The following is a 72,089-nucleotide window of genomic DNA, read 5'->3' on the forward strand; positions in this document are numbered from 1 at the left end:
CACATACCCACAGACAACCAGGGGAGGAAGAGACAGGAGGGAGCGCAGGATGAAAACATTACAAGATCTACATGGAAGGCAAACCGAGGACCAGAATACTCAACAGGCAGCCCTGCAAGCTGTCACCAAAATGGGAACGCCATTCTTCAAAATAGGCTTCTCCAGGCCCTGGAGATTCTGTTGCTGACTCTCAATTCTGGGTCAGGAGATGGGGGCGCTGGTCCCACCCAGGTCTGCCAAAAACCAGTTTTATGCACTTGGATGACTGATTTTCTCTGAGCCTCATTTTCCTCCTTATCTGTAAAAGGTTAGAAGAGATGATTCTAGGCTCCTAAATAGCCAGGAATACACAAAAGAGAAGACAAAGAAGGCAACTGAGATCCTAATTTTTAATATTTCTTATCCAGAATTTATCATAAAATGAAGGAAAGACTGAATTATCAGGACACTCTTATCGTTTACTGGGTAATGTGTCTGTATCCATGTCGAAGCCTTACATTTAGTCTCCTCCGGGAACAGTAATGGAAGAAGGTAAAAATACCTGGAAGAAAGGATAACGGACTGACAAAGATGTTTTAAAACCTTGCTCTGGTGCTCTGTAATTGAGTTAAACAAATAAACAGGCAGATGAAACTCCTGATTTCTAAAGCTCTTTTTGGATGACACCAGCTGTTCATAGATACCTAGAGACTTGTGTTCGTTTGATCTGCATGTAGAACAGAGACATGCAGCTGCACCAAAATACAGACGTTGTGATGATGAAGCAAGTGACACCTAGAAACAGGGTGGGAAGTCGGGGGTCCTCTGAGACTGAGCCTGGGCATGGGGCTCAGGGAGTCAGGATAGACAAGGCACAGACAACTCAAATAGGACAAGCAGAAAGGGCCAGATAGCCCGCTGATACTGTTCCGTGAATGACAGAAAGATCTTTTGTCTGCCTCAGCAGGTCCGTCATTTGCTTGGCTTCTGGTGACAATACTTATAGAAAGCATGTGGCTCGGTTATCAACCCTATGGAATATGTCAGCTTGGATGAAAATGGAAACCGTTGTGACCTGGCTGGAGTGGAGGGATGGGGAATGGTCTAAAAAATTCACTTCATGAACATAAAATTTCATGAAGCCAGTGCTGTGCTTAGTCGCTCCACCGTGGACTGTATAGCCCTCCAGGCTCCTCTGTCTATAGGGATTCTCCAGGCAAGAATACTGGAATGGGTTGCCATGCCCTCTTCCAGAGGATCTTTCCAACCCAGGGATTCAAACCCAGGTCCCCTACATTGCAGGTAGATTTTTTTACCATCTGAGCCACCAGGGAAGCTCTATGAAGTCAGAGCTAAGGACAAATTTAAGGCAATATTTAACTGAAAAGCTCATTCCAAAAAAAAAAAAAGAAATATATTCTATGGCTTGGACTTTCAAAAGTCCCAGATGGAAAAAGCTTACAATCTTATGTTTTAGAAATTTTTCAAAATATTGTCAACCGGGGTCTACAACTGTACATCCTCATAAAACCTAGTGGCAGGTTTGACATATAAGATGTCATCCAACACAGTATTCTGTTTCCAGTGAGGCCCACACTTAACTAATCCCAGATGGATGAGGACTATCCCCATGTTGAATTCACAGCCTTTCTTGGTCACCTGCTGCTGCTGCTAAGTCGCTTTAGTCGTGTCCGACTCTGTGCAACTCCATAGACGGCAGCCCACTAGGGTCCTCTGTCCCTGGGACTCTTCAGGCAAGAATACTGGAGTGGGTTGCCATTTCCTTCTCCAATGCATGTAAGTGAAAAGTGAAAGTGAAGTCACTCAGTCGTGCGCGACTCAGCAACCCCATGGACTGCAGCCTACCAGGCTCCTCCGTCCATGGGATTTTCCAGGCAAGAGTACTGGAGTGGGTTGCCATTGCCTTCTCCGTCTTGGTCACCTACCCAACAATAAACAGCTCCATCTTTTGATAGTACAATTAAGGCAATGCTAATTTAAGGGGGCTGGTCACTGACATGCATCCTCTTATCCAGATATCAACCCTAGAATCTCAAAGGACCTCTGAAATGTGTCACCAGGATCTCAAACTCCAACCCTTTTCTTTGAAATTTCTCACTCTATTCCTCTCTTCAACCTCTTCTTCTGTCTCCTCATTCTCTCAGGTTATTGATCATCTTTTGGTTTCACTTGGCTCTAGGTCACCCTCCTCGAGAACAGTCTCACCTGCACTCTTGATGCCAAGTGGTTTTGCCAAACCTTTCCAGTACATCTCCTCCCAGAGAGAAATCCAACCAGCTGCTCGCTTTGCCCAGGGATCAGCTCTATACGGAAAACTTTTGGCTTGTCCACAATCACCTTAGCTTCTCCAAGGTGATTCTTCCCTCTACAAATTTAATCTTTTCTATTCATTTATTTTTAATTTTTAAATAGATTCTATTGCCTATTGAGTTCTCAGAAACCCTGCTCTTAGCTGTCTCTTTCCTGTATCTTTAATCTCTCCCTTTCTAACTACCTGCCCCCCTTTATGGACAGGCATTTTCAAGTGCTTCCCATCATTTAAAAAAATCTTGTTTTTATTCCTACTTATCTTCTAAATGTCCTCCTTTTCTTCAAATGTTGAGAGCAGTGTCCCTAACTCCCTGCTGCCTTCAATTCCTCAACTCTGGGCAATGGCACCCGCCTCCTCCAAGTCAATCACCTTGAAATTTCTCCATTCTTCAACTCACCACCCCACTTCCTACTTTATTCTCAGAAAATGACTTCACCTCCTAGAGGAGACAGAAGTTACCTCTTAAAGTCACCCCGAAGTTATTTCTTGAAGTGACACCCAGTGGTCCTTCACATGAGCACTTTTGAAAGCAGCAATTATCTTTTGCTACTTTCCTATTTTTCCCAAGAAAGGGGCACTCCTTCTTTCCCCTTATAGGGTTTTAATGAGAATTCAATCAATTAATTAATAAATGTAAGATACCTAACATAACGCTTACATGTGCTCAGTCACTCAGTCGTGTATGACTCTGCGACTCCATGGACTGTGCCCTGCCAGGCTCCTCTGTCCATGGGATTCTCCAGGCAAGAATACTGCAGTGGGTTGCCATGCCCTCCTCCAGGGGATCTTCCCGACTCAGAGATCGAACCCGTGTCTCCTGCATTGGCAGCCAGATTCTTTACCACTGATCCACCTGGGAAGCCCCAACACAATGCTTGCTGCCGCTGCTGCTGCTAAGTCGCTTCAGTCGTGTCCGACTCTGACTCTATGCAAATCCAGAGACAGCAGCCCACCAGGCTCCCCAGTCCCTGTGATTCTCCAGGCAAGAACACTGGAGTGGGTTGCCATTTCCTTCTCCAATGCATGAAAGTGAAAAGTGAAAGTGAAGTCGCTCAGTCGTGTCCGACTCTTAGCAACCCCATGCACTGCAGCCCACCAGGCTCCTCCGTCCATGGGATTTTCCAGGCAAGAGTACTGGAGTGGGGTGCCATTGCCTTCTCCAATACAATGTTTAGCAGGCCATAAATAATATTGGTTCTTTTGAAAAAATATCTTATTGAAGTATAGTTGATTTACAACATTGTATTAATTAATTACTTCTGTACAACAAAGTGATATATATCTAGTATATACACCAGTATATATACCAGTTTCGTGTGTGTGTATAATATATATATATATAAATGTGTATATATTCTTTTCCATTATGGTTTATCACAGGATATTGCAAATAGTTCCCTGTGCTACACAGCAGGACTTTGTTGTTTATAATATTCATTCTTATTCATTCTTCCCTCTACAAATTTAATCTTTTCTATCCATCTATTTTAAATTTTTTAATAGAGTCTATTGCCTATTGAGTTCTTAGAAACCCTGCTCTTAGCTGTCTCTTTCCTGTATCTTTAATCTCTCCCTTTCTAACTAGCTGCCCCCCTTTATGGACAGGCATTTTCAAGTGCTTCTCGTCATTTAAATAATCTTGTTTTTATTCCTACTTCTCTTCTAAATGTCCTCCTTTTCTTCAAATGTTGAGAGCAGTGTCCCTTAACTCCCTGCTGCCTTCAACTCCTCAACTCTGGGCAAGAGCACCCGCCTCCTCTTGCTCCATCTTCCTTTATGACTTCATTAAAACCGTTTTGGCCGAGTTTACGAATGACCCGCTGCATCTCTACTCCAACAGCCTCTTTTCAATCCTCATCCTGTTCAGACTCTGATCTCATTACCTTCCCTTTCAACTCTGCTTCTTTTCTGAAACATCATATCTGAATTTGCAGCTCCTGACCTAGTTAGGATAACATCAAGCTAGAACACTAACGCAAGCCGTGGCTCCTCCCTCCCTCAGCCTCCACCATCCACCTACTACCAAATTGTGATGACTCTTTTGAAAAACTAATTCTCAAATCCAGAGAGTCTACTCCAACCTTTCTTGCCAGAGCTCAGACTCATCTCAAACCTCACCTGGACACTCAGCAGCCCCTTGATGGCAACTGGCTTTCAGACTCCCTGTGTTTTGGTTACTCCCCACATCGATGCCCGAGTTAAGTCTCCCAAATACACTCATCTGTTTTTCTCACTCTCCTCCTAGAGAGTGTTCAGGGCTCCCCCTTGCCTCTCTGAAGTTCAGCTGTGAAATGGGACCTTAAGAGTCAACTCCAAGTTCACTGCTCTGTCCTCACAAGCCCTCCTGCAGCACACCCCGTGGTCTGAAGTATCAAACACCCCACAACTTCTTGTTTCTGCACAGGCTATCTGACCAAAATACAATTTCACCCTTTCTCATCTGGAACCTGTCTACTCTCCCTTTAAAGCCCCAGCTCAAATATAACCTCTTCTGAAAAAGCCTTCTCGGCTTCTCCTGGGCTGTTTGGCTCTCTATTCCTGTATTGCCTTATTCTTACCTCTTAAGAGCCATTAACAAGTTGTCTCTGACTCTTCCACTCAGCTTACCTTCCTCACTCGACCATGAGCTCTTTGAAGAAAGAAAGATTGTATTCAACTGGGTATTCCCAGCACCCATTCAGTTTCTTGTTAAACAAATGTTTGTTGCAAGAGTATAAACAGGATACGGTTCAAAAAATGACAGAAATAAACAAGAAGAGAATGAAATTGTGGTGAGAATACATTACATCTTGTCCACAATGGGTAAAGATAAGGTGGTGGTTCTTGTATTGTTTTAGTTGCTAAGCTGTGTCTGACTGTGACCCTATGGACTGTAGCCTGACAGGCTCCTCTGTCCATGGGATTCTCCAGGCAAGAATACTGGAGTGGGTTGCCATTTCTTCCTCCAGGGGATCTTTCCAACCTGGGAACGAACCTCCCAAGTGGCCTGTGTCTCCTGCTTCGCAAGTGGATTCTTTACCACTGAGCCACCTGGGAAGCCCCAAAAGATGATACCCTAGTAGAAAAGGACAGGAGATAAGGATGCTTCTTTAGTGCTCAGAATAACCCACATTCCAATCCATCAACTCATTTCTTTCCACTGTCAACCCAGGAATAAAATCCATAAAAAGTGCTCATGTCTGTATTCTCTTCTCTCCGATTTCAGGCTTGTGGGTGCCGCTTTTTCCCAAGACCAGTTGTCCAAACGATCACAGTATCATCAACAGAACAGGTATACAAGATGCCCAAAGGCTCAGTGCCTAAATTAAATTTGACTGTTGCTAAGAGATATCAGGCTTCAGACACAAGAGTCTGAAGAGTCAAAACTGGCACCAGCACTGAGCTCAGGTGCAGGAGGCATCCAGATGTACTAAGAATGATCATGCCAGGGGAGGATAGAAAATAGGTAAGATTATTCAAAGCCAATTTCAGAAATCCTCTCATCTCACCCTCTGTCTGGCAAATACTCAAGAAAAGCGTCCTGTTGTCCCTTCTAACCTGTTCCTGCTTCATGACAAGCCATGATCTATCATTCAGCTTGGGTAAGCTAACTGCTAAATAAAGCCATCAGCCTAGCCTTCTTCACCTGGGCTTGTGCTTTTTCAGACAAACAGCAGGGACACTCGTGTGCATGCAAAAGAGCAGCCAGGATGGACCAGAAATTAACAGTCTCTATTGATTGTTGCCAACTGAATTCAAACGGAAGGGAACAACCTCAGCCAAGATGAAGAAAGACATCAAAAGGCCAAATTATAGAGACTTGAATCCTAACAGGACTTGCTTAGCTGTCTCTTGGAAGTAGCAGTCTTCCTCAAGTTCTTTCATTTTTGCCTTACAGAAATTTATTTAGCCACTGGTTCAGTTGGAGCAGAACTAACTCTTCCTTCAGGATAATCTATGAGGAAAGTACAGATATCATAGTTATGAGGAGTAGGTATAATGCCAACTTTCATTCAGTATTTTCTTTGACTTAAATGTCAAGAAAACTTGGCAGTGGGTTCACATACCAAAACCTAAAGGAAAGACAGTAGGTGTCAAGGAAAGTAATACAGTCTGCCTCTCTGTTCTCAACTCCTTAAACTAGTTTTGCATGGGTGTCCATATTTAAGGAATTCCTTACACCCTCACCTGCAGAGAAAGAGAACTAATGACAGCTGATGGGAAAGGCTATAAGAAAAAAGATGGCATTGAAAATTTAGAGTAGCATCCACAAGAGAGAGAACGACATCATGGTATTTAAGAATGGATCATAGTATTTAAAAATAGAACATTGGCTGATGCCCAATCTCCACCACTTCCTGTCAATGTGATCTCCGACATCATGTCTGTATGTTCCAGTAACTATAAAATGTGGATGAAAATTTATTCCACATAAAGTTCTCATGATGATTCAATAAAATAAGTGCTCTATGAGCAATAGCACACACTACAATGATATTTTAGTAGTAATAAAATAAAAAGAGGGCTTCCCTTGTGACTCAGAAGGTAGTGTCTGCCTGCAGTGTGGGAGACCTGGGTTCAATCCCTAGGTTGGGAAGATCCGCTAGAGAAGGAAATGGCAAACCACTGAGGAGTTCAAGGTACTTTTGTTTACTGTCTATACTCATGGGATGGTGATGTCAACCTCACCAGGAAAGGGGAAATTTTCAGATAAAGACTTTCTATCAGTTCTCTACTTCCAAACAAGTTGAGGAACCTGTTCTGAGGATTCAATTAAATAAAGACTTGAGCATGAAAAGCTCAGGGTCCCAGCATAGAAGTCTGGGAAGAACCTAAGATGAAGCAATGATAGAAAGTCATGTTTGGCTCCCATGACTGTGGGGCTGACATGAGGAATCAAGTTCAATTCTAAGCACAATGCAGCTGGGAGGTCTGAGTGAGAGACAGAGGCTTTACATCTGGGAGACCACACTTTGAACCTGATGGTAGTAAAAGAAGTCCTGACTTGAGTTCATCTTTTTTTCCCTTTTGCTCCAAGATGCATAAAACATCTCCCTATCAATTTCCTTGGCTTCAAAGCCAGGCCAAAGAAATTGCCTGAACCAGACAGCCAAGAAGAAAGAATGCAGAGAGAAAACACATGTGGATGCCCGATTAGAGAAAAACGAAGGAACCTGGCTTCTGCTTTTCTCTTAATGGACTGTCAATCCTTCGTTTCCCCAGGTATTCGAACACACATCCATATGGCACATGTCGATGCTCTCAATTGCTCTCTGCATCAGAGATGAAGATACCTTTTTATAGTCACTGCAGGGAATATTCTCTGACTAGTAAGCCTGCTTAGTTCTGGTGGGAAGGATCAGCCTCTACAAGGCTAGCGGGCAGGAAGAAGAGCTCCGTTCTGAATCGCACTGTCCCATCCCTCACTCCTTTGAAGTCGGAACTGACTCAACCACAGTCTGCACAATTATCCAGTCATGACTGCTGGACGTGTCAAAACAGCATTTTAGAGGTTAAGAGACAATGAACTGTATAAACATTCAATGCATATGGCAAAAAAGGTCATAAATACCCCATTAAACACAAACATATGTGTGGGAAGGGACAAGCCTTTTGAATTGTCTTTCATTTTCACATCTGCCCAACCAACCTTGTCTTATTAACTGGTCCCCTTAATATGCACTGTTGGGTTTTTTTTCCCCCTCCCAAAGAATGGTTGGATGGCTTCCCAGATGGCTCAGGAGTAAAGAATCCGCCTGCCAGTGCAGGCGCTGCAGGAGAGGCGGGTTTGATTCCTGGGTCAGGAAGATCCCCTGGAGGAGGAAATGGCTACCCACTCCAGCATTCTTGCCTGAAAAAGTCCATGAACAGAGGAGCCTGGTGAGCTATAGTCCATAGGGTCGAAAAGAGTCGGACATGACTGAATGACTAAGCAAAGAATGGTTATGGGCAAAGGAACATGCGTTTTAATTGCTACTCAGGCTCCTGGGACTTTAGGAAGTAAGTCTAAATCAACCATGTCTAAACCAACAAAGCATTGTCTTCTCTGTGTTCTAACCAGGAACAAGATGTACAATGTGGATATTCCTGCCACCTAACCACTGTCACACCAGCAAAACACACACAAGCTTCCCTGAGCAGACCATCCAACAGAGCAAGCGCCCAAATCCTAAGCAGATCTTCCACTCAGGGAAAGTTCAGCCAACCAGAACTCTTTTTTTTTTTTTTTTTTTAATGAGATCTCCAAGGAGAATTAGACAAAGTCTCTAAAAGGCTGGACTCAAAACCAATGCCCACCCCTCAAAAAAAAGTTATAGGAGGGGAAATACGGTGCTCCCTTAGAATTCAGTTAACTGGAAGTTGTCCTGCTAAAGCCCAAGCGAGCCTGTGGACAAGGTTCCTTTCTGGCTTCTGTCCACCCCTCCTCAAAGCAGCTCTTCTCCAAGCCCAGGCTTCTCTTGAGGATGCCTTCTTATCTGATTAAATGGAATATTATGTGAAATATTCAGCCACCCCGGCACTGGCTGTGTGGGTGTGCTGGATAAAATCTTCATGAAAACGCCATCACAGGTCATTTGTTTAATTTCAATTCTGCACAATGTAAAAATAGAACGAGCTGCCGTGAAGGGTTGAGGCTTGACAGCTTCAATGAGAAGGCTCCAACAGCACAAAAACTGCGCTGTTCTGCCGGATCGCCTGCCTGCTCCCTGTGCCAGAGGAGCAGGGGGGGGAGAAAAGCCCTGAAAGTCAGGTACAGCGTTCACGCTCTTCTGCTCTTTCCCCTCTTTTCACCCTTTCTTGCACCTCTCTGCATCTTCCTCTTACTCCATCTGTTCCCTCTCTCTCCTCCCACTTGGCTGGCTTCCTCTCTTGGCCGACCCGCCCTCCTTCATCATCTGTATGTGTCATTTCTTTTTCTCCTCCCGTGTGCTCTACTCCCTCACCTGCACCGCCTACCTGCAGGTACACCAGGACTCACAAACTTTTCTAGGAATTGCTCTCCGAACCCGTTCCCATCTCTATCCCCTTTCCACCAAGCCCCAGACACTGAAAATGGAACTTCAGAGATCAATTAGATGAGGTGACATGAGCTTCAGGGGCTGCCTTTTTTCATATTCCCTCATCTAGCCAAATACGTTTATTATTCATGGAGCTCAGCAGCTACCGGCTGGTGGGCAGGCAGGAAGTATCTCACCAGCCTTGTGTTCTAGACAAGTCAATTTTCAATTTTATGAAGATTAAAAAAATTAATAAATAAATGCCCGTTGCACTCTCCAATGGTGATCCCTGAAGCCCACAGCCACCTCCACATCAACCTTAACACAATCTCAACTCAGAAAGGGAAACCTCTCCTTAACCAGGGGCTCCAGAGCTGCACCGAAAGCCCACATGGTTGCTGAGACCGGAGAGTGAGGCCTCCTGCTTCATTCACCCCTGCTGAGGTCTCAGAAAGGCCCCACTACCTGACCTGGTTTCAAACCAAAGGGTTAGGTAGTTTCAGGTCCGTTCATAGGCTGATGGGAGCAATGCGGTGGGGCTCGTTTTCTGCCCAGAATGGACCCCCTTGCCTGTGGAGCCATCTTCCTTCTCTACTGTGGATCGCCAGTAACTTCCTCTGTGCAGACAGAACTTCACTGCTGCTTTGAGGAAAGTCTATCAGAAAAGGTAGTTAGCAGACCACTAACCCACAGATTCATCAACGTCAACCCAGTCAAGAGAAGCACCTAAACTCCTGTTTTTATTGCTATCTCACAGATCTGTGCTCGAGTCCAGGGCCTAGTGTTCTCCTAGCTAAAGAGCTCTATTTTCACACACCCCAAATGAGGCTTCAATAAATCAGGAGGCCCCTCATAAGAGCACATCTCTATTCAGGATCCCATTTCCTAAAACACCCACCCAACCTTTGCTGTAAGACCGTTTCCGCCCTCTTGCCTCTTACAGGCCAGGTTCCTCTGAGAGGCAGATGCACAATGTGTACCTACCAGGTACAAAGCAGAGTGACACCAGGGCACCACTGAGCAGCCAGAGTCCTGTATCCACAAAAATAAAGGGCATGTGGAACCCAGTAGTGTTTCTGCTTTGTGCATGTGAGGGTTCTGTATCAAATTAACAAAATGATGATTTTAATACAATTTAAAGAATAATCATGTCCAGGGCAGAAAATGAAATGTGGTTCCTGATGTACCAATCCACAGACGCATCAGGGGATAAAGAGGGGAAGAAAGAAAGGCTCCTGATCAAGGTGAAAGGAGCATGAAAATCAAAACAGAGTAGAAACCACAGCAGGCACCTCAAGAGATAGTACCCTCTCAGCCGGGGCAATCGGAATGGGTGGTAATTCCAGGCAAAATTGTAAACAGCAGCACAACACCACAAGCAGCTGAAAATGACATGCCGCTTGTATAAAGCAGCAGACAGTGGAAGCAGAGCAGTGGGAACACCTCTGGACACAGCTGCAGCCGTGCACTGGTGGTTTCAGTTATAGGTGTGCACACCACAGGTGTGTCTGACTGAGAGCCCTGACCAGGAGTCAACAGTGAGCCGATCTGTGAAGACATCACATGACCGTGATGGTCCAAAAGCAAAGGTTGGAAGGTGGTGGCAGGGACCCCCTTTATCTGCCATATCCTTATACAGATGTGATTTCATTCAAGGCCTATGATCCATGATCCCTGAATGCAGAGGAGGAAAAAACCAAATAAGGTGCTCACCTTTGAGGATGAGGTCACTTGGGGATCTGCAGGAGCACCCCAGCTTGGCTAGGTATTGATCAGTTACTCATAATGGTTTCTTTCCAAAATGAACACCAAAGCCCGGCCTCAAATCTCCAAAACTTAGCAGCCTTTGAGTGTGGACCCAGGAAACCAGAACTTCCCAGCTTTCACCAGAGACCCTGGATCTCCTAAATAGCCATGATGCCAGCAGAGCTCTGGGTCCAAAGTGCAAGCTGAGGATGAGATCTTCGGAGCAAGTGACAAAGTACAGGAACCCAGGGGAGGGGCCCCAGGCAAAGGCTATGACCTCACCATTGTCCTCACTATATACCATCCAGGGCAGCTGGTTCAATTACAAGAAGCAGTGAAGGTGACATGGACAGGGACAGCTGGGATGAACAAGGGACGTGATCTTCAGTACTAAACAGAGGCAGAGGCACCACTGAACAGGCAGAATAAACATTACCCTCAGCCAGAGCACAGGATTCAATTTCTCACACAAGAGATACAAGTCTATACTTTGCCCTCTACCCTTCTTAATGCTGTTTAATGAAAGAGAGAGAGAGGGGGACAGGTCACATTCGAACAGTGTGTACACCCTGCTCTGAGAGCACCTGCTCCACAACGAGCCTTGAGATCAGATGAGGGGCAAAGAGGGGCATTTTGGGGTAAGGACAGAAATGCAGCATTTTCAACTTGTTTCCAATATCAGTTTCCTGAGCTCAAAGAGACAGCCCAGCCGAGATACCTTCCTCCTGAAAAGGCCCCCAGCTGAGGGCTCCTCATCCCTAAGGCAACCTTCTCTAGCTCCAATAGGTGATGTGCCCACGTGGGCATCAGCAGGGGAGACAGCTCAGCACCCTGCGCAAATCTCTGTCCTCACCAGAGGGGTGGGAGTTACATCTGTTGCTGTCATGAAAACATTTCATTATTTTTTCACAAGTCTTTACCCCCACCCCCACTCCGGATAAAACTAGGGATTTTCGAAGTATACATGATATGCACAATCCTCTCACCCTATCAATCTCCAATGCTGGGTGTGTGATGGAGTCACCTCTCCCCGCCATTCTGAGATCCACCAGCATTCAGACCCAGGAGCACGCTCTCAGCTGCTGGTTCCTGTGTGGCCTTGGAGCCTAGGGACCCGGCTAAGGAACTTTGAGGGGAATGAAGTTTCTCCAGGCATGAGGTCAGTTGACGGGTGCCAACAAGTTGTTTGGTCTCTAACAACTTCACTTCCATGGCCATGCCTTCTCATTCCTTCATCCACTTCTTAAGAGTAATTCCATCTCTTCTAGAATGGGACTCCTCGGTGCATCTCTAGGTCCAAACCAGGAATTCCTCCAATTACTAGACCTTCCACCTCCGCGCTAGGAGGACATTAGGAAAGGCAGAGCCTCTCCCTAGTCTTACTAGGTACCACTGGATAAACCTCATGATGTTCACTCTGCCTTTCTTCCAAATCTTAGACTTCCACCACACCAGGGGGACAGGCACAGACCGATAGGGGTGGCCAGCTGGGGTCAGGGGAGCACTACTTAGAACAAAGAAAGCCAGTGCCCCCAGTTCAAACTTTTGCCAGAAAGCTGGAGAGAAGCAGACACAACCCCCATGCCCACAGCCCTGCCCTCGCCACTCGCCTAAGCACATCTCCAGAACTGAATGGAGAATGAAGCCAGCTTAGCCATCTCTGCAAATTCATGAACAAGCGCAGTTGTTCTCAGTGCTTTCCTAGGGACGCCGAATCTCAAGTATGGACCCCACAGCCGGGCCACCATCCATGTCAATAGCTTTCCTGTGCCCTCCGGTAACTTTGAGGTCGCTCTAAGAAAATTCAGATGAGAAAGGCACCCCGCCCCCACCCCATGTTCCCACAGCCTCCAGGTTCCCGGGATCCCTGCACATCATCCCTCCTCTCCTCTCCCACTACCCCAGGCATCCAGGTGCGCTCCTCCCGCGGGGATCAGGAAGGTTAGGAAGTTCTTACCTGGCTCGGCTGAGAGATGCACTCATGTGGCCAGGCGCGCGGGTTAGCGGCGTCCAGGGCAGGCACACGGGCTGCCGGCCACCGCTCAGCACATCTCCCGGGGAGTCCTGCTCAGCGAACCGCAGAGTCAGTCCCACCTTGGGGTGGAGGAGCGCGGAGCCCGAGGACGCGAAGCCCGGCTGGGCCGAGGGGCACGGGCACCCGGGCCGGCGGCTGTCTGCGCGGGGGTGGGGGTGCAGGGGCGTCCGGGGAGGAAGTGGAACCCCCTCCCCCTCGGCGCGCCGCGAGGCTCCCGCTGGCTCGGCGTCTACTTGTTACCGCACCGCCTTCCCGCTTTCTATAAATATAGATTTGCCCCCTCCCGGCGCTTGTGCGCCGCTCTCCGAGTCGTCCCCGACTCGACCTCCGTGGTTTCCGCTCCTCTCTCCCTCCGCCCCTCCCCCGCCTTCCCCCGGCAAAGCCTGCCGCCTGCCTGGATTCTCCCGCTGTTGCCTCTCTCCAGCATTTAGCACTGCAGTGTAACTCGGGGACACGCGACCAGACAGTTCCTTTAAAACCAGACCATCAAGTTTGGTGCGGAAACCGACCCCAGAAGCGCAGGTCCCTGTGGCTGGGAGATGTTTAGCCCATCTGGAAGCCAGATCTCGGCGTTTCAGGCAAAACTGTGACCAGGCAAGAGAGGAAGGCGAATGGCAGAGAGACGCAGGAGTCCACAGGTGACCTCTCCAGGATGGGGCGGAATCCCGATGGGTGGTGTGGAAGTCTGGAGCCTGCAAAGCAGGACAGGACCTGAGGTGTCGTCGGGTTCAAAGCGCTAGATTTGCAGGTGAGAAAACAGAAGCTCAGAGAAGTGCGTGAACTGGCTCAGGATCACACAGCTGGCTAGGGAAGTGGGGACTTTAGTTAATGAGCGTGTCAGGGCGTCCACGTTTCTTCACCTACTAAGAACAGTCTGGGTGTGGAGTGGCCCCGGAGGAACAGTGCCATTCTCTTTCACTAACTCTTGCCCAGGGCACCCGTGTCTCTGGGGAGGTCACCCAAGCTCAGGGGGGAAAAAAATAGCCAATTTACAGGTTAACCCTTCATTCTAGCAGGACAACTTCTAAAGCCATCCCTTCTTCCCAGAAAGCTGTGAAGAAGAAAAGCATCAAAGGAGCAGCAATGCTTAACCCACAAAAAAAAAATGAAATGACAAATCTTTCTTCATTGCTGTCTTCCAGAGGCCCCGATAACAACACTGCTTTTAAACCCCCATTTTCCACTTATTATTTTCCCCTTTCGTCTCCTTCCCGCACATCATTCTGATCGCTGTCTGACATAGATATTTTCACATTACCCACAAAAGAGAACACATTTTTTCTCGTCTACTGCTTACATCTACACTCATCCTAGCTGGCAGTATCAGCCTACAAATCAAGGGGCTTTCCCAGTGGAAGACTGGTGAGGGGCATCACAGCATTCTCTTTCCAGAAGTTGTTATTATCCCTGGCAGAGTCTTCTCACAAGTGAGAAGGAGGCATTTCATGACCTGGATGACAGAGCAACTCTGGAATTGCTTCTCAGGGCATTGGTATGTGGTCTATCCACACCTCCTTCAGGTGGGATGCAACATGTTCATGCACTCACATACTCTCTTTGGAGAAGTTATGATAGCTATTTTACAAGTACGTGCACCAAGGTAGCTCAGAGAAAAATGAAACCTCCCCAGGAGTTATACTGTCAATCTAGAAGGGGTCTTTTGTCAAATGCCTTTGAGAAGCAGGTAGCAAAATGAGGAAGAGAGAACTTGACATCTCCACCCTGGACCATATTTGTCAACTTGGACAGTTTCCTTAGCCCCTCTAAGCCTTAGTTTCCCTAAATGAAAAAATGGAGAAAGTAACCAACCCTGCTGGGTTTCCCAGGTAGTGCTAGTGGTTAAGAACCTGCCTGCCAATGCAGGAGACATAAGAGTCATGGGTTCAGTCCCTAGGTTGGAAAGATCCCCTGGAGGAGGGCATGGCAACCCACTCCGGTATTTTTGCCTGGAGAATCCCACAGACAGAGGAACCTGGTGGGCTATGATCCATGGGGTTTCACAGAGTTGGACACAACTGAAGCGACTTAGCCTGCAAGCAATGGATCCAGCCTTAGAAGTAAATGAGGTTCTGAATGTAGGCTGCTTGGAATGCAATAGGTTTTACCTGTTATTTGTATTGTTCATATTGTTATTCAGGGTCAGACAGTCCTTTTAGGGACCTCATACCTACACTACTAGCTAGATAACTCTGACCAAGTGGCTTAATCCCCACCCCCGCCCCCCAACCCCGCCTGTGCTGCTTCTCTCTTAATCCAAGCTATCTTAATCACCAAAATATGGATAATAATATGTCCTTTTAGGACTGTTAGAGGATTAAATTAAATAAATAATGCATGTCAAACCTAGCATGCTGCCTGATGCATAATGAATATCCAAGTATAGTAGTTCCAACCTTTTCATCTCCAGTTACCAAATATGTAATCCTGGACAAGTTAACTTTTCTCTTTTTAAAAAATTTATTGTTTATTTTGGCTGCTCGGACTCTACATTGTGGCACTTGGGCTTCTCTAGTTGCAGCACGCTAGCTTAGTTGCAGTACATGGGATCTTAATTCTCTGACCAGGGATCAAACCTGGGCCCCCTGCATTGGAAGTGTTGTGTCTTATCCATTGGACTGACAGTGAAGTCCCAGTTAACTTTTCTAAGCCTCACAGGGTTGCAAAGATTAACATCACATCTGTATATTATCTGGTACATGCACGCATGCTCAGTTGCTAAGTCGAGTCTGACTGGGACCCCACTGACTATAGCCCGCCAGGCTCCTCCGTCCATGGGATTTCCCAGGCAAGAATACTGGAGAAGGTTGCCATTTCCTTCTTTAAGGGGTCTTCCCAACCCAGGGATTGAACCCTGCATCTTCTGCATCTCCTGCATTGCAGGCAGATTCTTTTTGCTTGTTTGTTTAGGTCCCCTTTCATTTCTTGCAGCAGTGCTTTATAGTCGTAAGTGTAGAAGTCTTCTACCCACTTGCTTGGTTACATTTTGCCTGAGTATTTTATTCTTTATAATGGTCTTGTAAATGGAATTTTTATTTTTTATGAGGTTTATTTATTTAATTTTTGGCTGCTCTGGGTCTTCATTGCTGCCCTTGAAGGGCTTTCTCTAGTTGTGGCATGCGGGGGGCTACTCTCTAGTCGCAGGCTTCTCTTGTTGCAGAGCATGGGCTCTAGGTGCCTGGGCTTCAGCAGTTGTGACGCACAGGCTTAGTTTCACCACAGTATGTGGGATCTTCCTGGAACAGGAATCAAACCCACGTCTGCTGGACCACCAGCGTGTGCGTACATGCGTGCGAGCTAAGTCGCTTCAGTCCTGTCTGACTCTTTGCGACCCCACGGACAGTAGCCTTCTCCATCCATGGGATTCTCCGGGCAAGAATACTGGAGTGGGTTGCCATGCCCTCCTCCAGGGGATCTTCCTGACTCAGGGACTGAACCCACGTTTCCTGTGACTCCTGGGTTGCAGGCAGATGCAGGCAGATTTTTCACCACTGAGCCACCTGGAAAGCTGTCTGGTACATAGTAAGTGCTAAATATATGTTAATTACCTCCCTTCCCTTTTGAAACTGCTCACAATTTGTTTTTACCGGGAAGCATTCCCACCACATCTCAGTCGCTCATGATCTCACTCATTCTTTAGTTATACCAATTTTGTTTCATTTAAATACATTTACATTTTTCTCACATTCCCTCATTTATTTAGCAAAAATTTCTTGAGCCCTTATGTGCTGCCAGGCACTGTGCTCTGCTCTGACATGCATGTATTTCTTTTGAATGATTTTAAATTCCCAGGATCTGGGAATGTGTTTTAATCTTTCCCCACCTTCTATAGATGTAGTCAGAATCAGAGAGTCATTGAGCTAGAAGGAGGCCTAAAGATTTTATTGGTGAACGTTCTAATTTTACAGTCCAGAGCAGATAATTGAATTACACACAATTTTTTTGGAGTTTGTGTAAAAATCTATTTGACCAAAATGTTTTTGTTTTGGGGGAGGACTTATGCACATTTTGGAGCTTCCCTGGTGGCTCAGCGGTAAAGAATCTGCCTGCAGTGCAGGAGATGCAGGTTCGATTCCTGGGTCAGGAAGATCCCCTGGAGGAGGAAATGGCAACCTGCTCCAGCGTTCTTGCCGTGAAAATCCCATGGACAAAGGAGCCTAGCGGAGCTACAGTCCATGGGGTCACAAAGAATCGGACTCGACTGATGCTACTAAGCAGCATATACATTTTAATGATGGCGGTGTCTTGCCTCCTTATCAAGTGCTCTTTGAACTATGCAAACTGTCCAGAAACATACCAGTTCTTGCCAGTTGTTCCATGAACACTAATTTCTTGGACTGTTATTAGGTGACACTCCAACAAAGGGTTCTGTGGCCAAAAGTGTTTGAAAAATAATGGGTTAAAGAAAGTAAACCATGTTTTCTTTTTTTTTTTTCCTGTAAGACTTTCAGAACCTTGATTATGTTAATGGGCTTCCCGGGTGGCGCTAGTGGTAGAGAACCTGCCTGCCAATGCAGGAGTGGTAAGAGAGGCAGGTTTCATCCCTGGGTCAGGAAGATCCCCTGGAGGAGGGCATGGCAACCTACTCCAGTATTCTTGCCTGGAGAATCCCATGGTCCGAGGAGCCTGGTGGGCTACCATCTATAGGGTCGTAAAGAGTTGGACACGACTGAAGCAACTTAGCACATTATGTTTATGAGCATATGAATTTCCGAGGGATATAGAGCAACTCTATTGTTCAACGCATCCAATCAGGAAACCCTTTCTCGTAAAGCTTTTGGGGAACCAGGGATCAAAGACACAGATTTAGGGAAGATGCTGAACCCTGGAAATGCAGCCAACCAGTATGACTGCTACGTTTGTGTAACCTCCAGGGAGGAGTCTAGTGTTAATGCGTGCTGAGTATTCATTCAGTCAGTCCGCTTTCAAGGTCTAGAACTTGTCTCATAGATGCAGTTCTCAGATGAAGGGGGCACATGTCGCCATGGTTCCCCTCCTCCCTGAGCAACTTGCTTGGAATGGGGAACAGGACAGACTCATCACAGCTATCAAGACCCAGTTCTTCCTTCCCCACCGATTCAAGCAAGTTTCCAAGGTACTTGGGGTGTAAAGCAGAGGTCCCCTACCTCCAAGATCTCATGCCCAATGATCTGAGGTGAAGCTGATGTAAAAATAATAAAAATAAAGTGCACAATAAATGTAATGAGCTTGAATCATTCTGAAACCATCCTCCACCCCAACCCATGGAAAAATTGTCTTCCACAAAATAGTCTGTAGTGCTAAAGGTTGGGGACTGCTGCTGTAGAACACAGTGGTTATGAATGTGGGCTTTTGAGCTAGACAGTCCTCCGTATCAGTCCCATCTCTGTTTCTCACTAGCTGTTGGATATTTATTAGGCAAGCCGCTGAACCTCTTAAGCCTCAGCTCTTTCATTTATGAAATTAGCATAATAATCTGCATGGAAATATGGCACTCAAACCCCTGGCACAGTGCCTGACACAGAAAAAGCACCTCAAAACTCTGGTGCCATTACCAACAGTGACGTGGTGGATGGTAGACTGGTCACGGCACTTCGTTGTCTACAGATAGCACGGTGATGCAGCTGAATAGCTGAACGGCAAAGTTCAGTCCATCTCCTTGCCCCTCTCTGCCCACAGGGTTATGTCCCCATCAAAAGTCACCCCATCAACTGCCCTGCTCCTTCAGAGCTGGGAGGAGTCGAGTGGTAGATGCTCTTTGAGCAAACTTAGAAGCAAGCTAAAAAAAAAAAAAGAAGGCTATTAATCACTAAGATAATAAACGTGAGTGCTAGTTGCTCAGTTGTGTCCGATTGTTTATGACCCCATGGACTGTAGCCTGCCATGCTCCTCTGTCCTTGGAATTTTCCAGGCAAGAATACTGGAGTGGGTTGCCATTTTCTCCTCCAGGGGATTTTCCCAACCCAGGGATCGAACTCCAGGTCTCCCATATCACGGGCAGATTCTTTACTGTCTGAGTCACCAGGGAAGCCCAATATAATAAAAGGCTTTCTTTAATTGAGCAGCTGATAAACTAGGTGATTTCTGTTTCTATTCATCATTTATTTATATCTATAAGTGTCTGTGCTTCTTATAACCACTTGAAGAGGAAGGTGTCCACCTCCCCACTGTAAAAATAAAAAACTAAGGTTCAGAAAGTTTATGGGGCAAGATGCCAAATGGCAAAAATTAACAACTACCAGCTCAGGGAGTGTAGGCACATTGTGTATATTGGTTACTAGAGCACATGTTACAGGATGTGACTGCGCTGGGACTGTTTCTCTCTTTTATGGAAGGGGCAGTTGTGGAACAGATGTTAATTAATGCCCAATTAAGTAAGAAATGGAGCCAAGAAAATTCATTTCTCAATTGTTTTCCCCTAAGGGCTCACTCGCTGGACTCTGCCTGTCAGTCCATTATATGTGAAGGATACAGGACTCCCGTTAGACCACGAGAAGGAACTGTTTATCATGGTAATCATCTCACAATATATGTAAGATGAATCATTATGCTGTGCGCGTTAAGCTTATACAGCGCTGTGTGTCAATCATAGCTCAGTAAAACTAGAAAAATGAATAAAAGAGCTATGGTGTCAGCAGATCAGAGAGGATTCTTTATATAAACAGAAATGAAGATATAATTTCTTCCCACTGGTAGCAGGAACCCAGGCATGTGGAACCAGGATGCTGAATTAATGCTTCCTCTTTCCCTTTCATTCTCACTCAAAAAATCCTTTCAGACTCCTCTGTCCCCACCTTATCCTTCATCCCTAGCAAGAGACCCATGCCCCGGGTGAACGTGTGACTTCTTCCATACTCAGTCTTCATGCTGCTGCTGCTGCTGCTAAGTCGCTTCAGTCGTGTCTGACTCTGTGCGACCCCATAGACGGCAGCCCACCAGACTCCCCCATCCCTGGGATTCTCCAGGCCAAGAACACTGGAGTCAGTTGCCATTTCCTTCTCCAATGCAGGAAAGTGAAAAGTGAAAGTGAAGTCGCTCAGTCGTTTTCGACTCCGAGCGGCCCCATGGACTGCAGCCCACCAGACTCCTCCGCCCATGGGATTTTCCGGGCAACAGTACTGGAGTGGGGTGCCATTGCTTTCTCCATCAGTCTTCATAATAACCTGTAATTCACTCTCTGGCTGTGCTCCTGATGGGGTCAAGTCAAAGCACCAGACACCGTTTGGCTGCAGCCTTAGCTAAGTAAAGGGCTGATTCCCATTCCTCCAGGAGGTCAGAGCCCTTTAGGCAGCCATGGCCGGCACCAACTCCTGGCACAAAACATAACCAGGCAATTTTTTCCAAGGGGATTTTGACAGAAACAAAGCTGATATGAGAGAAAAGGCAAGAGGGGAGATGAGAGAAAAGCTTTGCTATTTCCTCAGGCAAACTATAACAAGAAGCTTCTGCAATAAAAATTGCACCTACATGGCTGAGATTGGAGGGGACAAATACACCCAAAGTCCACGTTCTCTCATCAGAGGAGGCTACTGTGTCTGTGGTTTTCAGAAATATCTGCTGTGTGGCAGTGTGGGTTGTATGTATTAAAGGCTGGGGTTCAGGGTGGGTATAACACCAGTGTTTTATAATAACTGCTACAACGCATCAGATTTTGTACTGAATGCTGTCAATATAGGGGCTTCCCAGGTGGCACAGCTGGTAAAGAATCCACTTGCCAGTGCAGGAGATGCAGAAGACCAAGTTTTGATCCCTGGGTTGGGAAGGTCCCCTGGAGAAGGGTGTGGCAACTCACTCTAGTATTCTTGCCTAGAGAATCCCATGGACAGAGAGGAACCCTGTGGGCTACAGTCCATGCACTTGCAAACAGTTGGACGTGACTGAGTATGCACACAGGCTCTCAATATAAGATTTCCTGCCATCTGGGACTTGCCTGGTGGTCCGGTGGTTGGGACTTCGCTTTCCAATGCAGGAGGCGGGGTTCAATCCCTGGTCGGATCAAAAAAAACAACAACATAAAGCAGAAGCAATATTATAACTAATACAATAAAGACTTAAAAAAAAAAAGATTTGCTTTCATCCTCACAGTAATCTTGTGAAGATAGTTTCATTATCCCCACTTTATACAAGAAAACACTGAGTTTTACCAAGGTTAAGCACCTTGACCAAAGCCATGGCATTATTTGATGTGGGAATATAAACCTTTATTTAATCCTTTATCTGTGACAAATAATCACTTCAACTACCTCACATTTTTTTTTTAATTTTATTTTATTTTTAAACTTTACATAACTGTATTAGATTTGCCAAATATCAAAATGAATCCGCCACAGGTATACATGTGTTCCCCATCCTGAACCCTCCTCCCTCCTCCCTCCCCATTCCATCCCTCTGGGTCGTCCCAGTGCACCAGCCCCAAGCATCCAGTATCGTGCATCGAACCTGGACTGGCATCTCATTTCATACATGATATTTTACATGTTTCAATGCCATTCTCCCAAATCTTCCCACCCTCTCCCTCTCCCACAGAGTCCATAAGACTGTTCTATACATCAGTGTCTCTTTTGCTGTCTCGTACACAGGGTTATTGTTACCATCTTTCTAAATTCCATATATATGCGTTAGTATACTGTATTGGTGTTTTTCTTTCTGGCTTACTTCACTCTGTATAATAGGCTCCAGTTTCATCCACCTCATTAGAACTGATTCAAATGTATTCTTTTTAATGGCTGAATAATACTCCATTGTGTATATGTACCACAGCTTTCTTATCCATTCATCTGCTGATGGACATCTAGGTTGCTTCCATGTCCTGGCTATTATAAACAGTGCTGCGATGAACATTGGGGTACTCGTGTCTCTTTCCCTTCTGGTTTTCTCAGTGTGTATGCCCAGCAGTGGGATTGCTGGATCATAAGGCATGTCTATTTCCAGTTTTTTAAGGAATCTCCACACTGTTCTCCATAGTGGCTGTACTAGTTTGCATTCCCACCAACAGTGTAAGAGGGTTCCCTTTTCTCCACACCCTCTCCAGCATTTATTACTTGTAGACTTTTGGATCACAGCCATTCTGACTGGTGTGAAATGGTACCTCATAGTGGTTTTGATTTGCATTTCTCTGATAATGAGTGATGTTGAGCATCTTTTCATGTGTTTGTTAGCCATCTGGATGTCTTCTTTGGAGAAATGTCTATTTAGTTCTTTGGCCCATTTTTTGATTGGGTCATTTATTTTTCTGGAGTTGAGTTGCAGGAGTTGCTTGTATATTCTCGAGATTAGTTGTTTGTCAGTTGCTTCATTTGCTATTATCTTCTCCCATTCTGAAGGCTGTCTTTTCACCTTGCTAATAGTTTCCTTTGATGTGCAGAAGCTTTTAAGGTTAATTAGGTCCCATTTGTTTATTTTTGCTTTTATTTCCAATATTCTGGGAGGTGGGTCATAGAGGATCCTGCTGTGATGTATGTCAGAGAGTGTTTTGCCTATGTTCTCCTCTAGGAGTTTTATAGTTTCTGGTCTTACATTTAGATCTTTAATCCATTTTGAGTTTATTTTTGTGTATGGTGTTAGAAAGTGTTCTAGTTTCATTCTTTTACAAGTGGTTGACCAGAGTTCCCAGCACCACTTGTTAAAGAGATTGTCTTTAATCCATTGTATATTCTTGCCTCCTTTGTCGAAGATAAGGTGTCCATATGTGCGTGGATTTATCTCTGGGCTTTCTATTTTGTTCCATTACCTCACATTTAAAACATATTCTTACTGGATAGCAAACAATATTGTGAAGTCTGTCAAACATTTCTCCCAATGAAGAAACTGAGGCTCAAAGAGGGGAAGGAAGTCTATTAAAATCAAGTAAGCAGATGTACAACCACCCAGCAATCCCACTCCCGGGCATATACCTGGGGAAAACCATAATTACAAAAGATACATGCATCCCAGTGTTCATTGTAGCATGAATTACAGTAGCCAGCACATGGAAGCAACCTAAGCATCCATCAGCAGAGGAATGGATAAAGAAGATGTGGCACATATATACACTGGAATATTACTCATCCATAAAAAGGACTGAAGTTGTGCTACTTGTAGAGACATGGATGGACTCAGAGACTGTCATACAGACTGAAGTAAGTCAGAAAGAGAAAAACAAATATCATACATTAACACGTACATGTGGAATCTAGAAAAATGGTGCAGATGAACCTATTTGCAAAGCAGAAATAGAGACACAGACTTAGAGAACAAATGTATGAACACCAGGGGGAGAGAAGTGGGGTGAGATGAATTGGGAGATTGGGATTGCCATATATACTCTGTATAAAATAGATAACCAATGAGAACCTACTGTACAGCACAGGGAACTCTACTCAGTGCTCTGTGGTGACAAAGAGGGGATATATGTATACCTGGGCTGACTCATTTTGCTATACAGCAGAAACTAATACAAGATTGTAAAGCAACTAAACTCCCATAAAAAAACCTCAAACAGGTAGAAAATGACATAGTTGGGTCTTGAATTTTAAGCTCATTCTACCACCGAGTCACCCTAGCAAACAGAGACTTTCCAGATTTGGGGATCCTGATACTCCAAGAATCAGAAAACATGTCACCCCTCGCACAGTGCCCCTGCAAGGATTCCCATGGCCAAGCCAGTCACCAAGAACAGCAAATGCTAGAGGGGAAAATAAAGCCACGGAAGAATCCCTGGGATTTCCAGTCACTAGGCAGGGCTTCCAGGAGCTGGAGCCTCTCTATTTCTGTCTCTCACAGACCTTCAGTCCAAATGTTCAGTTTTTCCTGGGTAGAAAAAAAATATGCGCGATTACAGATCGTAACAATAAAAGCATACCCTTACACAGCGCTTACAAATCTCAGCCACTGTTAAAAGGGATTTACGTTTTGATTACTCGTTGAATGAGGAGTCATGCTATGAGGTTAGGGATATTATTATCTCCATCTTGTAAATGAGGAAAATAAGGCCCAGAGAGGTAAGGGAATTGGTGCAAGATGACGTTACTAGGAAGGGCAGAGATAGGATTTAAACCCCCCAGGAGGTCTGGTGCCAGAGTCCAAGGGCAAAGGAGCCGGTGGCTATCCGAGACATCATTAGCTGCTCCAATGAGGTCCTCTGGGCACCAGCTCACCAGAATAGATAAGGGAGACCCCAGGGGTAAGCGCCTGCATCTGAGGGAGAGATGCTTTGGGACCGTCTTTCCCCCTCCTGTAAGCTGGTCTTCACCCATAGGCAGTTGGCTGATTCTTCTGCCCATCTCCCTGCCAGAGTCACCAGCTGCCCCTTGTCAGCCCAGCACAAAGGGAAGCCAGATTGGTTGGGGGGTGGGGTAACGGAGCCTCTCCCTCCGCTTGCCAAGCAGGGGACTTTTCTCCCCCTCCTCCTTCTCCTGGAAGCACCCATCTGGCCTCTGTCACTAGTCCATGTGTGCTTTGAAAAGCCTGCTTTCAAGGGAGGGCAATGGGAACCACGCCTGTTCATCCAATCAGACGCATTTTCCCTGATTGTCAACCCTGCAGGATCTGCTGTAATCCACGGCTCCACCAAGAATCCAGAGAGAGATGAACATCTCAGTCTCTCTTTGGGGCACTTTTGACCTCAGGGGTTTTAGGATGACTTCCTCCATCCTGTCTTCCCTCTCTGGGCATTGTGACACATTGTTGAAAAACAGAGACAAGAGGATATGGATGGGGTATGAAGAGGGGCATAATATGAAGTGGTGGGTAAATATATGCCTAGAGCCCAGAAAACCAAGTTCTCTGGAAATATAAACTGTTTGAACTTGGGAAAATAAGCTCCCTTCTTTAGGCCTCACTTTTCTCATCTATAAAATGGGAAGAGTTGAATTAGACAGATCCTTTGAGATTCCTCCCAGTTGTGTGAAATGGGAAGACTCCTCTAAGGGAAACTTTTTATTTATATTTATATTTAATCTTTTTTGTTATTTATTTGGCTGTGCCAGGTTTTAGTTTCAGCATGCAGGATCTAGTTCTCTGACCAGGGTTCGAACCAGGACCCCTGCATTGTGAGTGCACTGGGAGTGTGGTGTCTTAGTCGTTGGACCATCAGGGAAATCCCTAAGGGGCACTTTTTTTTTATTTATTTTTTTGAACTTTTAATTTTTATTGGGGTAGAGCTGATTAACAATGTCGTGATAGTTTCAGGTGAACAGGGAAGGGACTCAGCCATCCATACACATGTATCCATTCTCCCCCAAACTCTCCTCCCACCCAGGCTGCCACATAACACTGAGCAGAGTTCCCTGTGCTGTACAATAAGTCCTTGTTGTTATATCCATTTTAAATATGACAGTGTGTACATGACCATCCCAGACTCTCTAAATATCCCTTCCTAAAGTGTTAGTCACTCTTTTGTATCTGACTTTTTTGCGATCCTGCGGACTGTAGCCCGCCAGGCTCCTCTGTCCATGGAATTCTCCAGGCAAGGATACTGGAGTGGGTTGCTGTTCCCTTCTCCAGGGGATCTTTCTGATCCAGGGATTGAACCTGGGTCTCCCGCACTGCAGACAGATACTTTACCATCTGAGCCACCAGGGAAGCCCCATCCTCCCCTAAGGGGGAGTTTTTAAAGGAGAGAATGGGAAAGGTTGCCCCACTTCTGCCCCAGGGGCATCTCCTGAAACACTGAGCTCTTGTCCTCTAAGACTCCATCCTTGCTGCACACAGTAGGGGTGGACAGACTGCTTGGCCACAGTTCTTGATCCTGAAGGAGGCAGGGCTCCCCATGGACTTCAAGCAGCAAGTGCTGCGAGTCTGGGTTCTGAGAAATATCCTATCCCAGGCTCACTGATTCTCTCAGCTGAGCCTTCGTGGCTGCCAGTCTTCTAAGATCTTTAGATCTTTATTTGCCTCCTAACTTCACTCTCCTCTTCTGATCAATACAGAGAAAAAATCTGATGGGCCCTTCCTGGGTACAGGCAATTAGCTAATCAGAAATCTGGTTAATTAGCTTTGCAACGTGAAGTGTCTCACAGAGAAAACCTTATCAGGTTCCTCAGCCACGTCAGGCTTTCTCCCTGAAAGGCAGTGGCTATCGACTACCGCAGCAGGTCAGATATTTTATCTTTTAAAGGCTTTTTCTGGCTCTAATTTCTTCTAGTCTGAAAGAAATGAGACCAGGCTGAAAAGAAAACCACATTAGTGCATGTGAAGCAAAAAGCAGAATGAGGAGACCAACGGTGGGAGCTGAGTCTTGACCAGGCAGCTTCCAACAGCTCTAGGTATAGCACCAACACCTATGAGCAATCAGCAAAGGCTTTTAGTAGCGAGGGCTGGGGATGACATGCCCTGTCCTTTGTCAAAGTCCCATTACTCATTCTCTGCCACCAGGTGCTTGGCCTAAGGACAGGGGCCACCAGAACTGGAGTTTGGCTGCAGGACATTGCAAACAAAGAGGCTGGAGACCTGTGCTTGGGGATCGACATGGCAGCAGATAAGAGAAAGTTCATCCAGGCAGATGGCATGTGACATCTGGAGGGGGTGGTGACAGGCACCATGCAGGGATCCAAGCAGGGAGGTCCCCAAACAAGTGATGCTCTGAAAAGAGGAGAACAAGAACAGCAACAGGGAGGTCTGTGGGGTGCCCAGCTCCTGGATCCCACTCCAGAAAGGGCTCAGTTCAATTCAGTCGCTCAGTCATGTCTGACTCTTTGCGACCTCATGGACTGCAGCACACCAGGCTTCCCTGTCCATCACCAAGTCCCAGAGCTTACTCAAACTTATGTCCATAGAGTTGGTGATGCCATCCAACCGTCTCATCCTCTGTCGTCCCCCTCTCCCGCCTTCAGTCTTTCCCACCATCAGGGTCTTTTCCAATGAGTCAGTTCTTCACATCAGGTGGCCAAAGTATTGGCGTTTCAGCTTCAACATCAGTCCTTCCAATGAATATTTAGGACTGATTTCCTTTAGGATCGACCGGTTTAATCTCCTTGCAGTCCAAGAGTTCAGAAAGGGCTAGGAAGAAGAAAAAAGATCCTAGCTCAGAAGACCTGGGTTCTGGAAAAGTCACAAAGTCAGGACTATTTACAGATGACTAAACCGAAGGCCAAGGGGCTTCTCCTGTGGCTCAGTGGTAAAGAATCTGCCTGCAATGCAGGAGATGTGGGTTCGATCCCTGAGTCAGGAAGATTCCCTGGGGATGGAAATGGCAACCCACTTCAGTAATCTTGCCTGGAAAATGGCGTGGACAGAGGACCTGGCAGGCTACAGTCCATGCATTCGCAAATGAGTCAGACACGACTTAGGGACTAAACAACAATAACAAAAGTTTACATCACCGGCACGTGGCAGAGCTGGGATGCAAACTCAGGCAGCCAGAATCCAGATCCTGGATACATCGCCTTTCCACTAGTGCCTCCCAGAACAAGGCTGGAGCTACGTGTGCAGGCAGTTTAGGGGCCTGACGGGAACATGGGAGGTCATTACAGAGGCAGTGCTGGAAAATGTTTCCTGAATGACTATAAACCCTTACGTGAAGAGCCTCTCCTGTAGTTCCTACGGAAGGCTACAGACTCGGGAGGCACACAGTAAGAACAGGGAAGTGAAACCCCAATTCAGTAAAGAGACACTCAGGAGAGCCTCTAGTCACTCTAAGAGTCCAGGCTCAGACAGTGTCATCCCAGAGTGCCGAAATAATATACTGAGTGCAACCTCAGACCCAGAATCAGTAATCCTGAGAAATTATGGAAAAGTGAAGCCCTGAGCTCAACTGCAGTTTCCAGAAAAGCAGGAAAGAGGAAAGGCAACCCACTCCAGTATTCTCGTCTGAAGAATCCCATGGACAGAGGAGCCTGGCGGCCTACAGTTCATGGAGTTGTGAAGAGTCGGACATGACTGAGCAACTAACACACACACTTGGATAGACTTACTACGGACATTACTATGGATGTCAAAGTATGCTTATTAAATCCTTGTGTATATCTTTCATTCATTCAACAAACATTAATTGGGAACCTGCCGTGTGGGATAACATTAATTAGCAAGACAACTAAACATCTTTTTGTGCACCTCTATATTCATTGCAGCCTTGTTTATAATAGCCAAGATATGAAAACAGCCTAAGTGTCCAGTGACTGATGAGTGGATAAAGGAGATGTAGTGTATATACATACAATGGAACATTCAGATCAGATCAGATCAGTCGCTCAGTCGTGTCCGACTCTTTGCAACCCCGTGAATCGCAGCACGCCAGGCCTCCCTGTCCATCACCAACTCCCGGAGTTCACTCAGACTCATGTCCATCGAGTCAGTGATGCTATCCAGCCATCTCATCCTCTGTCGTCCCCTTCTCCTCCTGCCCCCAATCCCTCCCAGCATCAGAGTCTTTTCCAATGAGTCAACTCTTCGCATGAGGTGGCCAAAGTACTGGAGTTTCAGCTTTAGCATCATTCCTTCCAAAGAAATCCCAGGACTGATCTCCTTCAGAATGGACTGGTTGGATCTCCTTGCAGTCCAAGGGACTCTCAAGAGTCTTACTCACCCATAAAAAAGATGATACTTTGCCATTTGGGACAACATGGATGGACCTTGAGTGTATTATGCCAAGTGAAATAAGTCAGATGGGAAAAAGCAAATACTGTTTCACTTATATGTGGAATCTAAAAAACAAAACAAATGAACAAACAAAACACAAGACTCACAGGTACAGAGAACAGACTGTGGTTACCAGAGGGAGGGGGGTTGGGGAGTGGGCAGAATGGGTAAAGGGGATCAAGAGGTATAAACTTCCAGTTATAAAATAAATAAATTGTTGGGGTATAATGCACAGCATGGGGGTATAGTCAATAACATTGTATTAACTTTGGTGATAGACTTACTGTGGTACATTTATATACTTGCAAGGTATGTAAATGTTTAGTCACTATGTTGTACTTCTGAAACTAATATAATATTGTTTGTGAATTATATTTCAATTAAAAATAATCTTTTCTCTCACTGGGAAGAGTCAGAAAACAAACAAGTAAACAAAGAGAATTTCAGATAAGGGTAAGCTCGAAGAAGGAAATTAAGCACAGCCATGGCTAGAGAATGATAATGAGTGAATTGTTAGCAGGCTAATAATGATTAGCCAGAACGATGGGGAAGCTTCTCTACAGATATTTGAGCTGAGACTGAGGTGATGAGAAGGAACCAGACATACAGACATCTGGGAGAAAGTTGTTTCAGGAAGAGACAACAGTAGGTGCAAAGTTCCAGACTCTTGAGTGAGGTTGGCATGCTTCAGAAACCAAAAGAAGTCCACCGTGTCTGACCTACGGCAAGGGAAGTGGATATCTCAGGAGGTGAGTGGGGAAGCTGGAAGGCTGGCAAAGCTTTGTAGACTGCAGCCAGGAGATTTTGTCCTCAGTGAAATAGGAAGCAGGAGAAGAATGTGAGCAGGAGAATGACATGATTCAAATTACTTTTTAAAAAATTCCTTACTTTTGGCCGTGCTGGGTCTTTTGCTTTGTGTGGGCTTTCTCTAGTTGTGGTGAGCGAGGGCTTCTCATTGCGGTGGCTTCTTTTGTTGCAGAGCATGGGTTCTAGGCGTGTGGGCTTCAGTAGTTGTGGCGCATGGGCCTACTTGCTCTGAGGCATGCCGCATCCTCCCGGACCAGGGATCAACCTCATGCATTGGCAGGCAGATTCCCATCCACTGCACCACCCAAGAAACCCCTCAAATTACTTTTTAAGAAAATGGCTCTGGCTGCTCTGTGGAGAGCAGTTTGGAAATAGGGTGGAGCGGACACTGGAAACAGTGAGAGGCTCAATGCATTTGTTTAGAGGCGAGAAGGTGGTGGCTTAACCAGTAGTGGTCCCAGTAAAGAAGGTGCAGTGGGTCAGATTCAGAGTATATTTTGGAGAGAGAGATAAAACCTTTAGCTTTTGAGCAAATATAATTTTTTTTTTGTTTTTTTTTTTTTAATTTTTTGTTTAATGAGCTGATGCTCCCTCAGGCAGAATTCTAAAGGAGCGCTGCTGGAGCTTTGGACTTGGCCTTCTGTTTGTCAGTACCATGCACCTCCCTTTAAGGTTGTGACCTGCACGGTTGCTTCTGGTATAGTGTCTCCCTCGTGGCCATCCCAGTAACAGGGTAATTTGGCTCCCATATTTGTGAACTGCGGCTCTGACAGCGAACCACGCACTTTCATTACAGCCAAACTCTAATCAACTCTGGCCAGGCTGATGGGGGATTTGTTTTTGTTTGTTTAGCCACTCAGTCATGTCAGACTCTTGCTCCATGGACTATAGCCCGCCAGGCTTCTCTGTCCATGGGATTTCCCAGGCAAGACTAGTAGACTGGGTTGCCATTTCCTCCTACCGGGGATCTTCCCAATCCAGGGATCAAACCCGTGTCTTCTGCATTGCAGGTGGGTTCTTTACCTCTGAATCGCCAGGGAAGCCCATGGGGAATTAGATGGGCAGCGCCTTTAGATGGGTTCAGCTGGTAAAGAATCTGCCTACAATGCGGGAGACCTGGGTTCTCCTAGGATCTCCTGGTTTCTTCCTGGTTTGGGAAGATCCCCTTGAGAAGGAAAAGGCTACTCACTCCAGTATTCTGGCCTGGAGAATTCCATGGAATGTATAGTCCATGGGGTCACAAAGAGTCGGACATGACTGAATATAAAATATATAGTGTGTAATGGCTGTTGCAGAGGGGAATCCAGTACCCAGAGAGTTTTTATGAGTCTCTGGCCCATTTTACCATGTTTACAATCTAATTGGGTTTCTTGATCATTCCCATGGCATCTAAGCTACAGATTTGGTTGGCCTAGTTCCTCCTAGACTGTGTACCATTTACATACAGTATTTTTTTTTCCTGCACCACCCACAAAAGCAGCCTGGATGCCTGTGGTTCTTTCATTAGTTGGGTACAGAAAATTTGGCTGTCACTAAGCCCACGAAGAATGGAGCTAGTTGCTGCAGTGAGAAAAAGGGCTTCTGGAAGATTTGAGGTGCTCCTTTTCCTCTCAATATGGCTGTGAAAGAGACTTCTAACAGGAAAAAAAGAAACTGTTGTGACGTTCTAAGATTATATAAGTGACCAGTCTTACACCAAGAAACTAACTTCTAATTTCATTGGCGTTTCAGTTACTGAGTCTATCCTAGGAATCTATTTCTCTTGCTGAGAATCTGGCATCTTTTATTGCCTTCATCCCCGCCACCCCCTCACCAAAAAAAAGAAGCAGTTTACTCTGGAGACATAGAGTCATGTAGGATCATAATCCCAGCAGACAAATGGAAGGAGACAGCAGTAATAAATATTCTTGCTAAGAGAGCGCAAAGGAAGTAAAAGCTCGTAGCAACTTGGGAGCACCAGCTGCTTAATAATAAAGGCAATGATAACAGGAATCCTTGGCCAGGCTGCAAGCACAGCTTTTAGTTACAGGTGTCAAAACCTGAGTGTCAGGTCCTGGCTTTATTACTGTCATTTAGTAAGCTGTTGGTATTTACTCCCAACACAGATGTTTTTCTCTGATGTCAGAAACACAAGGCTTTTTCTCTCTGATTTCCCCAAGTCGCCCAGTCTTGGGGCCCATTACTCTTCTCCATTTTCTCCTAACCCAAGATTGCTGGATTCTTTTGCTGCAAAGAGAAAGGGAACTTGCTTTCCAGAAAGGCTAAAATATTCCATCTGTGTTCATTGAGCTATTACGTCCTAGTCTGTCTGAGGGCGTGGTATACAATTACCAAAATGAAGCTAGTAAAAAAAAAGCCCTGTTTTCTTTTTAATTAAACATATTCAATAATAATAAATAAATACATAATATATTTGTATAATATATAATGTAATATACCTAAATATATTATAAAATAAATATATTATTAAATGGGCTTCCCTGGTGGCTCAGTGGTAAATAATCCACCTGCCAATGCAGGAAACACAGGTTTGATCCCTAGATCAGGAAGATTTCCTGGAAAAGGAAATGGCAATCTGCTCCAGTATTCTTGCCTGGGAAATCCCATGGACAGAGAAGCCTGGTGGGCTACAGTCCATGGGGTCGCAAAGAATCAGACATGACTTTTCGACTAAATAAACAACATATTATTAAATATACTTACTAATAATAAATAATTTCATGTATTTGTCAATAGTAAAAATAGCAACTGTTTTCTTTTTACCTCAATTCCATTTGTTGATCACAAGCCTCGAGAGTTATAAAAAGTGAGACAGTTCCCTCCAGGAACTGGCAATCCAGTTTGAGATAAACACAGGACGATAGTTTAAGTATGAAATAAATTGTATGAGAACAAAGGATCTTATGGGTTATGGGGTGACAGCATTTGGGGTGAGTCTTGAGAGTAGGGGCACGGTAGAAAGTAGCAGAAGGAGACTGAGGAAATGGACCAGGCATGGATGAGAAGGGAAATCGTCTTAGCTCTAGAGCCTGAGCTACTAAGGACAGCTGAGCAGTCTTAGACTTATGGCTGTGGATGAAGAAAACTTCAGTGTAATTCACAAAAGGGTTGATGCCAGGAAAGTGTTCTCTTTCCTGGACAAAGAAATGTGAAATTCCAGGTGGATAGGTAAGAATGTTGAGTAAAAGAAAGCTTCACTATGATTCAAAGAGATCTGTTCATTTCCTGAGAATAACTAGAGCTCCAGGAATTAGAATCCCATTCACCGGGGAGAGGGTTGGCGAGCATGGTATGCGTCCTTGTCAGGTGGGCTCATTCTAATGGGGGCCAACATTCTAATCTTGAAAAGAACATGGAGCATTATACAGGGTAACAGATAGACTTTAGAAATGAGTGGAAGGTCCAAAACAAGAGCCTGGTTTGAGTCAAAGTAAGACGTCCAAAGGACTATTCCTCAGTGGTGCCCTGGCCTCCAGACTTAGGCAGCTCACATCAAATATTCATTTCTGTGTAGCAATATGTCTCCATGCCAAGCCTCACCAGGTGGTAAAGCCGAGCTGCTGGCATTTTTTTTATGCCCTGAACAGGTTCTAGGGCTTGTACATCTGCAGGCAGTGCCATGTGTGTGGAGTGCCAGAGAGGAACACAGCAGGTGAAAGGAGACAAGGCAAACCTCTTCCTCTTCTGGCAATTTCTGACTGCATGCTCCAAGGGACTTGCTGCAGGATAGCAAAGGCTGGTTGGGACACACTATGTGAGACGTTATCAGTCTCCCAAGAGCAAAGCAGTGCGTGGCAAGAAAGAAGGAGAGTGTGAGAGAGAGGTCAAGTCTGACCTACCAGAGGGTGAACACTGGTTGCAGTAGTGAAGCCAGGAGACTGTTTTGGGTGAGACTTGAGGTGAGGAACAGAAGTCTGGGACTCCACCATACACTGAAGCCCTGGAAGGAGAGCAAGGAGCGTTACGGGGGTGGGGCAAAGTCACCAACATGGTCCCAAACTGGCGGCACCCCCTCGTTACTGTTAAAAGCAAAAGCAAATCTTCTCTGCAAGAAAACTTCTCCAGTCTCCATGTTAAGCCTGCAGATGTTCCATCTATTATAACAAACAGCGAGCTCACAAAGATCAACTAGAAAGAGAAGGTAAGCCACTGTTACTGAGATTTGGTTGGAATAGCATACAATACATTTAGAATCTTACGGATTACAGATACGAGATCTGTCAAATATACTCTCCCAATTTTTCTCACTTTCCCCTTGCCCTCCATGTCTGCATGTCCATTCTGTATGTCTGTGTCTATTCCTGCCCTGCAAATAGGTTCATCTGTACCATTTTTCTAGATTCTGTATGGATGCATAAATACACAATATTTGTTTTCCTCTTTCTGACTTACTTCACTCTGTATGACAGACTCTAGGTCTATCCACAAGACCATGATAATTTAAAGGAAGCTTTTAAAAACAACCTTAGTGAGGTATCATTGACATAAGATTAACCATATATATTTAAAAATACCTTTGATAATTTTGGTATGTGGTAATACATGCATGGAAACTTAATCCACAATAAAGTGAACTCACCGATCACCTTCAGAAGTTTCCTGGAGCCACTTTGTAATCCTCTCCTCCCACCCCTTCCCGCCTCCCCGTCCAACCGCAGCCCCAGGCAGCCACAGGTCTGCCTCTGTCACTATAGATTATTAATTTTCATTTTCTAGAATTTTATACCAAAGAAACCATATAGTACTTTTCTTTCGTCTGGCTTCTTTTATTCTTTTTTTGAGAGGTCTTTGATGTGGACCATTTTAAAAGTCTTTATTGAATTTGTTGCCATATTGCTGTTTTAGTTTTTCTGGCTTTTTTGGCCCCCAGGCATGTGGGATCTCAACTCCCCAACAAGAGATTGAGTCCACCACACCCCCTGCATTGGAAGGTGAAGTCAACCACTGGACCACAGGGTACGTCCCCAGTTTCTTTCATTCTACATAATTATTTTGAGATTCATCCATATTTTTGTGTATACCAATAATTCAAAATCTCTGTTCCCAACTAGTATTCCATAATCTAAGCATATCACTCTCTGTTTATCCATTCACCTATTGATGTTTATTTGGGATTGTTTCCGGTTTGGGGCTATTAACAAGTAGAGCTATTCTGAATATTGATGTGAAAGTCTTCGAATGAAAGATATTTACCATTTCTCTTGAGTAAACACCCAGGGATGGAAGGCCTGCCTCATGTGACAGTTGTAAGTCTACCTGCTTCACAAGCTGCTAAACTCTTTTCTAGTGGGAGTTCCAGCCCCCTCACGTTTCCATCAGCACTTGGTATGGTAAGTCATTTACATTTCAGCCATTCTTAAAGGTGTGATCTCTCACTGTGGTTTTGGTGTTTTTTTAATTAATTAATTAGTTTCTTTGGCTGTGCCAGGTCTTAGTTGCTGCACGTGGGATCTTCAGTTTCAGCATGTGGAGTCTTTAGTTGTGACGTGTGAACTCTCGGTTGTGGCATGCAGGATCTAGCTTTGCCCAGGGATCAAACCCAAGCCCCCTCCATTGGGAAGTGGGAGCCTTAGCTGCTAGACCACCGGGGACGTCCCTCTCACTGTCATTTTGATTCAATTTCCCTGCTGCTGCTGCTAAGTTGCTTCAGTCGTGTCTGACTCTGTGCGACCCCAGAGACGGCAGCCCACCAGGTTCCCCCGTCCCTGGGATTCTCCAGGCAAGAACACTGGAGGGGGTTGCCATTTCCTTCTCCAATGCATGAAAGTGAAAAGTGAAAGTGAAGTCACTCAGTTGTGTCCGACTCCTAGCAACCCCATGGACTGCAGCCTACCAGGCTCCTCCATCCATGGGATTTGCCAAGCAAGAGTACTGGAGTGGGGTGCCATTGCCTTCTCCCTAATGACTAGCAATTTGTCACAGTTTTTCATGTGTATATTTGTCAGATACATATCTTCTTTGATGTGATGTCTGTTCAAATCTTTAGCTCATTTTTATACTGGGCTGTTTGTTTTTTATTATTGAGTTTTAAGATATTACTATTGACTGAATTGTGTCCCCACAAATTCATACGTTGAAGCACTAACCCCCTACCCCGCCACTTCACTGTATTTGAAAACAGAAGTTTTAGAGGTTAACTAAGATGAATGAGGTCATAAGGTTGGAGTCTAAGAATTGGTGGCCTTACAGGAAAGTAGTGCCTGGGCCCTGAGGACAGGCTGTGTGAGGACACGGGAAACAAGCTGATGCTACGGGCCAGAAATAGAGTCCTCACCAGTGCTCAGCCCTGCTGGCACTCTGATCTCAGATTTCTAGACTCCAAAACTGAGAGAAAATAAATTTCTGCTGGTTAAGCCACCCAGTCAATGGGATTTTTGTTATGAATCCTAAGCACACTGAGATGGATTACATATATGTGATACGTATGGATAAATGTAGACATACACCCACATGTATGTAACATATGCATTTTTCTTATTACAAGCCCTTTATGAGATAGATGCTTTGCAAATACTTTCTCACAGTCTCAGGCTTCTCTTTCCATTTTAAAAACTGTTTTTAGAAGAACAGATGTTTTTAATTTTGATAAAGTTCAATTTATTAATTCTTTCCTTTTGGAAACATGCTTTATGTGTCAAATATAAGAAAACATTGCCTAACTCAAGGTCCCAAAGATTTTCTCCTGTGTTTTCCCTTAGGAGTTGTATAGGTTTATGTTTTAGGTTTCAGTCTGTAATTAATTTTGAGTTAATTTTTGTTTGATGCAAAGTATGAAGTAAAGTACAGTGGGGGTTTTCTTCATGTAGAAATACAGTCACTACACTGTCTTCATATTGTAGCTTTATAATAAATTTTGAAGTTATGTAGTGTTAGTCTTCCAACTGTGATCTTCTTTTTTCAAAGTTGTTTTGGCTACTGTAGGTCTGCATTTATAAATAAATTTTGGGATCACTTTGTGATTTTCTTTTTTAAAATATTTATTTTGCTGCGCCGGGTCTTAGTTGCAGACTATGGGATCTTAGTTCCCTGACCAGGGACTGAACTCGGGCCCCTTGCATTTGGAGCATGGAGTCTTAACCACTGGACCACCAGGGACATTCCTCAATTAAAAAAATATATATATCTGCTGGGATTTTGATTGAGATTTCATTGAATGTATACACCACTTGGGGGGAATTAACATTTTAGCAGTGGTGTGTGTTTCTGATCTTTGAACACAGTGCGTGCGTGCTAAGTCACTTCAGTTGTGTCCACCTCTTCAGGACACTATGGACTGTAGCCCGCCAGGCTCCTCTGTCCATGGAATTATCCAGGCAAGAATACTGGAGTGGATTGCCATGCCCTCCTCCAGTGGATCTTCTCCACCCATGGATCAAACCTGTACCTCCTGCATTGCAGGTAGATTCTTTACCCCAGAGCCACCAGGAAAGCCCCTTGAACACAGTATGTCGGTATTTTTGCCATATTTATCCCTATGTATTTCATTTTTTGAATGTCATGTAAATGATTTTAAAAACTGTTTCAGTTTCCATTTATTCATTACTAGTAAATAAATACACGAGTTTAAAAGTATCAACCTTGTGTTCTGCAAACTTGCTTAATTCACTTACTAATTCTAATGGCTATTTGGGGGGTAAATTCCATCAGGTTTTCTATCCATACAGTCATATCATCTATGAATAAAGACAGTTTTATTTCTCCCTTTCCAAACTAGATGTTTCTTTTTTTTCTCTTGTGCTTCAAGAAATTTGTGATAATACTTAGTCTAACTTATCATTGTACACATGCAACTAAAGTTCAGAGAGGTGATATTTCAAGACTCCTTGTTCAACAAATAAAAGACAAAAACTCAGTAGCATACAGAAATTAGCATTTATGTAGCTCAAGAGTCTGCAGAATTTGTACGTGATCTGGATTAACATCTAATGCAGGTTGGCTAGGTCACTTTATCTTGTCTGGGCTCACTCTTATGCTTGGTGTTGGCTGTTTGGTGGCTGATCTAGGGTACAGTTTGGATGACTGGGGTGAATAACTGTTTTACATGTCTTATACCCTATGTCAAGTTAGCCAGGTCGGGAGAAGATTATGCAATTTGGGAAAGAACTATTGGTAATGCTACTGAGGCTCCGAGATTGCTTGTCACATACCATTGTTTTGACCGTACACACCAGCCTAGAAGTGCTACATCTGTCAGGTTCAATAGGTTTTGTTAGAATCTCAGTTTTTGTCTTTTATTTGCTGACTAAGGAGTCTTGAGGGCAAAAGTAACTAACAGAAATGCACAAACATTTTTCAAGCCTCTGAAAATTTTGCTAACATTCCATTGATCAAAGCCATGGCCAAGGGAACTCTCCTGGTGGTCCAGAGGTTAATACTCTGTACTTCCAGTGCAGGGGGCACAGGTTCCATCCCTGGTCGGGAACTAGGATCCACGTGCCGAGGGGTGGGGCCAAAAATAAATAAAAATAAATAAAATAGCCTATTCCTAAACTAAGATCATGGCATCTGGTCCCATCACTTCATGGGAAATAGGTGGGGAAACAGTGGAAACATTGTCAGACTTTATTTTTGGGGGCTCCAAAATCACTGCAGATGGTGATTGCAGCCATGAAATTAAAAGACGCTTACTCTTTGGAAGGAAAGTTATGACCAACCTAGATAGCATATTCAAAAGCAGAGATATTATTTTACCAACAAAGGTCGGTCTAGTCAAGGCTATGGTTTTTCCTGTGGTCATGTATGGATGTGAGAGTTGGACTGTGAAGAAAGCTGAGCGCTGAAGAATTGATGCTTTTGAACTGTGGTGTTGGAGAAGACTCTTGAGAGTCCCTTGGACTGCAAGGAGATCCAACCAGTCCATCCTGAAGGAGATCAGTCCTGGGTGTTCATTGGAAGGACTGATGCTGAGGCTGAAACTCCAATATTTTGGCCACCTCATGCGAAGAGTTGACTCATTGGAAAAGACCCTGATGCTGGGAGGGATTGGGGGCAGGAGGAGAAGGGGACGACAGAAGATGAGATGGCTGGATGGCATCACTGACTCAATGGATATGAGTTTGAGTAAACTCCGGGAGTTGGTGATGGACAGGGAGGCCTAGTGTGCTTCGATTCATGGGGTCGCAAAGAGTCGGACACAACTGAGCTGACTGAACTGAACTGAACTGAAGCTTTCTTTAAATAAAAAAAAAATAAAAAAAAAGGCCAAACCCAGAGCCAGAATGCGAGGACTCTCTAAAGTTATAAGACAAAGGACGTGGGTACAAAAAGACTCGAAGAATTGGTCTTTAATGCAATTGTTGATGGTGAGAGCCAAGGGGTTAGAACAGATCATAGCAAAGAAATATCACACATCTTGGCTCTGAGGCAATTACTTTTGCATTTTACCTTCTTTGGTAGAATGACTAGTAACATTACTAACAGTTTTTTCCCAAATTGCTGTGGCAAGATCTGAGAAGTTCTGAAAAGTAGAGAATAATGGGTGGGTTCTGAGTGGACACTTAGCTATGTACAGTCTTCAAGAACTCTTCAAAGGCAGAGACCAGGCAATACTGAAGAATTCATTAAGCAAATGGATTCCGGTGTCTAAAATGTCATATATTAATTGGAAGATTTTTTATTGCAAGTGACAGAACTCCAAGAGAAACTGGTTCAAGCAGAGAAGGAACTTTATAGCTCCCATAACTGAAAAAAAATCTAGGAATATATGAAGCTTCATTTACAGCAGAATCCAAAACCTCAAATAATGACAGTGTGACAGTTTCTGTCCACCTCTGGACTTGAAATTTCTCTGCCTTTGTTCTCAGGCAGTCTCTCTCCACGAGATGGGGTGCCAGCAGCTCTCAGCTTACACCCTCCATTTAAAAAATTCCATGGGGAAAGATCTTCATTTGCATAATAATTCCAATAAAGCTCTAAAATTAAGCTTACTGTTTTAAACTCTGTTACCTTCCCAGCCCTGAATCTGTTCTTAACTGAAAGGAATGGAAAATGCTTCTTGGCCAACTCTGCCTTGGACTTGAGAGAATTCTGCATGTCACAAACACATTTATTGATGAACACTGTGCCACTCAGGAATGTGTTATCAACATGGACTCAGCAAAACCCATAAACCGAAACAGCCACTCCTGGGACTCACCAGTTAGACCCAAGGGAATTATTCTCACATGTCTTGACCTGTGTCCTCAAAATAAAGGAAAAACTGTATCAAAATGTTATGTTTTGTGGGCTATGTTGCCCCTGACATTGGGAATAGATACTATTTTGGAGGAAGCAGAGAATTGTAGTGGCAGAATTATTTAAGGTAAGAGAATAAGCACTTAGGTAATTATATATTTTTAATAACTTGTTGGGGTCGCAAAGAGTCAGACATGACGGAGGACTGAACTGAACTGAATAATTTGTTAATGTGCCATGTTCTTCTGCCCAGATAGCAAGAATGCTATAGACGTTAGCCTAATGAGATATCTTTTCCCAGTGCTTTTAATTGCCCATGTTCTTATTCTCCTCATGTTTCATTTCAAGGCTCTACAGATACTCACAAATTAGCTTCATAATCACAAGCTGGTGTCTGAGCAATATTTTACAATATTAAATAATTCATACTACTCGAATGTTTTTCTATACATCAGATCAGATCAGTTGCTCAGTCGTGTCCAACTCTTTGCGACCCCATGAATCGCAGCACGCCAGGCCTCCCTGTCCATCACCAACTCCCAGAGTTCACTCAGACTCATGTCCATGGAGGCAGTGATGCCATCCAGCCATCTCATCCTCTGTCGTCCCCTTCTCCTCTTGCCCCCAATCCCTCCCAGCATCAGAGTCTTTTCCAATGAGTCAACTCTTCGCACGAGGTGGCCAAAGTTCTGGAGTTTCAGCTTTAGCATCATTCCTTCCAAAGAAATCCCAGGGCTGATCTCCTTTAGAACGGACTGGTTGGTTCTCCTTGCAGTCCAAGGGACTCTCAAGAGTCTTCTCCAACACCACCATTCAAAAGCATCAATTCTTCGGCGCTCAGCCTTCTTCACAGTCCGACTCTCACATCCATACATGACCACAGGAAAAACCATAGCCTTGACTAGACGAACCTTTGTTGGCAAAGTAATGTCTCTGCTTTTGAATATACTATCTAGGTTGGTCATAACTTTCCTTCCAAGGAGTAAGCGTCTTTTAATTTCATGGCTGCAGTCACCATCTGCAGTGATTTTGGAGCCCAGAAAAATAAAGTCTGACACTGTTTCCACTGTTTCCCCATCTATTTCCCATAAAGTGATGGGACCAGATGCCATGATCTTCATTTTCTGAATGTTGAGCTTTAAGCCAACTTTTTCACTCTCCACTTTCACCTTCATCAAGAGGCTTTTAAGTTCCTCTTCACTTTCTGCCATAAGGGTGGTGTCATCTGCATATCTGAGGTTATTGATATTTCTCCCAGCAATCTTGATTCCAGCTTGTGTTTCTTCCAGTCCAGCGTTTCTCATGATGTACTCTGCATAGAAGTTAAATAAGCAGGGTGACAATATACAGCCTTGACGTACTCCTTTTCCTATTTGGAACCAGTCTGTTGTTCCACGTCCTGTTCTAACTGTTGCTTCCTGACCTGCATACAAATTTCTCAAGAGGCAGATCAGGTGGTCTGGTATTTCCATCTCTTTCAGAATTTTCCACAGTTTATTGTGATCCACACAGTCAAAGGGTTTGGCATGGTCAAGAAAGCAGAAATAGATGCTTTTCTGGAACTCTCTTGCTTTTTCTGTGATCCAGTGGATGTTGGCAATTTGATCTCTGGTTCCTCTGCCTTTTCTAAAACCAGCTTGAACATCAGGAAGTTCACGGTTCACATATTGCTGAAGCCTGGCTTGAAGAATTTTAAGCATTACTTTACTAGCGTGTGAGATGAGTGCAATTGTGTGGTAGTTTGAGCATTCTTTGGTGTTGCCTTTCTTTGGGATTGGAATGAAAACTGACCTTTTCCAGTCCTGTGGCCACTGCTGAGTTTTCCAAATTTGCTGGCATATTGAGTGCAGCACTTTCACAGCATCATCTTTCAGGATTTGGAATAACTCAACTGGAATTCCATCACCTCCACTAGCTTTGTTCGTAGTGATGCTTTCTAAGGCCCACTTGACTTCACATTCCAGGATGTCTGGCTCTAGGTGAGTGATCACACCATCGTGATTATCTGGGTTGTGAAGATCTTTTTTGTACAGCTATTCTGTGTAGGTATAGATATAAATGTAGCATGCATGGAGTGTGATACTGATTCTTTTTTCTTTGCTCTTAAAGTATAGTTGATTTACAGTGTTGTGTTAATTTCTGCTGTATAGCAAAGTAATTCAGATATATATATATCTCTTCTTTTTCATATTTTTCCATTATGGTTTATCACAGAATATTCAATATGGTTCCCTGTGCTATACTATACAGTAGGACATTATTGTTTGATATTGATTCTTTTTTTAATTTTTAAAAAATATTCATTTATTTATTATTCACATTTTTGGCTGTATCTGGTCTTAGTTGCAACATGCAGAGTTATTTGCCCTGTGGCATGTGGGATCTTAGTTTCCTAACCAGGGATCGAACCTGTGTCCCCTTCCTTGGAAGGTGGATTCTTAACCCCGGGATCACAGGTGAAGTCCCAGTACTGATTCTTCACATAGGCAACTGGATGATCATTTTTGAATATTTTTGTTTTTTGTAAGAGATGCCAGTAAGATGTATAGAAATTCCCCCCAATTAGTATTTCAGCTTTGTTCAAATAATTGTTAGTTAAAATTATAGTTTGTTTGGCTTTTTAATTTTAAGAGAATGTTGAGTATTTTAGAAGAAAAATTAACATTTTTGAAAAAATATGAAAATAATTTCACGTTAATATATTTTATTGCTACTTTCTGGATATATGTTCAAGTTTTATATGTTTTTGTTACCATTATATTTTCTTTATAATTCCATTAGAACAGGGGTTGACAAGCCATATAAATTACTGACTGTATTTGTAAATAAGGTTTTACTGGCACACAGTCAGGCCTATTCATTTATTATTTAGTGCTGCTTTCACATACAATTGCAGGGTATAGTTGTGCAAAGCTAAAATATTTACTATCTTGCCCTTTTAAAAAAGTTTACTGACCTTGGTTTAGACTACTGTCAATAGAACACAAATTTTATGAAAATATTTATTATATAACATAACATTTGTGATTGTGCTAGGATGGAAACAAGACACATACATTTTGTAGAAAAATATATAACAATTTATAAAATATGCATTTTACTATGCATCTGGACATGGACAGTCCATCAACATCACACCTGGACATGTGTAAATGTAACTAAATTTGATACTTTTGCTGACTTTTACTCATTAAAAATCACAGTTTTACACATAATGTAGAATTTGGACATTCCATGGATATAGGTATATGTATGGCTGAATCCTTTCGCTGTTCACCTGAAATTATCACAACATTGTAAACAAGCTATACCCAAATACAAAATAAAAAGTTAAAAAAAAATGGAGCATTCTGAAAGTAAAATAATAGAACCTGTTTTCTGTAACAATTTGTTTCCTCAGTTTACAACTTTTAAATGTTAGGTATATGGTGAGGGGAGGGGCACTCTAGTTTTATCTCCTTTCCCTATGTCCTGAATGTTAGAAGCAGGACACGGGAGAAGTTACTGGGTTCCCCAAAGGAAAACCAAGACGTCATTACAAATAGAAGGGAGATTAGACAAATTGTTAACAACATATCTGTCAAGTTCTCTGATTCCAGAACAAGGATTAATGGGGACAGGGAGGAAGACATTAGACTCATGGATGAATAAGAAAGATATCTCATGGAGCTCCTCATCAGCGATGTGTTTGATCAGAAGCTCAGTGACCGCATCCATGGGCCTGCAGAAGGTTAAGTTCAACAACAGGTTTTTGGCATCTGTTATGTCTCAGCTTCTGCACCAGGTCCCAAAGTTTGGACAATTTTATGATTCGAATAACCAACTGAAAATGCTGAGAACACACAGGCCAGTTCCCACCACTGCAAATGTACACAGTTCAGAAACATCTTAGCAGGCAGTCCAGCTCTGCTCATAAGAAAGCTCTGGGTCTATTTATGTATCAGAGACACACAAACTTAGAAGTAATCTCTGTAGGAGGCCATCTAGGAAGTTACCCAAAGCCAGTCTACAACCTTGACAGTTCAACTTCAGAAGGAAGGATTAAGCGATCTTTGTAACAAAGATCCCCCAGATATAATGCTGTTTCATCTAATCAGTCCTGCTAAGGCAAATGGTGAAATTCTAACCAATTAAATTAAAATGCTACCTAGGCCAGTCTGAGAAGCAAATTTCAGAACTGATTTTTTTCTCTCATTTCCTCTTTGAACCTGAAAGTTAAAAGGTCTGTGGAGGGAAAAGGACACATCCTCTTTGATCAAAGTTATCAAATCAATTTATTCTGTTTCTAAAGGAATTAATGGAAAGAGAGGAGACACCAGTGTTTCATCTCACAGTAAAGGAAAGGACTGGGTTTCATTTTTCATTCCTTGCAGAATCGCTGGAGCCAGACTTAGGCAAATGGCACTGACCAGCAGAGTCTGCAGGATTAAAATACTTCGCTTCCCTCCTTTCTTACCATGTTTTCCTCTCCATAATGTCATACATTTCTCTTCTATCAGTCTCGCAATAAGGCTGTAGAAGAACATCACTATCAGCGACCATTATGAGGTATTTGATTCCTGCAGGCCAGTCATACGGCAACTACGCTGTAAGTCCAGATATTTAAAACTGAAAGAGACCTTAGCAATCATCTTGAAGACTTCTTCAGTGCCTAGGCAAGTTAAATAAGTGGCTCCCAATTCCACAAACTTCCGTCTAAGAGAAAAAATTCTATAATCCAGATATCTCAACTTTCATTTAAATGAAATGAAAGGTTTTATATACCCTTCAAGAGAGGTAGCACTACCTAATGATCACAGGTCAAGCAGCTCAGAGAGGTTAGGTAACTTGCCTAAGATCACATAGCTGGTAATTAGGGAAGTCAGATACTGAACTTCTGACTCTCAAGTTCATCAGATCAGATCAGATCAGATCAGTCGCTCAGTCATGTCCAACTCTTTGCAACCCCATGAATCGCAGCACGCCAGGCCTCCCTGTCCATCACCAACTCCCGGAGTTCACTCAGACTCACGTCCATCGAGTCAGGGATGCCATCCAGCCATCTCATCCTCTGTCGTCCCCTTCTCCTCTTGCCCCCAATCCCTCCCAGCATCAGAGTCTTTTCCAATGAGTCAACTCTTCACATGAGGTGGCCAAAGTACTGGAGTCCCAGCTTCAGCATCATTCCTTCCAAAGAAATCATGCTTGTACTTAATAACCACACTGCTTCTTGTAAACCGAGGAACATTAGGAGATGACTGGAAATGTAGGCAGGGGACAGTTTGTAGGACTTGGAATAACAAAGTTTGGATTTTATTCCACAGATGGTGGGAGTCGCTGAGGGATTTTTTTTTTTTTTAATGTGGACCATGTTTTAAGTCTTTATCCAATTTGTTACAACATTGTTTCCGTTTTATGTTTTTGTTTTTTTTGGTCCTGAGGCATGCAGGATCTTACTTCCCCAACCAGAGATGGAACAGACCAAAAAAAAAAAAAAAAAAAAGCACCAAAAATATGGTCTTCAGGCAATTGGAATTCAGCAAAGTCTTAACTGGAGATATACTATTTGGGGGTGGGGAAATCATAGAAACAAGGAGGCTGTCAAATCAAACACAGATTTGCCATCAAGAGAGACTGTGACAATGGGGGAAAGAAGTAGAACCATATTTTGAGAAATAACAATGGCAAAGGAAAGGGAAGAAAGATCAGAGAAGCAGGAAGCGTGTAAGGAGAACAAAAAACCAACAGGAAAGTTTCATAGTAAGAAGCTATAGTGCTAAACAAGGTCAACTATGATACAAGCTATAAAGTAGCCACTGAATTTGGCAGTTAGGCAATTCAAAACTCACCTTAGTAAGATCAGTTTCAGTGGAGTGGTAGTACAGAAGCCTGATGACATGAGTTGGAAGGCAGGGGGTGAAGCAACACAAAGATGAATTTAAGGATCTGAGTATGAGTAAAAGAAATTAAAGTCAGAAAAGGTGCCCATGTGATTTTTCTGCTGGGTGGGAGTTAATGACAAGAGTGCAGCGCCCTGACAGTTGAACATATTAAACAAGATTAATTTGGTTTTAGAAACTTGGGGGTTGAGAAGATCCAGGTTGAAAAGAGCAGTGAGAATTGAAGGTTTAAAATAAGAAGACGTTAGTGCTCCATGTGTGAGCAAAGGAAATCATTGTCCTTGGCAACTGCTGTATATGAAGTATGCGTTAGGGTGTGAAAGTACAAGAGAGAAATATGACGTTCTTTGCTTCAGTTAATCATTTCCATGGGTGTGCTGACTAAATGAGATATGAACTGGATAAAAAACAGGATCGTGGTAGAACCTTGGAGTCCAGTCTTGGCTATGCACCAGAGAAGGAGCCTGAACACAGAAGTAGGGAGATCAGAGCAAAGCAACCCCAAAGTGAAACAAAGTTTCCAGAAGGTGGTGGAATAGAATGATGCAGAGGGAACAGAATTGAGGACAAAGGAAGCAGTCTCTGATTTAGTGATTAGAAAGTAGTTGACACTCTTTGAGAAAATATATTTTCAGTCCTGTTGCAGAAGGTTAAGGAGCAAGCGGATGGTGAAAATGCGGGGGATATATTGAGCCAGAGAGGTTTCTTGATGACTTTTATTTTACTTATGTTTTTGTTTTCTGGCTGTGTTGGGTTTTCATTGCTGCTCAGGCTTTCTCTAGCTGCAGCGAGCAGGGGCTGCTCTCTAGTTGCGGCATATGGGTCTCACGGCTGTGGCTTCTCTTGTTGCGGAGCATGGGCTCTGGGGCCTTAGGGCTTCAGCAGTTAGTGGTTCCTGGGCTCTAGAGCGCAGGCTCAGTAGTTGTGATACTCTGGTTTAGTTGCTGCAAGGCTTGTGGGATCTTCCCAGACCCGGGATGGAATTTGTGTCTCCTGTGTTGACAGGAGGATTCTTCACCACTGAGCCACCAAGGGAGCCCTCTTGATGACTTTTCTATCCCCAAAATTCCTTTTGCTACATTTGTGTTACGGATGGTGTATGAGTGGCAGTACGGAGATATTGCACATTTGGTAAATTAAGCGCCCAAGAGTTTAATATCTTTGAAAATTAGAAATGCTTTGCAAGTCATAATCATGAAACAGTTATGGACTCAGTAATAGTGTGAATTTTCCCCTAATAATAGTACTTATCTTACCACTTAAGGCAAAGAGATAGCTACTTTCCAGCTCAGATACACTTTCTCAATCGTAAGTTAAGCGACTCTCCTTTCTCTGTGTGTGCCTATTTAAACGATCCAATGCAGCTTTTATCTTTCTCCTGAAGAGCTAATCAAATATGTGGTAAAACCACTTAGAACCACGTTATAAATTTCCTTTCTTCCTTATTTCTCTCTCCTTGGCTATAAAAAATTGGTACCCATCCAAAATCAAACAAACAAATAAACCCCAAAATATTTCACTAGCAAGAAGAAAGGCTCTGTTTTCATTTCATTTCATAAAAACATTAATCCTATACTTAGAACATCTACCATGGGGATGAGCCTGGGACCCTGCATTTTGGTAGCAGGAGGAAGCAGAGTGTCTTCAGATGATCAGAGTCTGAAATTAAGGTCTTGTTTTTATGAAATGGAAATGATCAAAAGCTGTCATGGTCTACCAACTACAGATACTTGAGGACTTGAACAAGTCGAGAAGCACAGACCCTCAGGCTTAAAGGACTTTGATTTTTAGCTAGTCAACTACCTGTCCAATATTTGTATCCTTTCCACAACATTTCTGCCAAGTGATGGGGGAATCACTAGCTCCTGAGGATAACTTAGTTCAGTTAGTTAGTTAGTTCAGTCTTGTCCGACTCTTTGCGATCCCATGGACTGCAGCACGCCAGGCTTTCCTGTCCATCACCAACTCCCAGAGCTTACTCAAACTCATGCCATTGAGTCAGTGATGCCATCCAACCATCTCAGGTTCTATAACTAAGAGCTCACTGACACACATAGAAACACATATTATGCCACTGACTTTTGAGGAAAGAAGCGAAATGGTACAGACCTTAGAGTCCTTGTCCCCCATTTGCTCTGCCTGCCTTTTGTCTGTGGGAAAACTTTAGCCAAAGAATAAATTTAACTGTAGAAAAGAAAAAATACTGAAACAAATGAAAATAGTCAAAGGCGGCCAAATAATAATTGTTTTTAGTCATTAGGCACAAAGACCTCTAGTTCCTTCTCAAAGGCTATAGATATTCTGAGTCATCCTGTGAGCTGTCTCACAGGTATTGAAACCCCCACCAGGTGGAGAAGTTACCTACGTGATGATCAGACTGTAGCCAGGACGTTAGCTGCCACACTTTCAAGAATTGGCCTCAAGGAAATGGGAACAAACTGACCCTGGGACTGCAGATTAACTGTACTTAAAACAATTGAGATGATGCTGGTCGGACCATCGAGGACCAATTTTAAGATACTGTCACAGCCAACTATTGTTTCTACAATTGTATCCCCCTCCCTTCCCCTATAAAAGCTCTTGCTTACTGATGGTCCGGGGTGGGGAAAAGGGGGCAATGGGCCTTTGCACAGGCCCCTGTCCCACCCCACCAACCCCGCTATCTGCATCCCACCCTCACCCCCGCCTCTGGTTGCCAGCATCCAGAATAAAACAAACCTTCCTTTCCACCAACCTGGACTCTTTATTGGCTTTTGAGCAGTGAACAGGCAGACCCCACTTTTAGTTACAGAAGGAGGTTTCTTGCAAGGTCAACCAGGAAGGAGACAGAAGGCAAGACTGTCAAATTTTTCTCCTTGATCCAGAGTTCTGGGAGAAAATTAAGGGGTTAGGGTAATTTCAAACTTAAAAGCTGATTGGCTAGTCTTGAATTAGTCCTATAAGCTACTCCTGCTGCTGGAAACCAGATTTTCTTTATTGAAGGACTTCTTGCTTCATAAAGGGCTCTGATGGCAACACTTCAATTCTTTGAGTTTGGTGAAATGAAGATTCTTGATTCCTGAGTCTTCCTAGAGACATGGGTTCCTGGCTTGCACATGCACAGTGCTGATTCTGTAAAGTAACTCCAGGTTTGACTAATCAGCCTATTTAAGGACACAAAGTCAGTTTAAGGAGGCTGGTCATTTTTATGTGCTCTTTGGCAGCGAAGAGTGTTCTGGGAGCAGTGACAAAGGGCCGAGGACTGATCCAGTGTGCTGTCCTGGACAGACGGCAATCCAGCAACCTGTCACTGTGGGTGGCCCGCCCGGCAGAGCCCAGGCTGGAGACCCCCTCCACTAACCTGTCAGTCAGTCAGTTCAGTCACTCAGTCGTGTCCAACTCTTTGCAATCCCATGGACTGCAGCACACCAGGTCTCCCTGTCCATCACCAACTCCCAGAGTTTACTCAAACTCATGTGCATTGAGTCGGTGATACTATCCAGTCATCTCATCCTCTGTCGTCCCTTTCTCCTCCCACCTTCGATTTTTCCCAGCATCAGGTCTTTTCCAGTGAGTCAGTTCTTCACATCGGGTGGCCAAAGTATTGGAGTTTCAGCTTCAGCATCAGTCCTTCCAATGAATATTCAGGACTGATTTCCTTTAGGGTTAACCAGTCGGTTGGATCTCCTTGCAGTCCAAGGGTCTCTCAAGAATCTTCTCCAACACCACAGTTCAAAAGCATCAATTCTTCAGTGCTCAGCTTTCTTTATAGTCCAAGTCTCACATGACTACTGGAAAAACCATAGCTTTGACTAGATGGACCTTTGTTGGCAAAGTAATGTCTCTGCTTTTTAATATGCTGTCTAGCTTAGTCATAACTTGTTCTTCCAAGGAGCAAGAGTCTTTTAATTTCACGGCTGCAGTAACCATCTGCAGTGATTTTGGAGCCCCCAAAATAAAATCGGTCACTGTTCCTATTGTTTTCCCATCTATTTGCCATGAAGTGATGGGATCAGATGCCATGATCTTAGTTTTCTGAATGTTGAGTTTTAAGCCAACTTTTCACTCTCCTCTTTCACTTTCATCAAGAGGCTCTTTAGTTTTTCTTTGCTTTCTGCCTTAAGAGTGGTGTCATCTGCATATCTGAGGTTATTGATATTTCTCCCAGCAATCTTAATTCTAGCTTGTGCTTCATCCAGCCCAGAGTTTCTCATGATGTACTCTGCATATAAGTTATAAAAGCAGGGTGACAATATACAGCCTTGACATACTCCTTTCCCTATTTGGAACCAGTGTGTTGTTCCATGTCCAGTTCTAACTGTTGCTTCCTGACCTGCATACAGATTTCTCAGGAGACAGGTCAGGTGGTCTGGTATTCCCATCTTTTTCAGAATTTTTCACAGTTTGTTGTGATCCACCCAGTCAAAGGCTTTGACATAGTCAAGGAAGCAGAAGAAGATGTTTTTCTGGAATTCTCTTGCTTTTTCGATGATCCAGTGGATGCTGGCAATTTGATCTCTCGTTCTTCTGCCTTTTCTAAATCCAGCTTGAACATATGGAAGTTTACGGTTCACATTCTGTTGAAGCGTGGCTTTGAGAATTTTAAGTATTACTTTACTAGCATGTGAGATGTGTGCAATTGTGCGGTAATCTGAGCATTCTTTGGCATTGCCTTTCTTTGGGATTGGAATGAAAACTGACCTTTTCCAGTCCTTCGGCCAGTGCTGACTTTTCCAAATTTGCTGGCTCATTGAGTGCAGCACTTTCACAGTATCATCTTTTAGGATTTGAAAAGATGATGCTGTGCGGCACTGGAGTGGCTATGAGGAGATACCCCACGTCCAAGGGCAAAGGAGAAGCCCCAGCAAGATGATAGGAGGGGCAAAACTGCATTTAGAATCAAACCCCATATCCACCAGAGATGCTCAGAGGGCTCAAACAAACCTTGTGCGCACCAGGACCCAGAGACCCCCACAGAGACTGAGACAGAACTGTATTTAAGGGTCTCCTGTGGAGGTACGGTCAGCAGTAGACTGCTGCAGGGGCAGGGGTTCTGGGTGCAGCAGACCTGGATATGGCATAAGGCGTCTTGGAGGAGGTCGCCATTATCTTCACTGAAGTGAAGTGAAGTGCAATCGCTCAGTCGTGTCCGACTCTTTGCGACCCCATGGACTGTAGCCTACCAGGCTCCTCCATCCCTGGGATTCTCCAGGCAGGACTACTGGAGTGGGTTGCCATTTCCTTCTCCAGGGGATCTTCCCAACCCAGGGATCGAACCCGGGTCTCCCGTATTGCAGGCAGAGGCTTTACCATCTGAGCCATTATCTTCATTACTTTCACTATAGTTTGGCCCCAGGTAAATAACAGGGAGGGAACACAGCTCCACCCGTCAACAGAAAATTGGATTAAAGATTTATTGAGCATGGCCCTGGCCATCAGAACAAGACCCACTTTCCCCCTCAGTCAGTCTCTCCCATCAAGAAGCTTCCACTAACCTGTGGGGGACAGCTATGTAGTAGTAAGTTACAAACTGCAATTTCTATGCACTGGCCCATGCGGTTGTAGACACATTTTTAATGGCAATTTATGGAGAACATGTTCTGTGCTTGGAGATGCAACCAGGCCTTTCTCCAATTGTGGAGAAGCCAAAATGTGTCTCCTTGTATTGTTAGTGGGTTTCCTAAGTGGCAGTAGTGGTAAAGAACCTGCCCGCCAACACAGGAGGCATAAGAGACACGGGTTCGATCCTTGGGTCGGGAAGATCCCCTGGAGAAGGAAATGGCAACTTACTCCAGTATTCTAGCCTGGGAAATCCCATAGACAGAGGAACCCGGTGGGCTACGGTCCATGGGGTAGCAAAGAGTTGGATGCAACTTACCACGCATGAACCTGTTGTTACTGGTCCTCATTGTACTAATTCAGGCCACTCAGAGAAAATGCAGTCCCTCCAAACCCTTCAAATATTTGAAAGTAGTTTTGTTCTCAAAGCCCTTAGGTCTTTTTTTTCCCTTCAACGTTTACGCCTGTTTGCCTCTAAGCCCTCCACCTCCTTAAGCTGCTCTCTCTGAATGCTCTGTTTTTGTCCTCCTCAAGTACCACCCCAATACAGAGGGCAATTTTGACTCCTGACCAGTCCTGAGAAGGGCAAGGGGAAGGAATGTGGTCATCTTCACATTCAAAATTCAACAACTCTGTACCACCCTGGAGAGCGTTCATACGTATTGTCGTCCATATTATCTCTCCATGTCATTCCTGGCTCACCTGCCTTCAATGTCTTCCTTTTTGTTACTGAATCACATCCAAGTTTCCATGCTTGATTTTAAAAGCTTTTTCTCATCTTTGCCTACTGGATTCATTCAACTTTATTTTGTATTCCATCACTCAGGTTAATCTGGTTTTTATGAATGTATCTCAAACATATCACACCCATTCATCTCAAACATATCACACCAATCATCTGTAGATTGATTATATCATGCCCATTCATCTCCAAATCTGCTCTCCTGTTGTCCCCTGTCTGAATTGTCCTTCCCCCTGCCCATACAAATTCCCTCTATCTATTAAGACCCAACTCAACTACTACCTCTCCCATGGAGCCCTCCTATGTTATTCCAACCTGTAATTATCCCCTACTTTCCTGAACGTTTTTATCCATTAGATGCTGTTAGAGCAGGACCCATCTTATATCCATGAGTACAAAACTTCTTAGTCATTTGTCATATTATTTATGATAAACTGTGTGTAAACATTGTTATGCTCCCAGGAAAACATGAACCACATATTAAAATTAACTTTATTTTGTTCACTGGTGGTTATGGACTGAATGTTTCTCTCTCCCCACCCCTCAAATTCATGTGCTGAAGTCTTAACCTCTAATGTGATGGTATTAGAGATGTTTAAGTCATGAGGGTGGAGCCAGCATGAATGGGATTAGTGCCCTTATAAAACAGACCCCAGAGAGTCCTCTAGCTTCTTTCTACCATGTGAGGATACAACGAGAAGAAGGCAGTCTGCAACTCAATCCTTTCAAGAACCTGCCTGCTCATCTTGGATTTCCAGCCTCTAGAACTATGAGAAATAAATGTTTGTTGTTTAAGCTACCCAGTTTATGGTTCTTAGTTATATACCAGCCCGAGATGACTAAACCACTGGAGGATTACCAGCACCTGGAGCGTGTTGCAGGCATTCAGAAAAATCTCTGTCAGATGAATGGATGAATGAATGAATACATGAAAAGTACTTAAGAAATGTTTGTTGATTGACTGACTTGGACTGGACAGATGGTTAACCAGTGTGTGTGTGTGTGTGTGTGTGTGTGTGTGTTGCTCAGTTGTGTCCGACTCTTTGCAACCCCATGAACTATAGCCCACCAGGCTCTTCTGTTAATGGAATTCTCCAGGCAAGAATACTGGACTGGGTTGCCATTCCCTTCTCCAGGGGATCTTCCTGACTAAGGGATCGACCCCATCTCCTGCATTGTAGGCAAATTCTTTACCATCTGAGCCACCAGGGAAGCACCTGATTAACGAGAACAGAGATTAAATAGCAGAGAAGGACAGGAGATCATTCTTAAAAATCAAACAGGACTCCACCTCCTTGGGTCTGATCCAGATTTGCAGAAGGAAAAGGAAGAGGTGGGCTGTCAGCAGTCTCTACGCTTTCTGGGGAATGAGATTATGTAGGGGAGCTCTGACTCATCTCAGGAAATCAGCAGCAACACTTCAATGCTCCCTAAAAACACCAGCCTCCAGATGAAGCTTTGAGGTGGTGTTGGATCCTCTCTTGTCTTTCCCGTTTTGATGTGAGGGAGCACATTTTGCAGCATGACTGTTCAGCCTCCCAGGTGCTGTGGTTACTTAGTATTTGGGATATGGCAGAGGGCATCCTTCTCCATCAGTCACCCTCATATTCCCAATCCTTCTGAGCCCAGGACACTAGTGGAGGAAGGAAGAATGGAGGCAGAAAACAGAGGTGTCAAAGGGTGACCAATGCTGATGTCCTAATTAAGTGTTCTCTCCGCCTGCCTCTCCCCAGTCTTACTCCTCCTGTCTGTCTAGTCTATGACTCCATCATATCTTTTCCACCCCAAATGCTACTTGGGTCATGATGTATTTAACGTCTTTCACCTGGTGGGGGTTTCAGTACCTACCAGACAGCTCACAGGATATGGCTCAGAATATTATCTATAGCTCCTGAGAAGGAACTAAAAGTCCTTGACTCTGCTTAATGACTAAACTGTTATTATTTCATCTCCTTTGACTGTTTTCCTTTGTTTCTGCATGTTCTCACTTCTCTGATTAAACTTATTCTTTGGCTAGAGTTTTTCCCCAGATGAAAGGCAGGCAGAGGACATGGGGGACCAGGACCAAAGGGTCCTGATGCATTTCAGAAACAGCTTGAAGACAGACACACTTTCCTTTGTATCACTCACAATAGCTAGAGTTTTTACACCCAGCTGATACCCCAGAGCTGTGGTGGATACACCAGTGGGGCAAAAGCAGAAAAAGCTTTGAGACAAGCTCTCAGCTTTAATTCACTCTCTCACCAAAGCCCTGGTGGTGTTTACATTTTAGATGTTTAGATGTCCTCTTCATTGCTACCACTACAATTAAGACCATTATCTGTCAGCTGACCCCCTTGCAGGATCCTCCTGACTGGTCCCCTTCTTTCTCTTTTGCACCCTTCTGCACATCCTAGTCCACCCCCACAGAGCACCCAGGCTGTGAATCTGATATGTTCTACCATGACTTAAAAGCTTGAATGACTTCCTAAAGTGGAAGGATAAAGGCAAAATCTCCTAACTTGGCCTTCATATGTTCCGGCACATCCATAATCAGTCAAGCCTCACATGGAACCACCTCCTGTATCTTCTCTGGGATGCAGCCAGATGCTCTGGGTCTTCCATTCCTGATATGAACAAGGCACAAGTCTTCCTACCCAAAATCTTTGTGTGCACTGGCATCTCCCCCCACCCCCACCAATCCCTCTACTCGTTCAATTCTTATCTCTCCTTCACTTCTCACAATAAGGCTCTCTTCCTCAGCAAAATCTGCGCTGATCTCCTCCGACACCTCACGCAGGTTGGGCTGGTTTCCTCTGGAATAAGCTGTCATGGATCAGTGTTCCTTTCCTGCAGGGCACCGCCCTCAGTAAATTCACGTTCCTTCTGAGCACTGTTTGATCATTGACTGTCTCCTGCACTGGGCAGATTCTAAGTTTCCTAAGGATGAAGGCCCATCAGTGAATCACCATCATCTAATAAAATGCTTGGTGTATAATAGTTGTTCAATAAACACATGTGGGAAGAAGAAAGGGAAAGAGTGAAAGAAGCAAAACAATAGGGCCCCACTCTGGAATATTAGGAATCCTTACAGCACCAGACTCACACACCACCAGCACCATTTGACATAATAACTCAAATTCAGCAGACAGATTTTCAAGTTTCATCTTGGTTTTGCAGGTTTGGTCAAATGGCCACATTTTTCTAATTTTTTGTTTGTTTGACTGATTTCTTGCAGATGGATGTAGAATTCTTATTAATAATCCTAATTATAATTTTAATTATACAGATGTATACTTCTTACTTAGTGGGAAGCATGAATTATTAGAAGGATGCTTTTCAGCTGGAAGGTAGCCTTCCAGAGAGGGACATATTAGAATTTCAAGGGGGAGTGCTACCCAGAGTACAAATAAACCCCACGAGTACAATGTGATAATACTTGTGGGGTGTGTGAGGAAGCCAGCCGGCAGAAAGTGATGCAGAAATGAATGAGGCAGTCTGCAACATCAAAGAAGTTATTCTCAAGCATTGCAAATACATGAGGCTAGAACTATACTTAAGGCAATTTGCCAGAATAGAGAGAGACAAGGAATTCCCTGGTTTTCCTGAAATTCCTAGGACCTCATGAATAACCATAAGGGACAGCCATCTAAACTCTTTCCAAGAAAGATGGTGAAGCCTAGCTATCAAAGAGCTTCACCAGAGGCTCTGTGAGTATCAAGTACTGTCTCTTGACAGAAGATAATTCTAATATATTCCACTTCAGTAACTGGGCTCAGCTGACAAATAATATTATTCCTGTGAATTGAATGTATCTAAGCTTTTTACTTCACTATCCAAGAAGGTCTTGATTTGCCAGCATCATCAGTTTGTGGGCCAAATGATCCTAGGCTCCAACAGGAGATTAGTTTTGGAGGGGTTGACTCATATCTAGAAGTGACTAGTAGTTTCTGTCCCATCTCTCTTCTTTTTGGGCACTCTCTGTAACTTGATCAATTCAGTTTGGCCTCTGGAGAAACACATAAACAAGGCATATCTTTCTAGAACAAGATATAAAGAAATAGAAAGCAGAGACAGTGCTCAACAAAACTGATGTCAACCATGTCTTTAAGGGCATGGTTGGGTTCCCTGGCTGGTGTACAGATGGCTGCTCATAATGGTTAGTTCTACCTGGCTAGGCATTATTCTAATATTCTCTGTATATGCTGAGTCATTGACTCCTTACTCCAACCTGAGATAGGCAGAGTCACTGCCATGTACTTTAATAGGGGAGAGAGCTGAAGCCCAGAGGGGCTAAGCAGCCTGTTGAACATCACACAGCAGTGGGACTTGAACTCATAGTCACCAAGTTAGACTGCCTCTCATCCACAGAGTTGAAAGTGAGGACAGGGGAGTCAGTCAAAGCTGGCTTTAATAAGGGCTTTTTCACTTTCCAGCTGTGTGATCTTGATACAATTATCCAACTTTTCAGGGTCATTTGCATTGTAATAAGCCCCAAAGCACAAGCTGGAATCAGGATTATGGGAGAAATATCAATAACCTCAGATATGCAGATGACATCACCCTTATGGCAGAAAGCGAAGAAGAACGAAAAAGCCTCTAGATGAAAGTGAAAGAGGAGAGTGAAAAAGTTGGCTTAAAGCTCAACATTCAGAAAACTAAGATCATGGCATCTGGTCCCATCACTTCATGGCAAATAGATGGGGAAACAGTAGAAATGGTGACAGACTTTATTTTTGGGGGCTCCAAAATCACTGCAGATGGTAACTGCAGCCATGAAATTAAAAGACGCTTACTCTTTGGAAGGAAAGTTATGACCAAGCTAGACAGCATATTAAAAAGCAGAGACATTACTTTGCCAACAAAGGTCCGTCTAGTCAAGACTATGGTTTTTCCAATGGTCATGTATGGATGTGAGAGTTGGACTATAAAGAAAGCTGAGTGCCGAAGAATTGATGCTTTTGAACTGTGGTGTTGGAGAAGACGCTTGAGAGTCCCTTGGACAGCACGGAGATCCAACCAGTCCATCCTAAAGGAAATCAGTCCTGAATATTCATTGGAAGGACTGATGCTGAACTGAAACTCCAATACTTTGGCTACCTGATGCGAAGAATTGACTCATTGGAAAAGACCCTGATGCTGGGAAAGATTGAAGGTGGGAGGAGAAGGGGACTGACAGAGGATGAGATGGTTGGATGGTATCACCAACTCAATGGACATAAGTGTGAGTAAACTCTGGGAGTTGGTGATGGACAGGGAGGCCTGGCGTGCTGCAGTTCATGGGGTTGCAAAGAGTTGAACATGACTGAGTGACTGAACTGAACTGAAGCCCCAAAGACTTAAACTTGGGGCACAACTCTCAGCTGGAGGAATTTGGTATCTCAGCCTGCCAGTTGGCTGCTCTCCTGCTGTCCCCAGCCTTCACCCCCAGCTGAAAGTCTGATTTCATCTCCTGCTGCTAGTCCCCGCCTTCCAGTTTTGAAAAAGGATGTCCTGAAACAAGCTGAGCTGTACCAAAGGGAGGCCAAGTCTTGGAATTCCTGGCCACTTGGTCTGATCCAGGCCCCAGAGCTCTCATGTGGGCCCCTGAGCTCCTGTGTGGCTGTACTCATGTCTGTCCTGGTGATGGGGCCCCAGGCCTTGCCTCTCCACCCAGGTTCCCACGTGCACTCTGGTTTATGGCCAGGCTTGGCTCTGACACCTCCTTCCAAGTCTCAGTCCTAGAAGCCAAATTAGCATCCATCCTGGTGTATGGGTCACCCCTAGACTTGCTCTTAACAGTGTGTGTATGTGCGAAGATTCCCTGGAAGAGGGCATGGCAACCCACTCCAGCATTCTTGCCTCTATCCATAGGCAGATAAGCCAAGTAATTCTTTGTCTTAAGATAAAATTCATATAACATAAAATTCACCATTTCAATCACCAAAGTTCACCTGGTTGTACAATCATCACCACTAATATCTAATTCCAGAATATTTTGATCTACCCATAAAGAAACTCCATCTTTATTACCAGTCATTCTCCATTTCCTCACCCTCCGACCCCTAGCAATCCCTAACTACTTTCTGTCACCATAGACTTGCCTATTCTGGATATTTCATGTAAATGTAATCATATCTATTTGTCTTTTTTTGCTTTGGCTTCTTTCACTTAGCATAGTGTTTTTGAAAGTTCATCCATGTTGTAACATGAGTCAGTACATCATTCCTTTTTTTTTTCCCTTTTCAGCCCATGCTGTTTTATTGCCAAAATATATATATATATATATATATATACACAGGTGCAGAGTTTCCAGCTCTTACAGCAGTTCCTTGTTACAGCAAAGAATAAAATTTCTTCTAAAATCCCAAATATACATAGATTAGAAAGCAAGCAGCCTTTGACATTCAATGAAATTCTTTTTACATTGTCTCATACACCATCGGAGGGAGAAGATGCTGCAAAGTAAGTAAAAGCAAGCTACTGAAATAAAAGTCCATAAGAAGGTTATTCTAATATGAATATTTTAAATTACCAGTGATAGGTTGTTTTAAGTTAAGTAGCAACCCACTCCAGTGTTCTTGCCTGGAGAATCCCAGGGACGGGGGAGCCTGGTGGGCTTCCATCTATGGGGTTGCACAGAGTCGGACACGACTGAAGCGACTTAGCAGCAGCAGCTGCAAGACTATTACTGTTTTTTAAGGGCTGATGATAATTTATTGCCAGAGTACTTATCCCTGGAAGAAAAACATTTTAATCTATGGCATGGCATACCATCACCAAGGGCATCATTATTTTTTGTGGCTGAATAATATTCCTTCATGTGGATAAACTGTGTTTTGTTCACCCATTTATCAGTTGATGTACATTTGGGCTGTTTCTACCTTTTGGCTACTATGAATAACACTCCTCTCCTATGAACACATGTGTACAAGTTTTTTTATGAATATGTTTTCAGTTATCTTAGGTATGTACCAAGGTGTAGAATTGCTGGATCATGGGGTAATTCTCTTTACAGCATCGGACCTTGCTTCTATCACCAGCCACATCCACAACTGGGTATTGTTTTTGCTTTGGCTCCATCCCTTCATTCTTTCTGGAGTTATTTCTCCACTGATCTCCAGTAGCATATTGGGTACCTACCGACCTGGGGAGTTCCTCTTTCAGTATCCTATCATTTTGCCTTTTCATACTGTTCATGGGGTTCTCAAGGCAAGAATACTGAGGTGGTTTGCCATTCCCTTCTCCAGTGGACCACATTCTGTCAGACCTCTCCACTATGACCCGCCCATCTTGGGTGGCCCCACAGGGCATGGCTTAGTTTCATTGAGTTAGACAAGGCTGTGATCCTAGTGTGATTAGACTGACTAGTTTTCTGTGATTGTGGTTTCAGTGTGTCTGCCCTCTGATGCCCTCTCACAACACCTACCATCTTAGTTGGTTTTCTCTCACCTTGGACGTGGGGTATCTCTTCACGGCTGCTCCAGCAAAGCACAGCCACTGCTTCTTACCTTGGACGAGGGGTATCTCCTCACCGCCGCCCCTCCTGACCTTGAATGTGGAGTAGCTCCTCTCAGCCCTCCTGCACCCGCGCAGCCACAGCTCCTTGGATGTGGGGTTGCTCCTCTTGGCCGCCGCCCCTGGCCCCGGACGTCTAGTCAAGGCTATGGTTTTTCCAGTAGTCATGTATGGATGTGAGAGTTGGACTGTGAAGAAAGCTGAGCACTGAAGAATTGATGCTTTTGAACTGTGGTGTTGGAGATGACTCTTGGACTGCAAAGAGATCCAACCAGTCCATTCTAAAGGAGATCAGTCCTGGGTGTTCTTTGGAAGGACTGATGCTAGAGCTGAAACCCCGATACTTTGGCCACCTCATGCGAAGAGCTGACTCATTGGAAAAGACTCTGATGCTGGGAGGGACTGAGGGCAGGAGGAGAAGGGGACGACAGAGGATGAGATGGCTGGATGGCATCACTGACTCGATGGACGTGAGTTTGAGTGAACTCTGGGAGTTGGTGATGGACAGGGAGGCCTGGTGTGCTGCAATTCATGGGATCGCAGAGTTGGACATGACTAAGCAACTGAACTGAACTGAGGGTAATTCTGTTTAACTTTTTGAGGAATTTCTAAATGGTTCGCACCATTTTATATTCTCACCATCAGTGTATGAGAGTCCCAATTTCTTCACATCCTTGTCAACATTTGTTATGTCCTACCTGAATCCCCTGGCAGTGGGTGTTTCTAGAACTTGGTGATTCTTGAACAAAGAAGTTAAAAGTGCTTGACTTTAGGACTTCCCTGGTGATCAGTGGCTGAGACTCTGTGCTCTGAATGCAGTCCCTGGTCAGGGAACTAGATCCCACATCCCGCAACTAAGAGTTCACATGTCTCAGCTAAAGGTCCTACATGCCATAATGAAGATCAAAGATCCTGTGTGCCACAACTAAGATCCAGTGCAGCTAAATCAATGAATAGTTTTGTTTGTAAAATATTTGATGACAGACTTGTAAGTTTTCAGCTCTTTAATGCAGTGTCTTGAGGCAGGGCAAGTGTTTTTTTTTTTTTTTTTTAATCGTCCTAACCTTCCGTTTTTTTCATCTTTTAAATGAGAATAACAATAGGATTGTTAGGTTAATTAAATGAGATAATGCATGTCAAGCTCTCAGCATGATGCCTGTACAGACAATACCTTGATAAATGATGACTCTCATCATGACCATCTTTCTTTGCCTACACACCTAGATCTCTGGTCATTGCATCGGTCATCTGGCCAGTTAACAAATACATCCAGAAAGCCCACCATGTACCAGGCACAATTTTAGGAACGTGGACTATGGTGCCAAATAAGAAGAGATCTCACTCTAGGGAGCTAATATTCTACAAGGACAAGAGCCGTTATAAACATGCACATCGAAAAATGAAGAAGATAATTCTAGGATCTAGAAGAACCTTGGGGCTTCCCTGGTAGCTCAGCTGGGAAAGAATTGCCTGCAATGCTGTAGACCTGGTTCTATTCCTGAGTCAGGAAGTTCCCCTGGAGAAGGGATAGTCTACCCACTCCAGTTTTCTTGGGCTTCTCTGGTGGCTCAAATGGTAAAGAATCCGCTTGCAATGCGGGAGAGCTGGATACGATCCCTGGGTTGGGAAGATCCCCTGGAGGAGGGCATGGCAACCCACTCCAGTATTCTTGCCTGGAGAAACCCCATGGGCAGAGGAGCCTGGCAGGCTACAGTCCATGGGGTCGCAGAGAGTTGGACACAACTGAGCAACTAAGCACAGCACAGCATAAAGAGCCTTGATCAAATAAAATAGGATGAGGAAGGTGAGGGGCTGCTCAGTCAAGGCAAGGCTCTTGGAAGAGGAACACTGGAGAAAAGACCAAAACTGGAGGGACTTCCCTGGCTGTCCAGTGGTTAGGACTCTGCACTTCCGCTGCAGGGGGCATGGGTTCGATTGCTGGTGGGGGAACTAAGATCCTGCTGTGCACCACTCAGAAGCCTGGGGAAGTGGGTTCATACAGAAGGAACCTCAGAGTCCCTGTTACAGGCACACTTTGAGGGCTGGTGGAGCCAGTAGAAGTGCAGGGATGAGAGAAGGGAATGGCAAGTAGCTCCCCACAAGAAGGAGGAGAAGAACCTGCAGGAACCAAAGTGCTGCGGAGGCACGGAGCTGGGACCGCAGCAAGGAGATGCACCTGACAGTGAAGCCCCCGGGAAGGGTGTCGGTGAAACTGGGCCAGACCCGAGTGTGATATTTGGCAGCAGTTCTGGGTACTAAACGTTCTCTCTAGTTGGCAGGAGTTGAAGGAAGCTCACGGAGAGCCTCGGCATGGCACGGCCCATCCTGAACAGCGCTGTCACTCGCCCTGGGGCGGTCCTGTCCTGGCTTGGATTGCTTTATTCTGAGACGGAGCATCCAGTCACAGCCTTAGGAAAACAGTGTGTATCGATACAGATGCTTGCACTTTGAAAAGTTGCGAGAAGGAAGCCTTGACCTCTCTGCCCCCAAGGAATAATCTGGATGCGCTGGTGGGGTTGAACGCTTGTCCTGTGATGCCCCAGTGTCCAAACACAGGCACTCAGCAGGCATGGTAGAAAGCCAGTCGGCCCACGAGCTGGCCTGAGTGCTGGGACAATCTCCCTGTGGCAATGCCAATGGCCCTGGCGGACTCCAGGAGTATTCAAAGATATGTGGTTAAGGGCAAAAAATGGCAACCAACTCCAGTGTTCTCGCCTGGAAAATTCCATGGACAGCCTGGCGAGCTACAGTCCATAGGGTGGCAAAGAATTGGTGGATACAACTGAGTCGCTGAGCACACACTCGTGGGTTTTGCCTGTGCTCTAGGCTCCACCACTGTCTAGTAAGTATGCTGCACAAAAAGAACTGAGCGTGGAGCCTGCCCCTTAGTAATCCCTCAACAAGGGTCACTTATCATTTATTATTATTTTCACTCCTTTTCCTGCACTACTATTTTAAGAGTCTCCATTCATGAAGGTTCACCATGCTTTGAAAAGGAAGTGCAGAGGTTGAAGGGTGTCCCAAGATGGCTGTGACCAAAACAATGCTAAGAATCTGAAGACTGGAAGAAAAGGTGGGCATAGGAGTGGTGAGGATAGAACCTGGATAAAAGTGTGTTATTTTTTTAATACTAATTTTTATTTATTTGGCTGCCTAGGGTATTTGCAGCACATGGGATCTTATTCGTGGCTCCTAATTGCAGCTCCCAGGCTCAGTTGCTCCTCTGCACATGAGATCTTGGTTCCCTGACCAGGGATCAAACCCACTTCCCCTGCATTGCAAAGTGAATTCTTAACTGCTAGACCACCAGGGAAGTCCCCAAAGAGTGTTACTAAACAGCTTTTCAAGTGTGAAAATCGAAGAGCTACAAGATGAAAAGGGGGAAAAAAACTAATATTTTCCTGGCAACCTACTGTATGCCAAATGCTGGACCAAGGTCTGTATTTATTATTGCCTTTAATCCCATTACAATCCTCTGAGACAATGATGATGATGGTGATAATGATGAAGATTCCCATTTTACAGATAAGGAAACTGAAGCTTAGAGACCAAAGTCAAACACTAAGTGATACACTGGTATCCGTCTGATTCCAATACTAATGACCTTTTCTGTATAAACTAAATCAATAAAGCCCCAACAAAACCTATGTCATTAATTACAGAGATTGTGAACTCCACAGGTCCAAGTATATTTTCTCAAAGGTTACAGCTGCACAATGGTAGTTCTCATGGAGCAGCTAATGTAGCCCAGGGAGACAGACATGTGAACATCTAAGTAGAATATTGGAATGATAAAGTCTCTTTATGTAACAAAAACAAACTTCCAGCAGAGTGCAGGGGAGGAAGGATTCTTTCTGCGAGGGCTGAGAAAGAGTCATCAGGGAGGAGGGAAAAAAAAGTCTAGGGCCTTTTACAGAAGCAAGAGTTTCAGATGAGGCTCTCTGGGATTTTCAGGTGGAAAGGCGTGGGGAGGGCATTCTTTGAAGCTGGAGCAAATGAAGCTCTGCTATGGAGATGGGAAGGCACATGGCTTGTCTGGGGAAAGACTTAGACCCACCAGACAGGAGCATGGTACAGGGTTCCCATGGGCAGAGGAGCTGGAAAAAGTAGGGTGACTCCTGAAGGCAAGATGCCCTGCAGGACAAGCAGTGGATTTTAGACTCTGTCCTACAGGCTTGTGACTAGCACTGCCAGCTTCTCAGTCTTCCTGATCTCGCCCTCCCTCACACCTGGATCCAGCTGGTACCCAACGGAGGCTAGTTGACTTCAGTTTTCAAGTAGCTCGTGGTTCTCTCCCTGCCCTTCCTCCTTCACTGCTTGTTCCCTAAACAAGGTTCTCACGGTTCCCTGCATGGACCATTGTCATGGCTTCCCTTTCGTCCTCTCTGCTTAGTTATCCTTCCCCATCCCCTTCCACCCCCACCTGATCCACCCTCCAGGAAGCTGACAAAATGTTCTCTTTTATCCATAAATCTGATAGTGTCATCCCACCACTCAACAATCCTTCATACCCTCTCAATCATTAACAAGACACAATCTGTCCCGCTTTCCTGGCTACGGGAGTTGTTCATAATTGGGCTCCCGCTGATCTGTCCCACATCATCTTCTGTGGCTCCCCCTCCAGAACTGTGTGTTCTGGTAATGCTCAGTTATTTATAGCTCTCAGAATGTGTTACTATATTCTCCCGTGTTTTCAGATTTTGCACATTCCCCTTCCACCCGCCTACATCTGACCCCTACTCACCACCCCTTGCCCTTGACAGAGCCCACTCCCGAGCCACTAAGTCCTCCTTCCTCCTGAGCTCATCCTTCACTCCCCTGCACAGCCTAGATGATCCTTTCCTGAAACTGTTTCTATACTTTGCACAACCTATCATGAAAGTAATTATCCAATTATACTGAACCAAATGTATGCAACAATTTATCCCCACACTTGACAATAGAAGAAACCACTATCTATTTCTTAAGATTTTTATTTGTGGGGGGCAGTTTTAGGTTCATGACAAAACTGAGGGCAAGGTACAGCAACTTTCAGTTAACCCTCTGTTCCCCCACAGGCAGAGCCTCCTCCATTGTTAACTTCCCCCAGCAGAGGGGGACTTTGGTTACAACCAATGTATCAACACATCGTTATCACTCAAAGCCCCTAGTTTACATTAGGGATCACTCTTGCTGTTGTACAAACCTATGGGTTTGAACAAACATATAATGAACTACATCTACTAACGGAGCATCATACAAAGTGTTTTCACTGCCCTAACAATCCTCTGAGCTCTACTAGTTCATCCCTCCCCTGCCACTAATCCCTGGCAACCGCTGATCTTTTTTATTCTCTCCGTAGTTTCCCTTTTCCAGAATGTTATACAGTTGGAATCATACAGTAAGTCTTTTCAGAAACATTGTTTTTGGATGATTATATCCAGTGCCTGTCACATTACCTAGCACATAGTAGGTGCAAACTATTTACAGAATTAATGATTGATTTAGCTGATGTGTTTAGAGGAAGGATATCCAGTGATCTGAGGCATGGTGTAAATAATTAGACTCTAAGTTCCAAAAGAAGCTCTGCTCTCAGCTGTTTTGAAGCTAGTAGACTATGTCTGATTCCATTCAACTGTAGATGCCATCCCCAGGGCTGGCACGGTATTTTTTATATGATGGAGGCTCAATAAATATGGAATGAGGACATAGTCTGTGCCTCAGAAGGCATATAGTAGACCAAGCCATGTTTCTGCAACCACACTATTCTTGTCCTGTTCGTTCAGTTGTCGCCAAGAAGTCTTCCGACTCCAGTCGTCTGTCCTTTCATTCATTTGTTCAAAAAAGCTATCTGAGGGGCTTGCCTAGTGGTCCAGTGGCTAAGACTTCTCACTCCCAATTCAGGGGTCCCAAGTTCAATCCCTGGCCAGGGAACTGGATCCCCCATGCCACAACTAAGAGTTTGCACGCTGCAACTAAAGATTCTCTATGATGCAACTAAGACCCTGGGCAGCCAAATATTTATATATGGTTTTAAAGCTATCCTAGGTCAAGCTCTGTGTTATGATTTTTAACGAGAAACTTCTGGAAGGACAAGGCTGTGGTTGGATGCTGTATGGCCCAGGCTGAGCATCCCACGAGTACAGACCACTGCCTCAAAGCCCAGGACCTTGGCATCCCAGGGAACTTTTCCTGCCCCTGCCTAGCTGACTATTCTAGCTCATCAGGAATTTCTCCACACTCTGGAGTCCTGTTGTACTCCAGCCAGAACCAGACTGTTTGGCATTAATTGCTCTCTAATTGTTTCAAGTGTGCTATTTTTATCTACCCAGTCCCCTGCACTCTCCTTGCAAATGAGCCTGGTCTTCTAGTTTCACATTGCAACTGTGCCCCCAGCACTCAGGAGAAGCTTGCTGATTGATTTTTTTGCAAGCTGAAATATGGATCTGTCCTGAAACTCTGTTGCTATTTCCATCCCTGGCCTTCCCCCTTCCACTCCCAGCATCTCCTTCCCGACTCCCAGCAACCCCCCACTAACTATTTCTTCTCTTGGTGTTACCAATCTCTTTGTTCTCTCCAAAAGAGCAAACCTTATTTCACTGACCATTAAAGCCATTGAAGCGCACGCTCTCTCTCTTTTTTTTTTTGCTAGTCCTCCTTTTGCATAAAGGGCTCTCTTAGCAAGAAATGTTATTCTTATCGGCTGCCTCATGATCTATTTTTATCTCTCCACGCAACTTGTTAAATACTTCTGGGATCAGTTCTGGTGAATGAAACCTTCACTTTGATTGGTTTTCTATATTTTCAGTTTTATTATCTCAAGATACAGTCAAAGGAAGGGAATTTGGGGAGAAAGAACTGAGGTGAGGTCAAGTGAGAAGAGAGGCTTCTTTCTGGAAAGGTGAGCTGAGTGACTGCCAACAGGAGGGGCTGGGGATGGGCGAGCACCCTGGCTCCCAGCTCCGGTTATTTGGTTTCAGGGGGGGAAAAAGACAATAATGTGATAGCGAGAGCTCCAAGCTGTCGCTTCTTTGAGTTCTGAGAACTACAAAAGATTTTCTGAGAACTGCCAATATGGCGCTCCAGACTGTCTGAGCCTGCCTCTATGTATGTTTAGCCACTAAGTCGTGTCTGACTCTTTGGGACCCCATGGGCTGTAGCCCACGAGGCTCCTCTGTCCATGGAATTCTCCAGGCAAGAAGACTGAAGTGGGTTCCCATTTCCTTCTTCAGGGGATCCTCCCGACCTAGGAATCAAATCCGAGTCTCCTGTATTGCAGGCTTTTACCACTGAGCCACCAGGGAAGCCTGCCTTGCCTATCCATAAAGTAGGCTGAATAATAGACTCTGATAGATCTCATGGGTCTGTCGGGCCGGCTTTGACTGACCTTTGTCCAGGTGAGATCTCTTGGACAGACTCAAGCTGAGCATAACCCACAGATCTTCAAGGCCACTCCTTCTGTTGGGGAGGAGTGGTAGTGATAATTATTTTTCAAATCAATTCAACAGCATTGATTTGTTTCCTGGACTGGTGGTAGCAGAGCATACGGGTGAAAAGGCTGGGCTTGGCTTCAAATTAACTGGAATGTAAATCACAGCTGCATTTCCTATGAGAATTTAGGTGGGTTACTTCCAGCATTCCCAACCTTTTTGACACCAGGGACCGATTTCATGGAAGACAATTTTTCCACAGACCTGGAATGGGAGGGATGGTTTCTGGACAATTCAAGCCCATTACTTGTATTGTGCACTTTATTTATATTACTATTACATCAGCTCTCTCTCAGATCATCATGCATTAGATATGGAGGTTGGGGACCCTTGACTTAAACTCTCTGAACCTCAGTTTTTCCATAGATAATGGGCATCATAAGGCCCACTTCATTGGGTTCTACGAGGATTATTGAGACTGCAAAGCCCTTCCCTCATGGCTCAGTGGTAAAGAGACCGCCTGCCAATGCAGGAGACCTGTGTTCGATCCCAGGGTCAGAAAGATCCCCTGGAGAAGGAAAGGGCAACCCACTCCAGTATTCTTGCCTGGAGAATTCCATGGACAGAGGAGCCTGGAGGGCTACAGTCCTTGGGGTCACAAAGAGTTCGACACAACTGAGCAGCTAAACAACAACAACAAAGCCCTTAATGCTATGCCTGGTGTATGGAAAGGGCTCAGTGGTTGGTAGCTGTAATATTATTATCCCAACGGCAACTGTTTCCTTCTTCCTGACCATAAGTACACCCCAGTGCTTACCCAAACCCTTCAGGAACCCTGGACAAAGACATCTAAATAATAACCAAGCTTGTGGACTCTCCCTGTGTATTCACTTGATTAGGGGAATTTAGAAAAGTCTCAGTGTGACCCGAGCCCCTTGCAGTACTGCCTTGGGTGGTGGAAATTCACCTGGCCTTTTCTCTGAATACAGTCCAATCGTATCCAAATCCATGCCATAAAATATTTTCCCCTCCTTGCCAATCAGTATGGTGATCCAGGTCACTTATCGCCTGTCTGATGAGAAACAAATGTATATTATCTGTTTGGTGACAGAGAATGTAGTAGATGGCTCAGATGGTATAGAATCCGCCTGCAATTCAGGAGACCTGTGTTCCATCCCTGGGTTGGGAAGATCCCCTGGAGGAAGGCATGGCAACCCACTCCAGTATTCTTGCCTGGAGAATCCCCATGGATGGAGGAGCCTGGCGGGCTACAGTCCATGGGGTCACAAAGGGTCAGACACGACTGAGTGACTAAGCCGCAGCAGCAATGTAGTAGAGGGGCTTCCCTGGTGGCTCAGTGGGAAAGAATCTGCCTGCCAATGCAGGAGATGCGGGTTCGATCCCTGGGTTGTGAAGATCCCCTAAAGAAGGAAATGACAACCCACTGCAATATTCTTGCCTGGGAAATCCCATGGACAGAGGAGTCTGGCGGGCTACACTACACAGAGTCGAAGAGAGTCAGACATGACTAAACAATGTAGTACGGATGTAAAGAGCAGTAATATGAAGATGGAAATCCCTGGATTCAGATGATGCCTCCAGATGCAGCCACAGAGAATGAACATGTGGACACGAGGGCAGGTGGTGGTGATGGCACGAGTTGGGAGGTTAGGACTGACATATACACACTACCTTGTGTAAAACAGCTAGCCAATGGGAAGCTGCCGTGTAGCACAGGGGGCTCAGCTGGGGGCTCTGTGACGAGCTAGTGAGGTGGGATGGGGGAGTGGGAAGGAGGCTCACGAGGGAGGGGATATATGCATGCATGTGCTCAGTTGCTCAGTCATGTTCGACTCTTTATGTACAGCTCATTCACTCTGTTGTACAACAGAAACTAACACAACATTATAAAGAAATGATACTCCAATTAAAAAAACAAAAATCAAACAATGTCCCCATATTTACCATTATTGCCCTTGGATAGTAATCCAACGTTGCTAAGAGAGCTTTGGCTTCCTCGTCTGCAAGTGGGGATAATAAAATAATACATGATTAAGAGGCTCAGCACAGTTTCTGGCACATTGTGATCATTCAATAGATGGCAGTGTTAGTTGTAGTTAAAGAGTGGAGGTAACTGATGACGTGGCTCCATCCCCCAGACACCTGCTACTTTTTGACCCTTCCTTGAAAGTGTCCGGTGCCCTTCTTCACACTCAGCACTTGAAGCTATACTTGAACCCAAATGAGTCTGCAAACAACCTTATCGGAGCACTTCAGGTTACTGTGTCTTCATCAGCTAAACTGGACTCAGCAGTGCTCAAGAAGCTGGCAAAACTCCTCTGGCTGACTTGGCACTGCAGGAAAACAACACTGCCAAGCGATTCCTCCCCACAAAGTCTGCAGACACTGCCTCTCAGGATGCAGAGCAAATCCTACACACCCAGACAAGCTCCTAATTAACGACGCATAATCAGTGTCTTTCAGACATGCACATGCTATTCTCTGCCCAGCTAATTAACTGCACTAAACCCTCCGTAGTGGGAGATGGAGCATGGCTTAGCAAAAAAGCCTGTTAGAACCAGCCTAGGTTCAGAGCTCAGAAGATGCAGAGTTCTGATCCAGGTTATCCCTGGGCTGATGGAGTCCTAACATGGTCACTCTCACTCTCTGAGCCTCGCTGTGAGTAGGACCACAGGGACCTCAAAGTTCTTAAGGTTATTACAACAGGGGCAGTCATGACCATCTCTGGGACAGTGCTCAGACAGCTGTAGGGACCCACTCAGATGCACGTGACAATTACTCCTGGCCTCCGCAGCGACGTTTTCAGGGCAGGAATGGTGGTCAACCTCAGGCAAAAATGATGTGTGATTGTGCCTTCTAAGCTGTGGGCCTTATACCCGTCACCCATACCCAATAGGAAAAGAAAGCATCTCCAAGGATCACCCAAGGGGCTCCCCCAGACTGTGAATGGCTGTGATTCTGGGTTGATCCAATTCAGAACACCCAGGATTCATTCTCCTTCCTTTCCCAGACAAAATACAGTCCTCCCAGTATATCTCCCCTCAGACAGCTCCACCCTTTCTTTTCTGTTCCTCTCTCCCTTCCCCCGCCCCTATACCTCACCCCCCTCACCCCTGTTAAACTACCCTCTCCTCCATCACATCCTCTGAAGACACGCAACTTCCCTTCTTCAGAAAGATCTAGTTAATCTGGTGGAATATTCCTTGCCAGTTTGCCAGCTTAATACCACCATTCTCCTCCCTCAGCTCCCCTGCAGCTAATTTAGTTATATTAATAGGAGCCTCCTGGGAAGAATATGATACTCTCATATGACACTGGAGATTACCTGCTTGCCCACCCCGGCTGGAGTTGCCCTGAGCAACTGTGCTGATGGGAGGGTCAGCTACAAACTGGCACTCGCCGTCTACCTCTTCCAGGATCAAATCATGTGCTGCTGTACCTGCTGACCTTCAACACCTCCTGAAGGAGTTCAGGGTCAAGAGCAGAAGTGAGGTGCTCTGTGCTTGGAGAAACACTGGCAGGCCAGGTCTTCAGATTGTTGGGTATTCTGAGGAGCTGATTTTATGAGCCCAGTTCTTGTATCTCCTCCTATCTAGAAAAGCATTAAAATCCTTCAGGGTGACACTGTCCCTCGTGACTAGCAATGGCTTCACAAGACTAGTAGAGATCTCCTGGGGAAATATGTGCTTGACATCCTGTATTTTCCCTTCACCAAAAATCACATATATCCTGACCGTCCCCCTGCCTCTTTGGAGCAGTTTCTCAGGGCTGTCTAAGGCACTGTCTCCCGGGCTGCAGTCCTCATTTTGCCCCCAGTAAAACTTAATGTGTAACCTGCATGTTATGCATTTTTTAAGTCGACAGGAGCTCGAGTGATCACGGAAGCAAAAAGCCAGACGTGTCACTGGGTGCACAGTTGATCATGGAGATGAACACAGAACAGGGTTATAAGGTGGAAGTTACAGTCAGCAGAGAATGGGACATGATGTGAGCAAAGACAAGATCTCTGAAGTTATGTGTTGGAGCTGGAGAGCTGGCTCGACATGGACAGAACAGAGGGACGAGGGAAAACAGGAGTCCCTTCTCTTCGAAAGGCCGCGTCCTCTCCTTCCCCCTCATGCACCATCCAAAGCCTTTCTGGACACAAAGATGGGTCTTGTGACAACAATTACTAGCATAAACAGTAACTTTTATTTTCCCACCAAGTTCCAGGCAGAATAAGGGCAGCTGACAGGGCCTCATCTGAGAATCTAGCCATGGAATCAACTGCACAAAGGAGGGTTATTCCACATTATGACAGTCAGGGGTCGTCTTCCAAGATAGTGTGCGTGCATGCTAAGTTGCTTCAGTTGTGTCCAACTCTTTGCGACACTATGAACTGTAGCCCACCAAGCTCCTCTGTCCATGAGATTTTCCAGGCAAGAATACTTGAGTAGCTTGCCATGCCCTCCTCCAGGGGATCTTCCTGAACCAGGGATGGAACCTGCATCTCTAATGTCTCCTGTATTGGCAGGTGGGTTCTTTACCACTAGTGCCAAATGGGAAGCCCAGTAATAGATAGCAACTGATGGTTACTTGGTTCCATGCATGAAGGATGCCCATCATCTAAGCAGCACCTCACTTTGCGTTGCACCTCCATCTCTCTCTTTATCTCTCTCTCTCGCACACACACACATACACACACATGCACACATTTGAAACTGGGAGCAGGTGGACAGTGGTCCATTGTTGCTAGATACCACAGAGAGAGACAAAGGCCCAGAAAAAGAGAATTTATGCTTTATACATTTAGCAGGGTGCCCTGTCTCTCCTCCCTGTCTGTCTGCTATAGTCGTGGCTCAGGTCCTCCCTGCCCCCTTCTCATCCACACCCGTGGTCTGCGGTGGGCCCTTCGCAAGATGGCTGTCCTGGGATGCTCAGTAGGGGATGTTCCAAACCATTGCCTGGCCACTAAAACCCTCCCCTGTACTGGGGTTGCCATTACCTTGAAGATTTCATTGAAACAGGGTCCAAAATCTCTATTCCCACTGTAGCCAAAAAGCAAGAATATCACTGAACATCCTCTGGGTCCCTGCATCCTGCCCGGTGCTGAATTTTTCCTTGTTCCTGTCTCACTCCTGAGTATGTGATCACTTTTCCTTAAGGACTCACCATCCCTCCCCTCCACTGCCCACTGGACACCCCGGGTCTGGCCATCTCTTCATTCTCCAGAGGCTGCCACAGCCAGGCACTGTGTTGAGCAGACTTTTCTGAAGAGTTGTGGCAACAGAGACAGTAACAGTACAGGGAATGCAGTATATTACTTAAGACTGAATATTAACTATTCCAGTTTTCATAATTCCCTGGGGCCATTTATGCCACTAGAAGGATTTCAAAACCACTAGGCATCACAGGATGCCTTTTGCATTTGCTTGTTATGAACCTCTTGCAGTGTAGCTGAGACT

At 44.7% G+C, this 72,089-nt stretch overlaps 1 long non-coding RNA gene across 1 annotated transcript; it reads left to right on the forward strand.

Annotated features, from left to right (window-relative positions):
* The first annotated feature begins 29,205 nt into the window (after nt 1–29,205).
* On the forward strand, nt 29,206–36,706 carry LOC123329630. Its single transcript, XR_006545162.2, has 4 exons — nt 29,206–29,349; nt 34,278–34,363; nt 34,695–34,737; nt 36,670–36,706. It is a non-coding gene; the product is annotated as an uncharacterized LOC123329630 (long non-coding RNA).
* Nucleotides 36,707–72,089: the final 35,383 nt, after the last annotated feature.

Source organism: Bubalus bubalis, chromosome 16, assembly GCF_019923935.1.
Source record: "Bubalus bubalis isolate 160015118507 breed Murrah chromosome 16, NDDB_SH_1, whole genome shotgun sequence".
Lineage (NCBI taxonomy): Eukaryota > Metazoa > Chordata > Mammalia > Artiodactyla > Bovidae > Bubalus > Bubalus bubalis.